At 46.0% G+C, this 72,089-nt stretch overlaps 1 protein-coding gene across 1 annotated transcript; it reads right to left on the bottom strand.

Annotated features, from left to right (window-relative positions):
- Nucleotides 1-26,850: 26,850 nt before the first annotated feature.
- LOC149523248 (maestro heat-like repeat-containing protein family member 2A) lies at nt 26,851-52,402 on the bottom strand. The gene is made up of 5 exons (XM_089770406.1): nt 52,389-52,402; nt 31,556-31,725; nt 30,238-30,311; nt 29,397-29,519; nt 26,851-27,030 (listed from the first exon to the last, which is right to left on the bottom strand). Exons 1-5 carry the CDS (start codon nt 52,400-52,402, stop codon nt 26,851-26,853), a joined length of 561 nt encoding a protein of 186 aa, XP_089626532.1.
- Nucleotides 52,403-72,089: the final 19,687 nt, after the last annotated feature.

Below are 72,089 nucleotides of genomic sequence, written 5' to 3'. Positions count from 1 at the left end.
GAGCGAAAAATTATTGTGAGTTTTGCCACACAGTATACAGTCATGACCACTCTTGCAGGTATTGTTGCCGCCTCTGCTTGAGCGGAACGTGCTCAGACAGCGTGGGCGTGCCGCTGCGGTGTCCTAGCTGTATCTTGGAACAAGATGGCCTCTTTTGTGTGGCGCTAGAACTTATGGGGAAGTGCTATGCTCTGATTGACAGAGGGTGTCACGGGAAGCTCTTAGAGGGGTCACACGACCAGCTTCCGGTCTGGTCAACGGGTCCCAGAACTGCACTCCCCCGAATGGTCAAAGCGATTTGTGGGGCGGTCCTACAGGGAAAAAAACCCTCCTGATTGGTAGAGGGAGGCAGGGTGAGTTCTTAGAGGGGTCACACGACCCACTTCTGGGCGGGTCATCCGTTCCTGGAACTGCCCCCCGATTGGTCAAAGCAGTTCACGAGGCGGTCCTACAGGGAAAAAACTCTTCCTGATTGGTGGAGGGAGGCGGGTTGAGTTCTTAGAGGGGTCACACGACCCACTTCTGGGCGGGTCATCCGTTCCCGGAACTGCCCCCCGATTGGTCAAAGCGGTTCGCGGGGCGTTCCTACGGGGAAAGCCCTTCCTGATTGGTAGAGGGAGGAGGGGCAAGTCCTTAGAGGGGTCACATGACACCCCTTACTTCCGGTCACCTGCCCCTCTTTACCCCGGATGTATTACCCCCAAGGGCGGGACTTCCGGTGACAGGGGACGGGCCTAACCGGGGTCACATGACATCCTTTTTTACTTCCGGTCACCTGTCCCTCTCGACCCGGATGTACTACCCTCCAGGGGCGGGACTGCCAGTGACAAGGGAGAAGGGACTTCCGGGGAGTCGGGGGGGGGGGGGACTTCCAGGGTCAGGGGGCGGGGCTAATGTTTGATTGATGGTAGGGCCCTTATACTACTCCCCTACCCCATAGACAGCTAGCAGATATAGCGTTCAGTCTAGCTTCCCACCCAAGTATATGATGTGCAAGCTGGAAACAGAAGCAGGAGCTCTTTCTTCTATTTGTCTGTGCTTCATTCCCCGAGCACTCATCCAGGTCAGATGTCTCTTAGGACCTGAGTTGCCACCAGCTGGACAATGGGACTTGGGTCATTCTGTAGGACCTGGAGAGCTGGAATTACAGAGAATATGACTCACTTTTCATATAGTCACCTATGCCTGCAGTAGCTGGAGATTTAGTACCAGTGAGTACCAAGCTACAGAAGCTCTCTGTACAAACAAAGCTTTAGGTTCCTCCATTGGGATCCTTCCAAACTCCAAACTGAGATGGAGGAGGGGGGAGAGGGGAGACCCTGACCCTACCAGAAACTCATCCAATTGGAAGGTGCTCCATTGACTCAATAGCTTCTGCTTTTAAGTTATTTTACATCTCCTGACAGAAATAAATCTGATGGTGTGGAGTTTGGGGTAGCAAAAAGTGGCTCCCAGGGAGCCGATGGAGCCCAAAGAGTGGATCACACAGGTTGGGAAGAGGCATTGCCAGGGTAGCCAGGAGATGCACTGACTTATATCACACTGGCTGCAGTTTCCTCCAGGTACGTCTACACCGCAAAGTTAATTCAAAATAACAGCTGTTCTTTTGAATTCACTTTAATAGCATCTATACATGCAAACCGCTATTTCGAAATTAATTCGAAATAGCAGAGCGCTTAATTCAAATTTGGTAAACCTCATTCTACGAGGAGTAACACCAAATTTGAAATAGCTATTTCAAATTAAGTGCTGTGTAGACAATTAATTCAAAATAGGGGGCCTCCAGCCCTTCCCAGGGAGCCCTGGTGGCCACTCTGGGCACAACCAGGAAAACTTCCTCTCCTCTCCCCCTGGCCCCAGAGCCATTAAAGGGCTAGACCCTGGCCCGTGCCAGATCCAAACCTACCAGCCAAGAGCCAGCAGTGGCCACCGGGGCCCCTGAGCCAGTAGCCACAAAACGTGAGCCAGCAAGGCACTGGCAGCCAACCCTCCACTGCTCCTCAGGAGCAGTCTGCCAGCACCCAGGAGCCTGACAGGGGCTGGAGAAGGCGGGTGCCTTCCTGGTCCAGGGTGGAGATCATGGACCTTATTCAGGTTTGGGAGGGATGCCCCAGCATCCATGATCTCCGCACTAGACAGAGGAACACGGCCGTCAATGGCAGGATAGCTGCCAGCCTGGCCACCAAAGGCCACATGCGAACCCAGGAGCAGGTTTGCATGACAATCAAGTTGGTGCGGTGAGACCCCCAACCTTGGGCCCTGATCTTCCCTTCCCCCTTCTTCCCTTTGCTTCTCCCTTCCAACTTCCTCCTCCCAGGTTTCACCCTCCCCTCTCCCACCCACTCTATTCCTCTCTCCCACCTCCTTTTCCCAGTCTCCCCAGAGGTTCACCCTGTTGTTCAATAAACCCAGTTTCTATTTTTGAACATACATGTCTTTTATTTGACATCAGGAAGGGAGGCTAGGGAGGAGTAAGTAGATGGACGTGAGGGAGGAATGGGGCACGAGCCCCCGGTGGGGAGGACCGGGGTGGCTCTGAGGGCTCCTCGGGGTGGACACTCTCCTGCAGGGCCTCCTGGATCCTGACAGCCCCCCGATGGACTCCCCGGACGGTAGCCTGCAGCAAGTGCAGCTGGGCTGATGGCAACAACCCTACGAGACGCACCGGTGTGCCCAGGGGCAGCTCTGGCTCCATGTGGCCGAGTGCTGTGGTGTCCCGAGTGCAGGCACTCAGGGCACTCCAAGACAGGACTGCTTTGCTCTCCCTCATCGGGGTAGACAAGCGAGCGGGGAACCCTGAGAACTGTCTGTTCGGGGTGGGGGTAGGGTCCCGTGAAGCACGGAGCTCAGTTAGCCTGAGGCAGCAGCCCCACACACTATGTCCTAACCTGATGCCCTGCCAGCACTGGTTCCGGCCAGCCTGAACTTCGGTTCAGGGTCCACTCAGTGTGGACGCGCTATTTCAAAATAACAAAATGCTATTTTGAAATAGGTTTTGTGTATAGATGCATAATTCGAATTAGCTTAATTCAAATTAACTATTTCGAATTAAGTTAACTTGAATTAACGCTGTAGTGTAGACGTACCTCTTTCAGAGCAGACTAAAGCTGAATCTGTCCTTTGATGTGTGGCTGATGCACTTCACACCTGTGGTATCAGTTACTGCTTGCTTGTCAGCTAAATTTCTTTATAACTCACTAATGAATAGGATTTCACCTGTATTTGTTACTTACAGGTCAACAGATGTTCCATGTCCAGCCATTTCATATTCTTGGTGTCCGTATGTTCCAGGATGATGCCTAAATAAGCAGTGTAAAATAAACATCAATAAAAAACCTTCTCTTGTTAAGTGCAAGGTGATAACATTGGCCCTTTGGCTTCTATTGTGGGTCTAAGGTGAGCTGTAGGCAAGAAAATACTAGACAAGTTTAGCGTCCACACTGAAGAGAAAAAAATTAAGAATGTTTACATAAAACCTCATTTGCTTTAAACAATCTATGTTCCTCTTGCCACTGCTGTCAGTTAGTGGAGATATACTAGGATAGTGTATTAATCTAGTGGTGTGAACAAAGGGCTGGGGCCAGGAATAAGTGCGTACTAAGCAAGGATCTCACATGGATAAATTAATTAGGCCACAATGCTTGCCTGGCTTGCATGGGTGTGCTAAGGAAAGGATGGCACAGGGCCAAAGGGGAGGAATCTAGTGCTTCCTGGGCAAGGCAATCAGGAACCTGCAACAGCAGGCACTGTGTGGCGGTGGCCTGCCTACCTCCCAGTGATGAAGCACCAGTAAGGAACAGTCAACAACACTGAGCTTAGGTCTATAGTTTGAGTCCACACTAACTCTGACTACTAAAAATAGAGTGCAGGTCAGATGACAGAAGCAGTCGGAGGAGCTAGCCACCTTGAGAACAGACTTTTGGGTTTGGATGGGATCATCCTTGGAATAGTTAACCCCTCCTGCTACTCCTGCCACAGCTACTCTATTTTTAGCACACTAGTTTGATCGGAGAATAAACATACCCTACGTGACAGTGTGCCAGCCTCTGCTACTAAATGACTGCGCCATCTCAAAGCATTCTATTGCAAATTACAAATTCCTCCTAACACCACACTGGAGAAGTAGGAGAACATTAACATCTCCATTTATGCATGAGAAGTCACAGCACGGAGAGATTAATAGTAGCTCAGTGCTGCACACAGGGACTTTTTCTGTCTACCTCAAAGGGAATACCAAAAGGGACACGGCACACTTTCTCTCACCAGCTAACTTGGCTGCAACTGCCCGGATCTCTTCCCAGCTGCTGCAGAAGTATGTGATGGTGCTTTTGTAAAAGTTCTCCAGTAGCTCAGCCTTCTCTTTGGCCTAGAGAAAATCAGGGACACATGAGCTCTCTCTGGCTAGAAATGCCCTTCGACTGCCAACACATGCCTTTACAAACCACAAGTAAACAGTCTGTGTTCCTCTTGCCACTGCTGTCAGTTATTGGACTCACTCAGACTTTTTTTTTAATTTAAACAAGTAAATAAAAGAAAGGACAGGAGGCTGTGTAGAAGTGGGGAAAGTGGGAATCTATGGCAGATTTACATTCCTCTCACCCTCAGTCCTGTATCCCACTCTAATAGGGTACGTCTACACTACAACGTTAATTCGAACTAACTTAGTTCGAATTACTTAATTCGAACTAAGCTAATTAAAACTAACGGATCTAGACTAAAAAACTAGTTCGAATTAGCGTTTTACTAATTCGAACTAGCATGTCCACATTAAGTGGACCCTGAACCGGGCTTAAGGATGGCCGGAAGCAGTGCCGGCAGGACATCAGAGGAGGACTAAGAGCGTGGAGATGCTGTCTCAGGCTAGCCGAGGGCTGTGCTTAAAGGGTCCCAACCCCCACGCCGGACAGACAGTTCTCAGGGGTGCCCCGCTTGCAAAGCAGTCTTGGCTTGGAGTGCCCGGAGTGCCCACACTGGGCACATCACAGCACTTGGCCATCAGACCGGCTGCACTTGCCGCAGCCTGCCATCTGGGGAGATGGGGCAATTGGGGGGCTGCAGGAGAGCTTCCACCACAAAAGCCCGCAGAGCCAGCCCAGTCCTCCCCATCGGGGGCGCGTACCCCATTCCGCCCTCAACTCCTTCCACTTACCCTTCCCTAGCCCCTCTTCTTGATGTACAAAATAAAGGACAATTGTGTTCAAAAATGGAATCTGTCTTTATTGAACAAAACTGGGGGAGACTGGGAAAAGGGGGTGGGGAGAGGGGAAGAGAGAGGGTGGCAGAGGGGAGGGCAACTAAAATGATCAGGGGTTGGGAACAGGTCTCATATGAAGAGAGGCTAAAGAGACTGGGACTTTTCAGCTTAGAAAAGAGGAGACGGAGGGGGGACAGGATAGAGGTCTCTAAAACCAGGAGTTGGGTGGAGAGGGTGCATACAGAAAAGTTCTTCATTAGTTCCCATAAAGAAGGACTAGAGGACACCAAAGGAAAGGAATGGGTAACAGGCTTCAAACTAGTAACAGAAAGTTGTTCTTCACAAAGCACAGAGTCAACCTGTGGAACTCCTTGCTGCAGGAGGCTGTGAAGGCTACAACTAGAACAGAGTTTAAAGGGAAGTGAGATCAAGCCATGGAGGTTGGGTCCATGGAGTGGTATTAGCCAGGGGGTAGGAGTGGTGTCCCTGCCCAAAGTTTGTGCAAGGCTGGAGAGGGATGGCACGAGACAAATGGCTTGGTCACTGGCTTCGGTCCATCCCCTCCAGGGTCCCTAGGGTTGGCCGCTGTCGGCAGACAGGCTACTGGGATAGATGAACCTTTGTTCTGACCCAGGATGGCCATTGTAAGCTCAGGGCTCAGGGTCGGGGGTCTCAGTGGACCACCTTGATTTTCATGCACTCCTGCTCCTGGGTGGCCAGGCTGGCAGCTCTCCTGCCCTAGCCGGCCACCTTCCTGTGCCTAGTGCGGAGATCGTGGACGAGGTCCACGATGTCCGCACTAGCCCAGGAGGGAGCCCGCCTTTTGCGGTCCCGGGCAAGCTCCCAGGACCCGCCAGCCTGGTCCCGGGAAGAGGGGGAGGGCTGGGGGGCATCGGGTGGGTGGCTCGATCCGCACCAGGTGCAGGGTCTGCCTGCTGGGTGCTGGCAGGCTTGCACCTGGCATGGGCACCGTAGCCATCCCGTGCCCCTTTAAGGGGTCCGGGGCCGGGAGGGGGGCATACGAGTTTCCCTGGTGTTGGCCGGAGTGGCCACCAGGGAAACCTGGGGGGGGCTAGCGTCCCACTAGTTCGCATTAAGGGGCTACACAGCCCTTAATTCGAACTAGTAAGTTTGAACTAGGCTTAATCCTCGTGGAATGAGGATTACCTAGTTCGAACTAAGCGGTCCGTTAGTTCGAATTTAATTCAAACTAACGGAGCGCTAGTGTAGCGCCTATGAAAGTTAGTTCGAACTAACGTCCGTTAGTTCAAACTAACTTTGTAGCGTAGACATACCCATAGATACTTCCATTGCCCATCACACATTCCCCCTGCTTCTACACCACAAGCCTATGCTGTCAATAATCTCATATAATTCTATAGGTCACTCACAAGGTGTCTGCAGATATCCATCTGGAGCTCCTCAGGGTTCAGCTCGGTTCTCCAACTAAGATGCTCATTAAGTATAGTTTGGAGCCTCTTCAGTCCCAAAAATGGGGCACAGAGATGAAATGTAGCTCTGCACTCCTGAAAAAGAGGGTTGCACCATTGAATTGTTCCATAACACGTATTGTGCTCATTCAAATGGAACTCATGTCCTTGACTGCTCATCTACCCGAAGAATAAAAGGGATTCCCCTGAAGTAATAGACAGAAAATATGCCAGCATGACTTTAATAGGGGGAAAGGGATTCTACTTCTGGAGTATTGCATCCAATTCTGGGCACCCCATTACTTAAAAAATGTTGATACATTGGAGAAAGTCCAACGGAGGGCAACAAAAATGATTAGGAGGCTGGAACACATGATTTACAAGGAGAGGCTGAGGGATTTGGGATTATTTAGTCTTCAGAAGAGAAGAGTGAGGGGAGCTTTGATAGAAGGCTTTAACTACCTGAAGGGGGATTTCAAAGAGGATGGAGAGAGGCTGTTCTCAGTGGTACTAGATGACTGAATGAGGAGCAATGGTCTCAAGTTACAGTGGGGGAGGTCTAGGTTGGATAGTCGGAAAAACTATTTTACTAGGAAGGTGGTGAAGCACTGGAATGGGTTACCTAGGGAGGCAACGGAACCTCTAAATCTAGAGTTTTCAAGTCCTAGCTTGACAAAGCCCTGGCTGGGATTGTTTAGTTGAGGCTGGTCCTGTTTTGGGCAGGAGGTTGGACTCAGTGACCTCCTGAGGTCTCCTCCAAACCTATGGTTCTATGATTTTATAATACTGAAAACTGGAGATAGCAGCAATGTTTTTTCAGAACGGATGTAGCTATGAAAGCTGCTTCACTAGGCATAGCTGTGGTCTTTCCTCTGTTGTGGGGAGGCAGGAACGTGGGGTGCAGAGATAGGCAGGAATGAACTCTTGGGATCAGACCCATGACCTATCCTGAACTCCAGTGAGACAACCCTGGCTGCTAAGGACCAGCCTGTCTGGGATTAACTCAAAAGGAGGGCAATGAACTGAGGGAAGAATTTAGGTCTCCACTGCGGGAAGGAATAGCAGAGCTCCCCTGGCATCAGGAGGAAGATTCTTTTTGCTTAGTAATTAAGTCACTGTCATTCTTACCATTGAAACCTCAGGGCTTGGATCTTGCAGGTGCAGCAGAAGCGTGACCCAGCTCTGTCTAACCTGCTTGGCAAAATAGTCCTTCCATTTTCTCTTTGCAGAGCCGGCCAGGATACCAAACAGGACAAAGGCCAATGCACGAAGAGTGTTGTCCTCCTATAGCCAAGAAAGCCACAGAGGTTGGTAACGAAGAGATAACCACATCATGTATCTAGCACAGCTGTCTCTTCTACATTAGGGTAGAGTGATTCCAACGACAGAAGTTTAAAAGAACTGGAATTAATCAAGTTTGGGCCAAATGTGTTGATTCATCAAAATACTTTGAAGACAGTTCAATTTTGACAAAATTCTTCCAGAAGCCAAGTAGGGGTACTTGGTCAGCTTCTTGGTGACCCATCTAGCAGGCTGACTGGGATCTTGGGCTTCCTGGCCCTCACCTTCAGAACAGCCTGTCTGGCAGGCTGACAAGGAGCCAGGAAATGTGCACCCTGGCACCTCTAATTCCCAGTGTTTCCAGGTTCCCTGTCTCCAGCATAGTCTGCCAGTAGACTGCCCTCAGGCAAGGCTCCCAGTAGAGCTGGGTTGAGAATAGTATTACTGTTTCACAAAGAGTTTTGAAATTTGGGCTGGGGGGTGTGTCCCCCAAATAGGAATAAAACCAAAATTTGAAATCTCAAACTTCTCTGCAAAATGGAATAATTTCAACCATCTGACGTAAAAATCGTATGGAGCAGGCCCAAAACAGTCTATTACACCCTGTATGCTCATTTTCCTTGTTATGCAGCTACCTAATCTAGTATTCATACTTCCTTTGCCATTCTCATTGGAAATAAAGATGAACAGAAGGGTGAGACTGAAGGAGCAGGGATGGCATCCTCATTTTCTTAATTCTCTGCTCCTCCATAAAACACATCTCTTCCCTAAGGCCTAAAATCACTTCATTCTGACATGAACAATGCCCAGTGAGGACACATCATGCATTGTAAATGGAGCCTCATCAATGTCAGCTGAACTGGGGTTGAAGGCTTCTGTTCACGTACATTATCGAAGTACTTCCGGATCTGTGTGGTGAGGTCTCTGAAGGAAGAACCTATGTCCTTCCCTTTCAGCTCCTTTAGGACTTTGGCCAGTGCCTTCATGCTTTCGACGACTTCAGAACTGAAAGTGTCTTCTAAAGTCCTGATCAGTGCCTCCAGAAGAAACTTCTTGTACTTTTTCACCTGTTCAGACGTATGACATTAAAAAACACTTTCCACTAACCACATTTCTAATATGTTTTTTTAGCAATTATGAAGCAGTGGGAATTTCATCTGCCCCCTAGTGACCTATAGCTATATTTTACATCAGGTACTAGCTACAATAAGCCAAACTCTGTGCCATATTACACCTATGTAACCCTATTAGATTTCTAATTACTTAGATTTGAAGGCCAAAAGGGACCATTGTGATCATTCAGTCTGACCTCCTTCACAACACAGAACCTCCCCAAAATAATGTCTGTTTGACTAGAGCACCTCTTTTAGAAAAACAGCCCATCTTGTTTTTAAAGTTGCTACTGATAGAGACCCCACCACAACCCTTGGTAAATGGTTCCAATGATTAAAATTACCATTAAAATGTATGCCTTACTAGCAGTCTGAATTAGTTTAGCTTCATTCCCCGCCCCCCCCCCCCCCTCCATTGAATCTAAAGGCACATTTTCTAGCCCTTTGAAAATTCTTGTGACTCTTCTCCAATTTATCAGCATCCTTCTTGAATTGCAGGCATGATCCTGACATAGTATTCTAGCAGTTCTCACACCAGTGCCATAAGCAGAGGTAAAATAACTTCTTTATTCTTATTCAGAATCCCTCTGTCTATGCCTCCGAGGATCACCTCAGCTCTTTTGGTCACAGCTTTGTACTGGGCGCTTACGTTCAGCTGATTATCTATCATGATTTGAGTTTTTTAGTGTCTCTGTTTCCTGGAATAGAATCTCTCATCTTGGAAATAAAGCCTACCCTCTTCATTCCTGGGAGTATACATTTACATATGATCATATTAAGTCCATATTGTTTCCTTATGCCCAGCTTACCAAGGGAACAAACCTGCTGTGTATTGACTGCAAAGAGGTTACAGGGGTATGAGAGAGCAGAAGTTGGCCTAGTGCATTGTGCATGGCCTCTGTAAATCCTGAGCAATTGTTTCCTTTAGTTTCTCTAGTTATGCTGCATTGTATTCAGTATTCTATCTTACCTTCTCAGGTGCCCCATAGACTAAATTGCCTAGGCCTCTTACAGCCATTTGACGGACAATGCTGTTATTGTCCCGTGACCTTTCTTCTAATATATGTAACGCAGACTTAAGGGTCTTCTTCTCCCTGAGTATGGGATCAGTCATTAGCTGAAATAAAATCAACATGTCCATTAGCTCTAATCTGTTCATTAAGATAGCGAATATAATTTGAGGAGACACGTAATACACTGTAATTTATTATTCTATATGAATGAGTACTGTGTTAAAAACATGGATTTTTTCCTTTTAGGCACTATAATGGGGGATTGCTCATCCCTTGAAAGCCTCTCAGTGACTGCATTTGATACCACAGTCCTTTTCTCGCCCAGGTGCATCCTGCCAGTCGATCTTAGTGAGTCTTCCATGGCTCAGCCCTCTGGCCAAGTCCCAAAGTCCAAACAAATGCCTTTTAGGTCCTGTTGCCCTCACTAGGGTCTTCAGCCCCAACTCTGGACCCTTTATATTCTGTTCTTTGTTCAACCTCTCCATAAGCCTTGTCCCCTTCATCGGGTTTATGCCACTGGGGAACCTGGGCCTGCCCACTACTCTTGGTTCCAACCTAGAAATAGCAGCGAGTCATTGCTTCCTTTCAGTTTATTGCTACTTTTTCCTTGGGTTCTTCCTATGGGGCCACTTTCAGTTTCTCCCTCGAATTATATGTTGAAGGCTCGTAAGGACTCTCTCTCTGCAAATTCAGCTTCAGAAAATGCTGCCTGAAATAAACCCCTGTGAATTGGTTTGGCCAGAGAATAGCATCCTTTCTTGGCCCTCCACTTCCTGAAAGGAACTGACCTAATAAAGCCCTGTAGCTCCATAGATCTGAGCCAGCTGGGCTCTGATTGGCAGCTTTCATGAGGCCTCTCTAGGCAGACCTTGAAAACCCACGTTTGTGACTCCTTTCCTAGGTGGGGTGTAGAAAGATTTGGGGGCACAAACAGATTCCTAGAACCACCAGATGAGCCTCTAAAATAGCGACTTAGCGTAAATGTGAAATATGACACAGACGTTATAGCAAGGCTGTGGAGAGGGAGGATGCTCCAGTGGTCAGCAGCCTAGGACTTAGGAGGTTCCAGTTCAATTTCCTGCACCCTCAAAGACTTCCTAGATGATGTTGGGCAAGTCACTTAGGCCTTCTGTGCATCAGTTTCCTGTTTGCAAAATGGGACTAATAGTGTTTCCCTGCCTCACAGGGGTGTTGTAGGGATACATACTTTTAAAGAGTTTTGAGGCACTCAGATACTACATTCTCATTTTGAAGTACTCAGATAATACAAGTTTCTAAAAGGATGTTTTAAGGAAGATGGAGAAAAATTGTTCTCCTTGGCCTCTAAGGATAGGATAAGAAGCCATGAGCTTAAATTACATCAGGGGAAGTTTAGGTTGGACAGCAGGAAAAACGTCCTGCCTGTCAGGGTGGTTAAACCCTGCAATAAATTGCCTCAGGAGGTTGTGGAATTTGCATCACTAGAAATATTTAAGAGCAGGTTAGACAAACACCTGTCAGGGATGATCTAGACTGTGCTTGGTCCTGCCGTGATGGCTGGGGATTGGACTCGAAGACCTCTCAAGATCCCTTCCAGTTCTAATGATCTATGAATCTATTATTCTACATTCATGAGAATCTAAGAGGGTATGTCTACACTACCCTCCTAGTTCGAACTAGGAGGGTAATGTATGCATACCGCACTTGCTAATGAAGCCCGGGATTTGAATTTCCCGGGCTTCATTAGCATAAGCGGGGAGCCGCCATTTTTAAATCCCCGCTGCTTCGAACCCCGTGTAGCCGCGCTACACGGGGTTCGAAGCAGCGGGGATTTAAAAATGGCGGCTCCCCGCTTATGCTAATGAAGCCCGGGAAATTCAAATCCCGGGCTTCATTAGCAAGTGCGGTATGCATACATTACCCCGCTAGTTCGAACTAGCGGGGTAGTGTAGACATACCCAGATAGATGTTAATGTATTTGTATGTTGCTTATTTTATAGTATTAGGACACTAGATTCATTTAGAAGATTTGCTGAGCTAGACCAAAATCAGGAGCTGTTGGTCAGTATTAGCCCTAGGAATTGTCAGAAAAGGTCTAGTAATTCAAATTCTATGGCTACATCTACATTGGCATGATTTTGCGCAAAAGCAGCTGCCTGTCTACACTGGTGGGGAGTTCTTGCACAAGAACACTGACATTCTAATGTCTAAAATCAGTGCTTCTTGCGCAAAACCTATGATGCTCCCGCTCAGGAAAAAGCCCTCCTGTGCAACTGTTCTTGCGCAAGAGGCCAGTGTAGACAGGCCACATTAATTTCTTGTGCAAGAAAGCCCAATGGCTAAAATGGCCATCGGAGCTTTCTTTCGCAAGAGAGCGTCTATTCTGGCACGGATGATTTTGCAGAAAAGCGCCTCTTAGCGCAACAGCACATGCCAGTGTAGACGCTCTCTTGCGCAAATATTCTAACGCAAAAACTCTTGCGTTAAAAGTATGGGTATGTCTACAGTACAAAGTTAATTCAAACTAACAGCCGTTAGTTCGAATGAACTTTAATAGCGGCTATACATACAAACTGCTAGTTCGAATTTAAATCGAACTAGCGGAGCGCTTAATTTGAACTAGGTAAACCTCATTCTACGAGGAGTAACTCCTCGTTCGAATTGTGTAGTTCAAATTAAGGGCTGTGTAGCCACTTAATTCGAACTAGTTGGAGGCTAACCCTAATCAGGTTGCCCTGATGGCCACTCTGGGCCAAACCAGGGAAACTTTTCTGCCCCTCTCCGAGCCCCAGAGCCCTTAAAGGGGCATGGTCTGGCTACAGTGCCTGTGCCAGTGGCAAGCCTGCCAGCACCCAGCCAGCAGACCCTGCACCTGGCATGGCATGAGCCAGCCACCTGCTGCCACCCAGCCCTCCGCCTCTTCCCAGGACCAGGCTGGCGGCTCCTAGGAGCCTGCCCAGGGCCACAAGAGGCAGGCGCCTGCCTGGTCTAGTGCAGAGATCGTGGACATTATCGAGGTTTGGGGGGAGGCCTCCAGCGTCCACGACCTCCACACTAGGCACAGGAATGCAGCCGTCTAGGGCAGGATAGCTGCCAGCCTGGCCACCAAAGGCCACATCCAAACCCAGGAGCAGGTTTGCATGAAAATCAAGTTGTTCCAGTGAGACCCCCGACCCTGAGCCCTGCGCTTAGTACATAAGAACATAAGAATGGCCGTACTGGGTCAGACCAAAGGTCCATCTAGTCCAGTAGCCTGTCTGCCGACAGCGGCCAACACCAGGTACCCCAGAGGGGATGGACCGAAGACAATGACCAAGCCATTTGTCTCGTGCCATCCATCTTCAGCCTTCCACAAACAGAGGCCAGGGACACCATTCCTACCCCCTGGCTAATAGCACTCCACGGACCCAACCTCCATGAATTTATCTAACTTCTCTTTAAACTCTGTTATAGTTCTAGGCTTCAAAGCCTCCTGTGGCAAGGAGTTCCACAGGTTGACTATAAGAAGAACTTTGTGTGAAGAAGAACTTTCTTTTATTAGTTTTAAACCTGATGTCCATTCATTTCATTTGGTGTCCTCTAGTCCTTATATTATGGGAACTAATGAAGAACTTTTCTTTATGCACCCTCTCCACACCACTCATGATTTTATAGACCTCTATCATATCCCCCCTCAGTCTCCTCTTTTCTAAGCTGAAAAGTCGCAATCTCTTTAGCCTCTCTTCATATGGGACCTGTTCCAAACCCCTAATCATTGTACTTGCCCTTTTCTGAACCCTTTCCAAGGCCATATCGTTTTTGAGGTGAGAAGACCACATCTGTACACAGTTCTGAAGATATGGCGTACCATAGTTTTATACTTCCCCTCCTCCTTCTTCCCCTGGCTTCCCCCTTCCAGCTCCCTCCTCCCAGGTTTCCACCTCCCCTCTCCCACCCTCTTTCTTCCCCTCTCCCACCTCCTTTTCCCAGTCCCCCAGAGGTTAATCCCCTCCGCCCCCAGTTTTGTTAAATAAAGAGAGTTTCTATTTTTGAACACATGTCCTTTATTTTTTACATCAGGAAGAGGGGGCTCGGGAAGGGTAAGTGGAAGGAGGTGAGGGAGGAATGGGGCACGAGCCCCCGATGGGGAGGACTGGGGTGGCTCTGCGGGCTCCTCGGGGTGGAAGCTTTCCTGTAGGGCCTCCTGGATCCTGATAGCCCCCTGATTGACCTCCCCCAGATGGCAGCCTGCAGCAAGTGCAGCCGGGCTGATGGTCGAGTGCTGAAATGTGCCGAGTGTGGGCATTCAGGGCACTCCAAGACAGGACTGTTTTGATGTCCCCTTCGAGTTAGACATGCAAGCGGGGAATCCTGAGAACTGTCTGTCCGGGGTGGGGGTCAGGTCTTTTTAAGCACAGCCCTCGGCTAGCCTGAGGAAGCAGCTCCACACCTTAAGTCCTAACCTGATGCCCTGACGGCACTGGTTCTGGCCAGCCTTAACTTCGGTTCAGGGTCCACTCAATGTGGACATGCTATTTCGAATTAGCAAAATGCTCATTCGAATTAGTTTTTAGGTCTAAATGCACTCATTCGAATTAGCTTATTTCAAATTAACTAATTTGAATTAAGTTAATTCGAATTAGTGCTGTAGTGTAGACATACCCTATTTGCGCAAAATCTTGCCAATGTAGACGTAGCCTATCTATATCTTGCTCACTCTCTCTTAACCAGCAACTAGAATAGGCAGCTAGGCTAGGCTAGTATAGGCCCCAAAAATAAGAAAGAGAAAATGATTAAGAAAGGTGTCATGAAGTTCCTTATGAGATTTCCTTATAAAGGACACATTCTACTATCTAAAATGAATTCCTATGAACTGAACTGTACAATTCCTCAGAGAAAGGTAAACAACAGATAACAGCCTAATGGTGGAACTGCTCATACCTGAGCAAAGAAAGCTGTGCTGGTGACTCGCTGGTTTTCTGATGGGGAATTTACCCAGGGAAGGAGGCTCTGTATGATCTTCACTGTTATTAGTCCAGATCTTTGCAGAACCCTGGAAGACAAAAGGAACCACTTATGGGGCAGACTGTGCACTTCAAAAGCTTAGCTGCTATGACCATACAACTCTAAAACCTACGCATGGAAGCTCTGTGTTTCTCACCCAGGGCACCCCGCACAAAGCTATACCTGAAAGTTCCCTGTCAGTCACTCTATTTGTTGCCGATCCCTGAGGATGAAGTGCTGTCTCCTAGATCTCTTACCTCACCAGCAAACACACCCCCTCGTGGTGAGTCTGCGGATTTTCAAGAAGCATCCAAGTTTTCTGCTTCCAGAGAGTTCGTATCAGCTTCTCATTCATAGCCTTGAGAAGCACAGCCTCTAATGCTTCAATAGAAAGCCTGGGGGAAAAGAGGCACAGAACTGTAGTAACCAATAGAAAGGCACAGCCTAAGCAGTCAGGAAACCCCAGTTACTTGTCAGGTCTGTTGTTCATTGACAGTTCATCCATTGACAGTATCCTGGGGACCACTGTTTTTGGAAGGACTTAATTCCCAGGAGGTATTTCAGTCTCATACATCTCATATTACTAGTGTTGCTATGGACAACATTTTGCAGTCACTTTCTCCTATCTGCAAGGTGTATGGGCACTAGCACAGTACAGTAATATGGAAAAAATTCACAATCAGACCCCAAAAGCTGGGACACAGAGAGATTAGTGATCACTAATGGATATTTTGGGGCCCTATGTCCAGCGAGATGTGACAGGGTGCTGAGAGCTTGTACTTGGGGTCAGCACTCTGGTAACTACTAGTACTAATTAGCTTCCCCAGAGAAAGCCTAATTGGATAGAAATGTACCTGATTGCCTGGCTAGAGTGGGGCTATAGAATCAACAAACCTATTCTCCCATGAATAAGGAATCTGCCTAAAGGGACATCCACAGGAGTGTTTGAGGGAAACAGAGAGCAAAAGAGACAAAATGCTAGAGGCATCTAGATAGACTTATGTGTAGTGCTGGGGAGGAGCCGGTGGTCGTGGTACATGTAGGTCTCAATGACATAGGGAAGGGTAGGAGAGATGTCCTGGAGGCCAAATTTAGGTTGCTAGGAAAGAGACTGAAATCCAGGACCTCTATGGTGGCATTCTTGGAAATGCTTCCAGTTCCATGCGCAGGACCAGGTAGGCAGGCAAAGCTTCAGAGTCTCAATGCGTGGATGAGACGATGGTGTAGGGAAGAGGGGTTTGGATTTATCAAGAACTGGGGACACTTTTGGGAGAGGGGGAGCCTATACAGGAAGGATGGGCTCCACCTAAACCAGGGTGGAACCAGACTACTGGCACTAAACATTTAAAAGGCTGTAGAGCAGTTTTTAAACTAAGAGATGGGGGAAAGCCGATTGGTGGGGAGATGCACGTAAATCGCAGGGAGACTTCTCTTAGAGGAGAATCTGTTGATAGAGATTCTCTAAGCTGTAGTCAGAAAGAGAGGACAAAGAGACTGAGGCCTGAGGAGGCCTAGATAGTAGTGTTTGTGTTGCCAGAGCTTGGTGGTTTCAGGGAACTGACCTATAGCAAGCACAAACAAGACTTTCTCATATTAAAAGCAGGTGATGGTAAGGTGCCTCATAACCCTGAGAACTCCTGGGGAGTGTCACACAAATGGACTGGGATTCTCTTTGTTTTGCTCCCTTTCTTCTAATTACCTGCAAGGGTTGCCCTCACATAGTTGTTGTCCTTTTCTAAATAACCTCCTTCGGCGTCTCATCCTGGGCAAAGGCATCTTTTGTCCTAGGGTTTGGCTGATCTGCTGCAGAAGAACAGTGAACAACTCCGGGAACAGCTCCTGCACAGTTTTGCTCAACTGCAATGCTGACACCACTTCAAAGATGGCACATGTTGCCTGAAAGGAGAGCATGGTAAAAGAAGAGGTCTCTTCCTAACACTATCACACGCTCTCCCCTTCTGATACCTGCTGGACTAAATTCTCACTCCTGTCACTAACTTGATGAATGACCGAGAGCAATTCACTCCATGTGTGCCTTAGCGTCCCATAGCTGTAAAAATGTGTAGGACCTATCAAGGCATGTTATGAGTTGCACAAAACATTTGCAAAGCACTGTAAGAAATCTGATTCAAAGACTTTCTAATTGCCAGATATTATTAAGCGAATCAGCCACATACTCTAAATCTGCCACAGAAAGCACAGCTGGAATCCAGGAAACAGTACTTCAGAAAAGAAGTGCCCAGATGACAATATTATACCACTCATCTAGCTTTCCATCAGCATGTTTGTCACAAAGCAGAGAAATACATGTCTGTCGTCTAACTTACTGTGAGAGGTGCAGCAGCTGCTAAATGCAGGTCAGTTTCTGTCTCTGAGGTCATGCTTCCTTCTTGGCTTGTTGGAGTCTTTATTCTTTCTATTAGGACCTTCAGGACTTGAGGGGCGAGCAAGGGATCTGTCCCCAGAGATCTCCACAGCTCAGTGGTGTTACTGCAATTTAACATAGGTTATATGTGACCCCTGGAGACTTTTGTGGCTCTGACTATATGCATCATATTCAAGTAAAGAACACATTTTCTCCTTGACTATGATCAGGGCTCACCAGCCGCGCTGTCCGGCGATCTGCGCATGCACAGATCGCCCGAACCCGGCTCTTCCAGGTTACAATCTACACGCCATGGATGAGTAGATTGTATTATTTGTCAAGCCCTGCCTATGATGAGCAAGTTCAGAGTGCTGTCCTCCTTATATGGTCCTCATGTTTTACATATTGAGTTTCTAGTTACAGAACTAAGTTAAGTTACATTTCAGGTTACATTTCTACAGTGCATGACTATTTTGGGATCCTGGAGGTATCCCGAAATACCTACCCCACATTTACAGAAGCAGCCCGTTATTTTGAAATATTTTTCAAAATAATGGGCACACTATTTTGCCATCCCAATAAACTTTGTTGCATGAGGGATAAGGGATGGCTTGAAATAGCACATTATTTCGACATTTGGTGCTGTGTAGAAGCGCCACATTTCAAAATAGGCTATGCAAAATATGATAGGCAATTTGCGGAGTGCAAATTGTGCATCTTATTTCAAGTTTAGGGTGCTGTATAGACACAACCCTAGCCTTACTGCACCATAACCATTAATGCTAGACTTCAGAAGGAAAGGACACAGAGCTCTAATCACAGTTCCTGTTTTCCTACTTCTCAGTAGATATGGAATCATGAGCATATGATGCCCAAAGATCTAGGGCCTGGGAGACAAGTTGAAGAAAGAAAAATGATCTTCCTACTAACTGGATGTACAACTATGAGAACAAATATTTGTGGCTAGCCCATGACCTCTTTACAAATGGCATTCCCTGGCCTCTATTTGCCAGAATGGGCATGTTCTGTTCACTCCCTATGGGGCACCTGGCATTGGCCACTGTCTGAAGACAGGATCCTGGGCTAGATGGACATTTGGTCTGACCCACTACAGCCGTTCTTATGTTCTTAGATTCCAGCACAGATGACTGATAATTCAGCTAGGGATGTTTGAATGAAATGATAGATATGCTTACCGCCCTGTCTTTAAGTACCAAGAATGACAACTCCATTCCAGCAGCCATACCCTTCCTGATACCAAAAGCCTGGTGCCCTATCCTTGCTAATCAGCCAGGAATTTGGATTTGAAGCTTTCATGCTACCAGAAAACGAACAGTCACTGGCAATTTCCAGGGTGATGTTAGTTCAGGGGTCTGGAGAGGCAAAAGTCCACTCCAGTGATGCCAGTAAAGGGAAGTCTTTAGGATGCCAAAGCAACTATTAATTAATGGAAACAGAATGAAACTTAATTTCTCCCTGCACCCACCTTGACATGGTCTTGGACCTTTCTGCAGAAAGACCCAAGCTATTAACCTTTAGGAATTATCTCAACCTGTCTGTGGCTTAAATGAAGCCTTACATCTTCCAGTGAAGCTGTGGGATCCATGGTTACCAAAATGAACACTGTAAGGAGCAGTATATACCTGTCCATCGGCAGACGTTTGGTGAGGAGGCTGAAGATCACTGCCTCTAGGTGATGGTGGGCTAGAATGGACACTGCCTCCACCAGGAACTGCCTCAAGCTACCCTGCTTGATGGTAGGCATATGAATGTATATTCTCCTCAGGATAGCTGGCACCTGGACAGAATAAAACCAGAAAAAATGTCCCTTTTCCATTCTCTGCATTCATTCTGCAGAGCCAAAACCTTTATTTAGTCGTTTAGCAATTTGCTGTTCTTGTAGAAATTCCTCCCTTCAAAAAACAAGTATTTAGACATGGCTGCATAGATTTAATCCACAAAAATTATGCATATCTCTGCCCATACCTGGCTGCAACACCGGGTTAAGACATGCTGAGGCCCTAAGCTATGTCAAGTTAAAGAGGCCTCATTGCATTTCCAAAAAAACATGTATTATTCTAACAGAAAGGACAATGAAAAGAGAAATAATAAAGTTATCTATCTATCTATCTATCTATCTATCTATACATAGGCAAAGAGGCAAGTAAAAACTAGTAATTTGGGGGTATTTTTAGAGACCCCTCATTATCTGAGGCCCGAAGATGTAGTTCACTTAGCTTGTCTCTTGGGGCCGGATATTCTCTTTTTGCATTTTACTCGGAGTCTAATTTTTCCAAGCCTTTCATGGCTGGAAACTGTGACAACAAGATAGACAACTAATCAAGCATCTTCCTTTTCCCTTGGGGTACGGCTACACTAGCTCGTTAGTTCGAGCTAGGTAGGGTAATGAGGGCAAGCAGAGTTGCAAATGAAGCCCAGGATTTAAATATCCCAGGCTTCATTTGCATGTTCCCGGGTGCTGCCATTTTAAAATCCTCCTTAATCTGAACTCCGTGCCCGCGGCTACATGCGGCACGGAGTAGGTAGTTCTAATTAAAGATCCTAATTCCATGAGGAGTAACGGTAGTTCGAATTAGGATCTTTAATTTGAACTACCTAGTCCATGCCGCATGTAGCCGCGGGCACGGAGTTTGGAGTAAGGGGGATTTAAAAATGGTGGCGCCAGGGAACATGCAAATGAAGCCCGGGATATTTAAATCTCGGGCTTCATTTGCAACTCCGCTTGCCCTCATTACCCTACCGAGCTCGAACTAACGAGCTAGTGCAGATGTACCGTTAGATTATCTCTGTCTTCTGCTGTTGATTCCCCCATTGCCTGACTCAGGATAGGAACACAGATGGAATTAACTTCCAATCCCAGGGGGAGAAACAGCAAGACTTGTGTTCACTGCAAATGATGGCAAAGACCTGAAAGCCTGCAGGTTAGCCAGAAAAACCTCTCCAGCTTCTATTTTACCTCATCCAGCATGGCACCTCCACACTCCTTCAGGATGTTCTTCATCCACAGACCGGCTGCTGTGGCACAGGAGGGGCTAGCAGACCGCATACCATCCAGTATGGCCTCAATAAAATCTGTGGCTTGTTCAGAGGGAAAGTACTTACTAACCACCTGTGGACAGATCAAAAACAGGAAAGATTGCAATGATAGTTGGCTCCAGTACTTTTAAGAAAGGAGGCCTAAGAGCTGTATTGGAAAATAATGTATTCATCAGCAAATTGCTAATTGGGCTCCTATCTGGCAAGGCAGTTGCAATTAAAATTTTCTCTGTAATCTTTCTAGCTACCACATCTCTATTCTACACTAATAATATCAGGTTAGATCTTAGGTTGTACAGTTAGCACAACATTGTATGGGACAAACAGGATGTAAATTTCCAGTTTATATTCTATTATGTACATGACATCTTTTCACAAAATATAAAAATATGCAAAGAGATGCATGCACACAAATATAGGTTCAGGTAAACACACAAGGTGCCAAGACTGGTTTCTCAGCTTGATGTCCCGCTCACATATTTTACCCTGGATGGATGGATGGATGGATGGATGGATGGATGGATGTGCGCGCGCACATGCATGGGCATGTTCATGCAACTGTCTGGAATCTGTTTGTTTTTTACATGGCATTCATAGCATATACCTATGAAAAGCATGTTACTGATTACCCATGAATGCCTCACTCCCATAGCTCGCTCCAAGTGTGGAAAGACATCACAAAAGCATAAAACAATCATAGAATCATAGAATACTAGGACTGGAAGGGACCTTGAGAGTTCATCGAGTCCAATCCCCTGCCCTCATGGCAGGATCAAATACTGTCTAGACCATCCCTGATAGACATTTATCTAACCTACTCTTAAATATCTCCAGAAATGGAGATTCCACAACCTCCCTGGGCAATTTATTCCAGTGTTTGACTACCCTGACAATTAGGAACTTTTTCCTAATGTCCAACCTAAATCTCCCTTGCTGCAGTTTAAGCCCATTGCTTCTTGTTCTATCCCCATAGGCCAAGATGAACAAGTTTTCTCCCTCCTCCTTATGGCACCCTTTTAGATATCTGAAAACTGCTCTCATGTTCCCCCTCGATCTTCTCTTTTCTAAACTAAACAAACCTAATTCCTTCAGCCTTCCCTCATAGGTCATGTTCTCTAGACCTTTCATCATTCTCGTTGCTCTTCTCTGGACCCTCTCCAATTTCTCCACATCTTTCTTGAAATGCGGTGCTCAGAACTGAACACAATACTCCAATTGAGGCCTAACCAGCGCAGAGTAGAGCGGAAGAATGACTTCTCGTGTCTTGCTCACAACACCCGTTAATGCATCTCAGAATTATGTTTGCTTTCTTTGCAACGGCATCACACTGCTGACTCATATTCAACTTGTGGTCCACTATAACCCCTAAATCCCTTTCTGCCGTACTCCTTCCCAGACAGTCGCTTCCCATTCTGTATGTATGAAACTGATTGTTCCTTCCTAAGTGGAGAACTTGGCATTTGTCTTAAACTTCATCCTATTTACCTCAGACCATTTCTCCAATTTGTCCAAGTCATTTTGAATTAATGACCCTATCCTGCAGATTAGTCGCAACCCCTCCCAGCTTGGTATCATCTGCAAACTTAATAAGCGTACTTTCTATATCAATATCTAAATCGTTGATGAAGATATTGAACAAAGCCGGTTCCAAAACAGACCCCTGTGGAACCCCACTTGTTATGCCTTTCCAGCAGGATTGTGAACCATTAATAACTACTCTCTGAGTATGGTTATCCAGCCAGTTATGCACCCACCTTATAGTAGCCCCATCTAAGTTGTATTTACCTGGTTTATTGATAAGAATATCATGCGAGACTGTATCAAATGCCTTACTAAAGTCTAGGTATACCACATCCACCCCTTCTCCCTTATCCACAAGACTCGTTAGCCTATCAAAGAAAACTATCAGATTGGTTTGACATGATTTGTTCTTTACAAATCCAGGCTGGCTGTTCCCTATCACCTTGCCACTTTCCAAGTGTTTACAGACGATTTCCTTAATTACTTGCTCCATTATCTTCCCAGGCACAGAAGTTAAACTAACTGGTCTGTAGTTTCCTGGGTTGTTCTTATTTCCCTTTTTATAGATGGGCACTAGATTTGCCCTTTTCCAGTCCTCTGGACAAGGGAAAATGAATGGTGCACAGCCACTAGGACAGTCACCTAGTGTTTGTTACCTTAGCCATTTTGGAAGATGCTTGAAACAGAGCCTCAGGGTCTGGAGTTGTTAGTGCCTCACGGAGACAACTCAGCTCCTCCTCTGCTGACCCCAGGTTAGTGCACTGACCTAGGATAGAGAAAAGGAGAAAAAGTATGGCAACATTTAATAAAACTGAACCTCTGATCCATAGATAATCATACAGGAGGATCTATGGGGTATGTTATTACCAGCTGTGTGTGAAATTTTGGCCCCACTAAAGCCAATGACGAAATTCTTGTTGACTTTAACGGAGTCAGAATTTTACCGTCAGGCTATGTCTAGACTACATCCCTTTTTCGGAAAAGGGATGTAAATTAGACGTATCGCAATTGCTAATGAAGCGGGGATTTAAATCTCCCCTGCTTCATTAGCATAAAAATGGCTGCAGCTTTTTTCGGCACGGAGCTTTGCCGGAGAAAAGCGCCAGTCTAGATGCTGATCTTGCGGAAAATTAAGCCTTTTCCGAAAGATCCCTTATCCCTCCGAAAAAGGGATGTAGTCTAGACGTAGCCCCTATGTCTGAAAGTTAACGGTAATGGCATGTGATTCATTGTGATTCATACAGGATTAAACAGGCACTGTATTCTGTGTGGAGCATCTTTCTCTGTATATCTGGTTTCAGTAGCCACTCTGCTCTCAGTATTTAAATCTAATCTCATAGTCAAGCACAACTCATGTAGATTGATCTGAGGTTCTGATTTGGAGGAGAATCCCTCCACTGAACTCTCATTGTAAAAGAGATGGGGCTGACCAAAAGCTTAGGTAGGAAACCCAGGCTCTTCGCTCACTTCTAAATCATGAACTGTCTCTTTAAGGGAAAGCTGTCCTGCTCTGTCATCTCCCTCTCCCCACCCCACTCTGCAGAGCGGGGGCATATGGGCATATGGCGGGGGAGAGAGTGTGTGTGAGACAATGTGTGTGTGTGTGTGTGTGTGTGAGAGAGAGAGAGAGAGAGAGAGGGACATGCTGGCTGCCAGAGAAATCTTAGAAACAGTGCCTCTTTAGATAGGCACTCCGTTACTCACCATACTTCAGACTGGAGCAGCACTATTGTATGTGTCCCTCTCCCCAAACTCTGCTCTGCAGAGATGATGACAGGGGCAAAAGGGTCACCCTGACTTCTGCATGTCTCCCTGCTCACCTCCCCTCCACACACCACTAGCAGCAGATAGGATGGAGCAAGGTCGGAGAGGGGCAGCTGAACACATGCTGCTGGCATGCTTGCTAATCAGCTGAGCGCTCCAGACAGAAATTCTGGGGAGAAGGGCAGATCTGGCCTGTGTGCTATATTTTGTCCACCCTCTAATATTTGCAGATTATTTATTATTTGTGCAGTTCTCTTCCAGCAATGTACTTACAAGGCCCCAATCGTTCTGTTATATAAGTGTCGCTAACAAGACAGAAAGAATTACAGATGGAAAAAATGGTCATTACAACAATGAAAGAAAGTGAAGAGTTACTTACACCTGCTCATGGTCTCCTCACCTTGTATATTGAGAAGACAGTTGATACAGTCAACCACCCACTGACGCGATGTCGTAAGTGAAGCACAGGTATATGGTGCTAACAGCCCAATCAGCGATCCAAACTGATCAAAAGTTTCCTGAGGCTAATTTTAAAAGAATGAAGAATGAAAGTTCTCCGGCTAAACTGGACATTATTTGCCTTCCTTATTGTGAACTCCATTACTGTACCTGGGTACGGCACATTGGAAAACATAATCCTTGTTGTACATGCAAATTGATGGGGTCTAAATTAGCTGTAGCACTCAAGAAAAATCTCAGAGTCATTGTGGATAGTCCTCTAAAAACATCTGTTCAACATGCAGCTGCAGTTAAAAATGCTAATGGTATGTTAGGAACCACTAGGAAAAGGGATGAATAATAATATGATAAATATCATCATGCCACTGTTTCAAATCCATGGTACACCCACACCTTGAATATTGCAAGCAATTGTAGTCCTCCAACTTAAATAAAGTTAGGTTATAATTGGAAAAAGTTCAGAGAAAAGCAACAAAAATGATATGGGATATGGGACAAGTCATACAAGGAGAAGTTAAAAGGACTGGGACCATTCATCTTAGAAAAGAGATGCTTACAGGGGGGTTTGATAGAGCCATATAAGATGATCAGAGATGCATGATATGGGTGTCCCTATATCTCTGACTGCCTGGGGCTGGGACTGGACAACAGGGGAGAGATCACTCAACAATTGCCTTGTTCTGTTTGTTCCCTCTGATGCATATAACACCCACCACTGTCAGAAGACAGGCTACATGAACCATTTGTCTGGGGGATCCAGAATGGCCATTCATGTTTTATGTTCTTATCCGATTAAATAGAAATAGAAATTCAACTTTAACAGCGATAGAAATGTAGCTGTGTTAGTCTGGAGTAGCTGAAGCAAATGCAGGACAATGTAGCACTTTAAAGACTAACAAGATTTATTTATTTATTGATTTATTTTTTAAGATGGTTTAGTAGATGATGAGCTTTCGTGGGCCAGACCCACGTCCTCAGATCAGGAAGTGGGTCTGGCCCACGAAAGCTCATCATCTAATAAACCATCTTGTTAGTCTTTAAAGTGCTACATTGTCCTGCATTTTGCTTCAACTTTAACAGCCTGAGAGTATAGGAATGCATCTATGACACTGACACAGCCAACCTATGTGTGACCACAATAACTTAACAAGCGGCACTGCAATTGTATCAAGACAAGTCACTTCTATGTTATTTCAAAGGGTGTGTCTAGACTACTGAGTTTTGTCGACAAAAGTGGACTTTTGTCGACAAAACTATACCTGCGTCTACACTACCGCTGAGTTCTGTCAACATAACGTCGACAGAAGTCAGCAGTTTTGTCGATGCTGGTAAACCTCATTTTACGAGGCATAACACCTTCTGTCGACAGAGTTCTGTCGACAGAAGGTGTTATTGCATGTAGGGTTGTGTCTAGACTACAGGGTTTTGTCGACAAAGCAGCTTGTTTAGTCGACAGAACTGAATGTGTCTAGACGCTCTTTGTCGACAGAAGTTTTGTCGACAGATACTGTCGACAAAACTTCTGTCGACAAAACCCTGTAGTCTAGACGTACCCAAAGAAAAGTCCTAGACTAGCGATCACCAACATTATGCATTTTGGTAATAGATATGAAAGGTAGATGTTATGTATTATTGTCTGTATTTATATCTTGCTAGAAGTTTAACATAACCAAATTAGCTTGTAGATTCCAATTCCTTTTCATGTCTTAATTGCCTTAATTATATGCAACTGTCTTCAGTTAACCTTAAGATCAAAGATAGAAGATAGTACAAGAAAATAGTTTTTACATTGCCTTCAGCTTAACTATCTGTGTTGTAATGGAAGACTACGATCGGCTAATTACTTTATGTGAATGACTATCACCCATTTACCAGTGTATGCGTAGGAAATAGAAAATTAACTTCAAAACAAAGTACGACAGGAGATCTGCATGACCTATTCTTTCTCAGGGAGAGATCCTGCTTCGACAATTTCTGTGAGGAGGCTTGCCAACCGGCTAGAATAGCTATAAAAGACAAGTTATGGGACTGATCTTCTCTCTCCAGTCTGCTTAAACTTTGAACAGGGGACGTGTAAGCCATAGGACATAGATCTTCCAAATAATTATTTGGAATAGTCTGGGAAATGCATGGAAAAACTAACAGCCTTTGCATCTAAACTGGCTTTGGATGTTGACCGGTTAGCATGATTCCAGAGAGACTTTTACAAGCCAGCCGTTTATTCCACCATGGTTGTGATCCTGAACTATGAAAAGTGAAAGTCATTTTAACAAATATCTATCACTTAACCATTTGTAACTCTCTTCTTTTTCCTTTTAACAACAAATCTGATATTCCGTTATTAAGGATTGGCTGATATTTAGGGAAGACCTGTGATTCATATTAACCTAAGGATAAGTGTCTAGTCCTTTGTGATTGGTGATTATATTAGACTTAGTTGTCTAGATGGGAACCAAGGTCTGGAATGCCTAAAGGGTACTATTGTTTGGTATTTTGTTAACCAGAGTAGAAGCTCTTTTCTTACTGGTTTGGTGAATCTAATTATAAAATCACTAGTCTGGGGAACTGCCTGCCCTGTTTCTTACAGTCTGGCCTGAGTGCTGTCACAGCACTATTATGGAAACCTTTCTCTTATGGAAGCAGAGGGATCTTACTCACTTTGAGGCCCCAGCTGCAGGCCTAGTAGAATTTCTCATGCATTCACGTTGAATGTCAGATTTGATAGAAGTTGGGAAGTCAGCTCAAGGAAGAGTAGAACTATACTCACTGTGCTATTAACTATCTCCTGATAGGCAGTTAGCAGCCAGACACTGGCCTGCAAGGCCCTTTCTCTCTCCCACTCCTGCCCTGAACTGAGCCAGGTCTCTAGTAGCTGTTGGCAAAGCAGGAGAATGGACAAAGTTAGTACCAGAAAATCCCTCCCAAACGTTTCTTTTAAATAGGTTTGATTGTCACTAAAATCCCTCTCCAAAGCATTTAACTTCCATATAGCAAAAGATTTATATGTCTCCAAAAAGAGACCCTTGTCTATACAAGTCCCAGGGACCAGATTCACCTCTGGTGTACGTAACTCCATCAAAGCCAAAGGAGTTACATGAGAGATGAGTCTGGCTCTGTGTATGTGAGGGCTTCTGTAGACTGTCTGATGGCAGCTGTCTAGCACATTGCATGCAGTTTGGGGTCCGGTGCTGTGTTCTCTTTCCTGGACAGCTTCTCCCATGCTGAGTGGCAAATGACAGAGAGGAGCATTTCTTTTTATTTAGAGCAGAGAAGTCTCCCCAGCCCAGCTCCTTTTATAACTTTATTTTCATACCAACGTTGCACCTAACTCCCCTCCCCTCAGATCTTCAAACTATTCTGTTTATGTCTGAAGAGCAGGAAGTCTTTGGTGAATGAGTTTCCATACACAGAGCTTAACTCAATACTAATTCATTCCTTTTACGAGAGGTGATCAGTTCTCACTGGTCCTCTTGAATTTGGTTACTGCGCTGATGATTTTCTTTCCTGTCCATGTAGTGTTAACTATACTGGGAAAACTAGATCTCAGTCCACCACTGGCATAAAATGTCCCCTGCTATGAGATAGATACATAGAATTTACTAGCTAGTGGGAAAACACTGGCTGTAGAATCGGTGTCTATTTCTTACAAAGCCTTTCTGAATATTGACCTAGGAGAGCTTTTCCATTGCATTAGGAGTGCACAAATCATAAAATCATGGATTAAGGATGGAAGGGACCTCAGGAGGTCATATAGTCCAACCCCCTGCTCAAAGCAGGGCCAGCCCCAACTAAATTATTCCAGCCATGGCTTTGCCAAGCCTGGCATTAAAAACCTCGAATGATGGAGATTCTTAAGGGAAGAGAATAACAGAAACACCTAACTGGTGGGTCAGAACCCAGGCTTAGGAAAACCCCAGCACAAGGGGACACAAAGAAGATGGAGAGAGGCTGTTCTCAGTAGTGACAGATGACAGAACAAGAAGCAGTGGTCTCAAGTTGTGTGTGGGGGCGGGGGTGGATCTTAGGAAAACGATTTCACGAGGAGGGTGGTGAAGCACTGGAATGGGTTACTGAGGGAGGTGGTGAGATCTCCATCCCTAGAGGTTTTTCAGTCCCAGCTTGACAAAGCCCTGGCTGAGATGATTTAGTTGGAATTGGTTCTGCTTTTAGCAGGGGGTTGGACTCGATGACTTCCTGAATTCTCTTCAAGCCCTATCGTTCTATGATTCTATAAAAGAGTTCCCTGAACTCTTTTCAAAAAATTTTTCAAAAAAGAACATTTCTTCTTTTTATCTCTGAGGAGAGCCACTCAGACTCTGCCCAGTGGAAATAAATATGCAGAACCTAGAGGGAGCCATTCTGTTTGTTCTGATGCCCCAAGCAGCTTGATCATTCTGTGCATAGTGAATGTGAGTCTATCTATAGGCTAAATTCTGTTCTTCCTTACACCAAACTAAATATTGATCAGCTCTACTGATTTCAGTTTAAATAAGAGCAAATGTGGCCTGATGAGAAAGAGTTGCCTCCTACTTTCTTTGAGATGGGTAGCATGAAAAAGAGGCAGTTGGTGAGTACTGCCATAAGCTCCCACTTCGTAGCTAAAGGGCCAGGCAGAGCTAAGATCCTCAACAACTTACTGTAAAGTTAATGTATATCATGGATCCCATCATGGAACTCTGTGTCTGGAGTCCATGACTCTGCCCATAGCTGGAAATACCCATTGAAAAGATTTTGAACTAGTACACATAGAACAGAGAATGAAGTGTGCAGCAAACTTTTCCAGGTTCTAGACATCTTGATGTAGGCTGCATAACTTCAGTGTTTTGCTAATAGTTTATGTATGCTTCAGCAGCCACAGGATTGGGCACCATTGTGTTCTTTGGAGAGTCTATTTATAAAAAAGATGTGCTTCCTTATACAAGAGCATTTCACTGAAAGATTGTGTTGTCAGAATTTTCACTGACTTGCCCGAGGTCTAAGGAATGTAGGTCGCACTGTCAGATATAAATATCCAGAATCAGATTCTGGTCTCTGTTACACTTGTGTAAATCCAAAATAATGCCACTGAAGTCAGGGGCATTACCCTGGTTTTACACGAATATCACTGATCAGATTCTAGCTCTAATCCTTCAGTCCAGCTGCATCCTTGAGCATCCAAAGCTCCCACTGAAGTCAAGGGGAACAATCAGCATGCCAGAATGGCAGAACTGAGTCCTAAGTGTTAAGAACTCTCCTTACCAGATTTCTGGTGGACACATCGAACTCTCCGAATACATAGGCGACCATATCCCCTGCTGCACAATTCTCCACACTTCCTGAACTGAGCAGCTTCAGGACAAAATGGAGAGCTGCCATCCTCACCTGCAAGGGTAGAGATTATGCACGAGTTATTATTATCTCTTCTGCATGCAATATGAGACAGGATATGAGAGTCCTTTTGCTTTTTCTTTTATCTCTTTGGAATAGTGGCTGAAGTACAAATGATTAACACATCTGTTATGTAAATTCCTTGCAACACTGGCTACAGAAGTACCATGCAAATGCCAGTTTTCACTTTCAGGTGACACTGTAATTAGGAAAAAGGCAGCATTTTCTCCTATAAATGGAAACAAACTTGTTTGTCTTAGTGTCTGGCTGAACAAGAAGTAGGTCTGAATGGACTTGTAGACTCTAAAGTTTTACATTCTTTCATTACAGTTAACAAAAAATATCTACATTTGTAAGTTGCATTTTCACGCTAAAGAGATTGCTCTACATCACTTCTATGAGATGAATTGAAAAATATTATTTCTTTTGTCATTTTTACAATGCAAATGTTTGTTATAAAAATAATATAAAGTGCATAGTACACACTTGTCATTGTGTTGTAATTGAAATCAATATATTTGAAAATGTAAAAAACCACAAAAATATTTAATAAATTTCAATTTTTAATCGCATTAATTGTTAGTTAACTGTGATTAATTGAAACCCTATTAATAATCTCAGCCTAAAAATGTGTCTCGTTGCCAGACTCTCCACTGAGTGAAATACTTCCCAGATATTAACAGCAATACCACTATTCCACACACAATCTTACCTTAGCACTCTGATCACTGAGAGCAGATTTCACTGCCTTCACAATCAGAAACTTTCTAACTCTTGTCTCAGGCACTGAAAGATAAGGAGAAGTGTGCAATATAGTATATCTTTGTTCCAAACACTCATGCTCCACATTAGAATGTGTCCTGTGCCCTATTTAAGAGTACTACCAAGCTTCACTCATATACAGAATCAGCGGGGAAAATATAGGACCAGACTCTGATCTCAGTTACACCAGTCTAAGTCTGAAGTATTTCCACTTCTGTAAATAGCACCATCATACTATCCTGATGGAAATATTGTAAGAGAGTTAGACAAATGGAGGTCAGTGAAGTTAGTCTGTGTTTACCACCAGTATAGCAGAATTCGGAATCTATTCTAGAGTGTCTAATACTTATTCAGTCAGGAGTACTATTTTGTTTTTATCTCATTATTATTAACATGCATCCGCCACAAGATTACATTTGTATTTGTACCTTGAAAATATTTTAGGCTACATTCAGCACTTAATTAACCCTGTTGATTTCTGTGTGACCACATGGGAGTAACTTAGAGCAGCACTGGGTCCCTTTAGTGAATTTCCAACCCTCTGGTGAGCATGCATCTAAAAGGGTGTCGCAAGGAGAAGGGAGAAAAATTGTTCTCTTTGGCCTCTGATGATAGGACAAGAAACAATGGGCTTAAATTGCAGCAAGGGAGGTTTAGGTTGGACATTAGGGAAAACGTCCCAACTGTTAGGTTGGTTAAACACTGTGAAAAATTGCCCAGGGAAGTTGTGGAATCTCCACCACTGGAGATATTTAAGAGCAGATTGGATAGACACCTATCAGGGATGATCTAGACAGTGCTTGGTCCTGCCATGAGGGCAGGGGACTGGACTTGATGACCTCTCAAGGTCCCTTCCAGTTCTAATAATCTATGACTATATGACTCTATGTGTTGCAGCAGGGGCAGATGACCGTTTTGCGGGGCCCCGGGCAGCATAATTCCGCGGGGCCCCCCTTTGCCACGGCGCATGCACAGTGACGCCATGCTCATGCGCGGTGGCACCACGGCGCGTGCGCGGGGCTTTTTGAAGCGCGGGACCCGGGGCGGCCACCCCGCTCGCCCTGCCCTATATCCGCCCCTGTGTTACAGATCCTCTGTGCCCCATTTGCAGAGATGATGAGTATGTTATAGCCCTACCATGCCTGCAAAGCCTTGGTTCTTTAGATCAACCTATAGCAGCTCATGCTTTTAGCTCTGGATGTCCCCAACTCAACCCCCAGCACGATGGCGATGATCGCAGCAGTCACAGTTACTCCTGTGTTACTTACAGTCAGCACCAATAATAGCTGTGAGCAGATTCAGGGTTGCCACACGAACAGTCTCATTCTCAATCTTCAGCTGCGAGTGCAGAAATGCTATGAGGTCATCAGGAGAAGAACGGGCTGCAAAGGAAGAAATCACATCCTCACTAACAACTGAAAGCTCATTCTTACCACACCTACAAAAGAAGGAAGTTACAAGGAAACTACTGTGTAATTTGGAGTCTCTTCCCCTACCTAGCAGTAGGATACAATAGCACAGCTCCATTTGATTTTCCATGATGAGCTGCTGAGTTGGAGAACAGATCTGTGGGAAGAAGAGAAGTGATCAAAGGAAAACTAATCAGAACAAGCAACTGAAAAGAAGATGCTCAATTAATTTCTAAGCACTCACTTCCTACCTTTCCAAATAGAGCTCTGAAGCCAAAAGAAATGGTACTGACTGCACAACAAGAATCAGAAACAATGACCGATACACTGGATAACAGAAGTTCCTGCTTTCAAAGTGTTTTTAGCAGCAGAGCTAATTGAATCAAGACTTGACCCTTGGTAACTGGTTCAAATGGTTAATTATTCCACCATAAAAATGTCGGCCTTATTTGCAGTCTGAATTTGTCCAGCTTCATTTTCTAGTTATTGGCTCACGTTATGCCTTTCTCTGCTAGATTATTACATATGTTTCCCCACATAGATATTATAGACTGCAATTAAGTCACCCTGTCACAGGATAGGTCCTCCCCATTTGGATGGGATCAGTTTTTACTATCTAACTCTAACTCCCTCTAATAACTGGCTTATGCTAAAATTGCTTTACAAACTGAGCTGGATTTTAGCTAATAAAATGAGACCACTATCTGCTTATTCTTAAGCCAGCAGAAACCAATAAGGCATGAGAAGGTCTCCGGGCTCTTCACTAGCATTCAAAAGATGTTTATTCTTAATATGCTTCAGATCTGCTGTGCTTAAGCTCAAGTGATACAAGAACAAGTTCCCCTCACCCGGTCGTGCAGAGCACTGCAGATGGCTTGAAATTTCCCTTCAGGTAAAAGGATCTTATATTCACCAGAGACTTCCAAGAGCTGCCTCAGACTCTACAACAGAGGGTGAAAGTTAGAAGGTGGGCATACAAAGGAGCAATATGCAATGACTGAAGCAGGTTCATGGAATTCATAGATTCCAAGGCCAAAAGGGATGATTGTCATCAACTAGTCAGGCCTTCTGTATGACACAGGCCTTAGAAATTGCCAAAATAATTCCTAAAGCAGAACTTTCAGAAAAAAATCCAATCTTGATTTTAAAATGATCACCTTGACTCTTGGTAAATGGTTTGAATGGCTAATATCCCACCACTGAAAAGGTAGACCTTATTTCCCATCTGAATGTCTCCTGTTTCAGTTTGTAGCCACTGGATCATGTCATGCCTTTCTCTGCTAGGTCATTACCTATATTTCCCCATGCAGATATTATAGACTGTAAGTAAGTCACCTGTCACAGGGTAGGTCCACCCTGTTTGGATGGTATCAGGTTGTGGAGGAGTTAAAGAACTAAGGCAGCCCAAGTGACCTAGTCTCCCCAACCACCATAGCAGGCCTGGTTCTTAGAGCAGCATTGCCTAATAGTCAGGGTCAGTGCAGCAGCCCTTTAATGAGGCTCTTCAGCTCAACGACCCAAGCCCTTCTAGGTACGACCGTGCAACCTAGTGCTCAACCACCCTTTGGGGCAAACCAGTGTTGCCTAGTGGCCAGCCCTTCTCCACCAGGCTCTACCTACTCCACAGGGTCCCAGCCCAGGGCCTTGTCTTGCAGCTCAATGGGGTTTCTTCCAAAACATGCAGAGTCAAAGACTAATACCTCAACTCAATAATGCTTAGTTCACATAGATTACTTCCCACCATTCTTCTGCAGCAGGTCATCTCAGTAACTCCGTGGTCTCTCCTCCATCTGTGGCATTGGATGGTTGTGGGGGGGGGGGGTCAACTGGAACCACAGGCTGGCTGGTTTCTGCATCCTAGGGCACTGGCAGTCCCTCCACAAAAGCCTGCAAAGCACCTCTGCTCCCTTCAGCTGTCAGCCTAGACAGAACTGAGCTGCTCCCTTTTATATCCTGGTTCCAGTTGGAGCATTCCCAGCAAGTATGAAGGGGCATAGCCCACAGATCATGATTAGCCCCCGCTGAACCATGCATGGGGGGTATCCTCTGTCACAAACACTCCCCCTTAAGAGGGTGTCCATTGGTGGACCTTCCTCTTCATCGTCTCCTTCCACTTGGGAGAAGTCTGTGTTTGCATGAGCCTTCCCTGGCCCAGCGTAACATACAGAAGTCATAGGGTTGGAGCGGGAAGTACTACCTCATGATTCAGGCACTGGTGTCCTTCATGTTATTAATCCATCTGAGGGGTGCATGGTTGGTGACCAGTTGAAAGGGCTTCCCCAGTACAGAATATCCCAGGGTATGTCTACACTACAGCGCTAATTCGAACTAACTTAGTTCGAATTAGTTAATTCGAACTAAGCTAATTCGAACTAATGCATCCAGACTAAAAAAACTAGTTCGAATTAGCGTTTTGCTAATTCGAACTAGCATGTCCACATTAAGTGGACCCTGAACCGGGCTTAAGGATAGCCGGAAGCAGTGCCGGCAGGGCATCAGATGAGGACTTAGAGCGTGGAGCTGCTGCCTCAGGCTAGCCGAGGGCTGTGCTTAAAGGGACCCGACCCCCACCCCGGACAGACAGTTCTCAGGGGTGCCCCTCTTGCAAAGCAGTCCTGGCTTGGAGTGCTCTGAGTGCCCACACTGGGCACATCACAGCACTCGGCCATCAGCCTGGCTGTACTTGCCGCAGGCTGCCATCTGGGGAGAAGGAGCAATTGGGGGGCTGCAGGAGAGCTTCCACCCCCAGAAGCACGCAGAGCCAGCCCAGTCCTCCCCATCGGGGGCTCGTACCCCATTCCTCCGTCACCTCCTTCCACTTACCCTTCCCTAGCCCCCCTTCCTGATGTACAAAATAAAGAAAACGTGTGGTCAAAAATAGAATCTCTCTTTATTGAACAAAACTCGGGGAGACTGGGAAAAGGAGGTGGGAGAGGGGAAGAGAGAGGGTGGGAGAGGGAAGGGCAACTACAATGATCAGAGGTTTGGAACAGGTCCCATATAAAGAGAGGCTAAAGAGACTGGGACTTCTCAGCTTAGAAAAGAGGAGACTGAGGGGGGATAGGATAGAAGTCCATAAAAGCATGAGTGGGATGGAGAGGGTGCATTAAGAAAAGTTCTCCATTAGTCCCCATAATAGAAGGACTAGAGGACACCAAAGGAAAAGGATGGGTAGCAGGCTTCAAACTACTAACAGAAAGGTGCTCTTCACAAAGCAAAGATTCAACCTGTGGAACTCCTTGCTGCAGGAGGTTGTGACGGCTAGAACTAGAACAGAGTTTAAAGAGAAGTGAGATAAAGTGATGGAAGTTGGGTCCATGGAGTGGTATTAGCCAGGGGGTAGGAGTGGTGTCCTTGCCCAAAGTTTGTGGAAGACTGGAGAGGGATGGCACGAGACAAATGGCTTGATCACTGTCTTCGGTCCACCCCCTCCAGGGTCCCTAGGGTTGGCCACTGTCGGCAGACAGGCTACTGGGCTAGATGGACCTTTGGTATGACCCAATACGCCCATTGTAAGCTCAGGGCTCAGGGTTGGGGGTCTCAGTGGACCACCTTCATTTTCATGCACACCTGCTCCTAGGTGGCCAGGCTGGCAGCTCTCCTGCCCTAGACGGCCACTTTCCTGTGCCTAGTGCGGAGGTCGTGGACGAGGTCCATGATGTCCGCACTAAACCAGGCGGGTGCGGTCCTGGGCAGGCTCCCGAGAGCCGCCAGCCTGGTCCCGGGAAGAGGGGGATGGCTGGGTGGCAGCGGGTGGCTGGCTCGAGCCGTGCCAGGTGCAGGGTCTGTTAGCTGGGTGCTGGCCAGCCTGTGCCCCTTTAAGAGGTCCGGGGCCGGAAGGGGGGCAGACGAGTTTCCCTGGTGTTGGCCAGAGTGGCCACCAGGGAAAGCTGGGGAGGGCTAGCCTCCCACTAGTTTGAATTAAGGGGCTACACACCCCTTAATTCGAACTAGTAAGTTCGAACTAGGCTTAGTCCTCGTTCAATGAGGTTTACCTAGTTCGAACTAAGCACACCACTAGTTCGAATTAAGTTCGAACTAGCGGAGCGCTAGTGTAGCACCGATCAAAGTTAATTCGAACTAACATCCGTTAGTTCGAATTAACTTTGTAGTGTAGACATACCCCCAGGGTGTAGATCACCCACTTGATGGCCAGGGCCTCCCTTGCTATAGTAGGGCGGCAGGTCTCTCAGGAGAACAGCTTGCAGCTGAGATAAAGGATCTGGTGCTCCTTCCCACCTATTTCTTGAGATAGTACCACTCCTGGTCCTACCTCCGAGACCTCCATTTGAAGGATAGAAGGCTTTGTGAAGTTGGATGGGATAGGACCAGCTCTTGGTTCAGCTGTTTTCACAGGGCCTGGAAGGCTTCCTCACAGTCTTCTGATTACTGGACTTTCTGTGATTGGGTGTTCTTCATCAGGTCCAATAATAGGGTGCCCAGTGTGATGAAGTTGAGTATTAAGCAGCCACTGTGTCTGAAGTATTGTGGCACCTGTTTCTTTGTCAGGGAGGTGGGGCAGTCACACAAGCCTTAGACCTTATTTATCAAGGAGCTATAGTTTTCCCCTTCCTACTGTGTTCACTAAGATGGCACTTGGCTGGATTCACAGTGAGTCCTGCATCTATTGGGGCTTACAATACCTTGCTAAGATGTCAGAGGTGTTTCCCCCAGCTGGTGCTGTGGATGACAATATTCTTAATGCACACGGCTGTATATTGCATATATGTTTGCAATATTTGGTTCATGAGCTGCTGAAAAGTGGCTGAGGCTCTGTGCAGCCCAAATGGCATCCTGCTGAATTGCTATAAGCCAAGCAGGGTGTGAAAGGCACTCTTCTCACAGGAAGCCGGTATCAGGGGTATCTACCAATATCTGTTGGTCAGTTCTAGTGTGGAAATGAACTTTGCATTTCCCACTGTATTCCTCCTTGAGATTTCCCCATGTATGCATCCCAGTATCACTTCAGCTTTTTTGGCCACAGCATCGCATTTGTAGGTCATGTTCAGCTGAGTATTCACCAAGTTTCCCAAAATATTTTTCAGAGTTACTGTTTCTCAGGAAGCATCCCTCAACATGTATGTATCACCTACATTGTTTTGTTCCTAGATGCATCTATTTACATTCAGCCATATTTAAATGCACATTTATTGTTAGCACCCAGTTTACCAAATGATCTATATCACTCTGAATCAGTGAGTTGTCCTTTCCATTATTTACCACTCCCCAATGTTTATTTCATCTGCCAATTTTATCAATGATGATTTTATGTTCTCTTCCAGGCTATTGATAATGAGATGACAGTCTAACTCCTTCCTGTACCTACACACTTTTCTTCTTTGCTGCTTGAAGCTTCCAGGATATCTCTGATGAAATCTACATATTTTACTACATTTAGGCTCTTGTGTAGTCCTTTGATACTTTTAGTCAAGTCCATGAGACATTGATTCCCTCAAAGTCACGGGCATTCCAATCCCCAAAGCAACCACATATTCTGGACCAGAAAGCCAACATAGATTGGGAGTAAACCATGGAGGAAGTGGGGAGGGGGGAAGGGCAGCAGGGTTGTGGCCCTGGATTTGCTGCTTGGCTTGTACTGAGCCAGCTCACATAGACTGAGCATGCTCAATCATACTACTGAAGCCAACTGCCCTCACTCCATCCTCTCACTATCAGCAGACAAGAGTTACCTTGGTCATGTGATACTGAGGGTAGATGAAATAAGAGAGACAAGGTGGGTGAAATAATATCTTTAATTATATTATCTCACCCACCTTGTCTCTCTAATGTCCTTGAACCAACACAGCTACAACAGCCCTGTACACAACGGTAGATGAAATAGACAGTGATTTTATATCTATCTAGTTATAGAATCTAAAGCAATGCAATTCAGGCCTTCTTAGTATTAATTTTCAGCTACTGGCAGTTTACTTAATACTGCCCAGAGACAACACACAGCAGCCCCTGCTCTGAGGAGTTTATTTATAATCTAAAAGAGAGACACAGAGTTGATAGGATGTACCAGTAAATCACAAGGAGGGAGTATCTTATGGGGCGGGGGGGGGGGAGGGAAAAGGTGTTTTGTTTCTTACCTCCTTATCATCTCCAGAAACAGAAGATACTTTTCATGAGAGGCTTTTACCTACAAAACTTGTCACCTGGGTCACCATGTCTATAAAATCAAGACTTGTGTGTTTATCTATTATCTAACAAGTCACTATGTAGACCAGGAAACGCCACTGGTAGCAGCTAGTACAGTTCACCTATGCGCACACATTGATAGTTATTTTAATAAGTATCTCACCTTGGTGACATGAAAAACATTAACATCCTCTTTATATTGCTCAAGAAGCCATGGGATCTGTTCGAACACCTTATCTTGATGCTCTTCTTTATGCAGGAGGAGGCTCATCATAGTACCAAGGGCTTTGATAATGGCCTGCTTGAGCTACATAGAGACACAGAATTTATGTTCCTACAAATTCATTCAATATCATGCAATGGGCCCATCTTTTCTACTGCTGACGAGTGCAATTTCCCTTTTCCACTGTTGAAACAGCCCTATCTCAATATTTCCTGGTAAAGAGTTAAGACTCATGCATGGCTTCGTCTACACTGGCATGATTTTCCGAAAATGCTTTTAACGGAAAAGTTTTCCGTTAAAAGCATTTTCGGAAAAGCACGTCTAGATTGGCAGGATGCTTTTCCGCAAAAGCACTTTTTGCGGAAAAGCGTCCGTGGCCAATCTAGACACGCTTTTCCGCAAAAAAGCCCCAATTGCCATTTTCGCGATCGGGGCTTTTTTGCAGAAAACACTACAGTGCTGTCTACACTGGCCCTTTTGCGCAAAAGTCTTTCGGAAAAGGACTTTTGCCTGAACGGGAGCAGCATAGTATTTCCGGAAAAGCAGTGACGATCTTACATGAGATCATCAGTGCTTTTCCGGAAATTCAAGCAGCCAGTGTAGACAGCTGGCAAGTTTTTCCAGTCTAGACACAGCTATGGTGTTGGTTTCAGAATTATATTCTACTGCACCTCACAACTTTCCCAAGTGGGATATTTCCCCAGATTAGTATGCACACTAAACCAACTCATTCCTGCTGTAACTCTACTGGAACTGAATAGACATCTGCCAGGAATGAATTTAGCCCATTCTCCTATATTCATCTGCATGTCAGGTGACAAAACTGGAATCTATGTACACTATGTACAGACAGAATTTCCATGAGATTGTGACATTATAATCTTTTTTAAATGTTTTACATCATACTCCGTTCTATCCCAAAGAACCTGCCATTGAACTCCATCATCACAAAGAGTGCCATACACAGAGAATTTAACAATACAATTTCACATAAAGGTTTAGAAAGCCTACAATTCTCACCTCCAAATCTTCACATGTGGTCCATTTGCTTGTCACATGACGATAGAGGGGAAGAATTTCATCACAGAACTGAGATTTACCCATTTTGGGAAATGGCCACTTTTCCCAGTTACTAAAATATACATTTACTGCCCTTGACCATTTTTCCAGAACTGCATGGAAGGAAAAAAGACAGGCAATATGAAAAGGATGCACTAGTAATAAGGATACGTTGTTTTATCAGTGGACACACCCAGGCTTGTAGTTTATTACACTTCCATGCCCAATTCAGGAACAGCTGATGAAATCCAATAACAGTTTTGAATGATTTCTCTTCCCTCCTTTCCGTTTCTTGTTTCTCAAAAGGCTTTCTTCTCTTTTGTCTCTCTCCATCTCTTTTTAATTCCCATCATTTGAAAACATATTTTTTTCTCCCTTGTTACCTCTTAATTAGAGCTGATTGTAAAGGTAGTTGAAATTAAATTAAAAGTGTTTACTCTTGTTTTTTTCAAAATTTCAAATTACAAAGATCATTCACATGTTTCAAAAATCAACAAATTTCAGCCACCTTTTTAGCTGCACAAAAACACCGAACACATCCTGATTAAAACTGTCATTGACATTTTTTCAGTTTAATATTCCATCAACTTGGAAAAAAATATGAAAAATGTAATACAAAAACAAAATATTTTGACCAGCTGTTTTCTGAATGATTCATGTCCTCTGCAGTTATTGCTTATTTAGCCCTAAAACTGTATGATTTCCTGTTGGGTTACAGTTTGTCTGAAAGATGTTCAGTGCCCCTAACTCCTATTAGCTATACTGAGATTTGACAGCATTTTGCCCTAAAATTAGATGCACCCGCTGCCCTTGAAAGGAAAATTAAGGCTCAATCCTATGTTCTATGAAGCTGATGGCAAAATTCCCATTGATCTCAAAGGTGCAGGATTAATCCCTTAGGCCTGATCTACACTAAAGGGGAAAGTTGACTTAAGGTACGCAACTCCAGCTATGTTAATTATGTAGCTGGAGTTGACGTATCTTAAATCGTGTTTTCAGACTGTCCACACAGTGGAAGGTTGACAGGAGTGTTATTCCTCATGAGAAGCAGGACTACCGGTGCCAACGGGAGCACCCACTCAGTTCGAATTAGTGGGTCTTCACTAGACCTGCTAATTTGGACCCTGGTGATCAACTGCAGCAGCATTGATCTTCTGCATAGTGTAGACGTGGCCTTACTTGAGCATCAACTAAAAAGCAAAGGAAGAGAGAAGTGGAGAAGACCAGAGGACAGAGAAAGAGGGTGAAAGGAGATGATAATTAAGCAACTAAAGAGGAGGAATGGGTGGAGGGGTGGAAAACGGGAAATTTTTAAATGTAATTCAGTCTGTTGCCTGCACATTCTCCCCCAGGAGTTTCCTGGCACATGGGCAGCATCAGCTTTTGTTTATTTTTAAAATAGCCACAAGTCATAAAGGGCCTGAACTTACAAATGCTCAGCACCTCCAGCAAAGTAAGGAGTACTCTCAACTCCACTGAGTGCCACAGGAGCATGAGGACTCAGCCCCTGGTACAATCCAGTTCAGAGCCTGTTTGTAAACGATCAGTCACTTAACTCTGTACCAAGGCCCCTAAATATCCATTTTGGACATCTACAATAAGTGCTGGGACTTACCACCACAAAATTGTTGCATCAGCCTGCTCTCGTCGTCTAACATCCGCATGGAGCTCATGCCGTACAGGGTCATTCCCACAAAAGGAATGCACTTGAGTGCTGAAAAGAAGGACCAGAAGAAAAGGAAGACAGACAATTGACTGTTATCTGCCTTCTTACTATCGCATTTAGAAACACCGCTGGGTCGGATGCTATGGGCTCCTAGGTCATTTTGTGCTGCGTACACAAATGATAAGGCAGAAGTAAAAAATCTGTGGGGGATTTACCCTGAGGAGGAGCATTCTCCACCAATGTGCAGCTGTGCCAGATGCCCAATCCTCTCCCAGAGTAGGAGAGAGAGCACTGGGGAGGGATGAGAAGTGGAATGGAGAAGAGCTCCACTAGACCTGATTTTCCTCAATCCTGTCCTTTAAGAACTTCAAATGGGGCATAAGAGCTTGCACCTTGGTGTGGATAGCTCATGGTCTAGCAACTGGAACCAGCCACAGCAGTTCATCTCATGCCCCCCAAATAGCACTCTGTGTAGCTGTACAGAGTGTGAACCTCTGTCCTTAAATGGAAGACAATAACTTTGAAACAAAAGATGGAAGTTGACCTACGATAGGCTGATGATAGGTTGCCCAGCGTAATCAAAGTGAACACGTCAGACAGCTTCAGTGGATTCAGATGACATTGAAGCTCATACATCACCTCACTGAAATAGCAGCGTGCCAGAGCCACTAATGTGTTGCTCGCTGCCACTTTTAGTTCATTTGTTGCTTCCTTAAAAAATACAAAAAGAGAGAGACTGAAGTGATTAAAGCCAACTACACCAGCCAATGCTGCTCAAATGAATCAAGTTCTTATTTCTGTTTTCCACCCAACTTTCTGAGAACAGAATCATGAGTCATAAATAATCATTGAATCGTTTGCCTAAACACTTGTCAGCCTTTCAGTTGTTTGCAAGCTGCTTAGACTATTCACTATTAGCTATTTGTGGTGGATGATTGGCTATCATAGTGACATGATATTTTTCCCTCAGAGGAGGTGGGCAGCTTCAAGATATTCAGAGAATTTTCCTGAATAAACTATACCCTAAATCCAAATACTGCTTCTTTTGGAAACAGCTCCGATTCTGTTTAAAGGTTTCATCCTGCTGCTTAACACCATAGTATCAGAGCACCTTCCACACAAAATCAGTATCAATAATGAAATCCCTAGGAGACTTCACAAAATACTTGCTTGTTAAGAAACGGTAGGCCTCTCTGCATCTGATATATGTCACAATATCCTGACCTTACAAAGCACTTAAGCACACGTGTAACTTGAACAAGATGAAACTAGTCACATGCTGCTTAGGACCTGGGATTTCTGGAGGACGGTGTGGGGATCTGTGGGCCCCTAGCAGTCATTAATCCTGGAGTTTCAGTATATAGTTTACAAACAATGTTTTAATTAGTTTAAGCTTTCATTCCTGTCATTAGCATATAGGGAAAACTAACTTACCTGAGTATCAGAGGGGTAGCCGTGTTAGTCTGAATCTGCAAAAGCAGTGTAGTGGGTCTTTGACCACAAAAGCTTATGCTCCAACACTTCCGTTAATCTAACTTACCTGAGTCTCTCTCATGTGCTTTGAGGCAAGTGTTATTATTTTGCTCAGTAGCCTTCTCTTTAGGACCTGGGCATCCTGCTGTAATACTTTCTCCAGGATACAGTAAATGTCTACTCTGTTTTTCTGGGGACAAAACATAAAAGAACAATTGGGGAAAATGTTTCCTTGATGACAATATAGTAATGCTATAAGCTAATATAGTAACGCAATATAGTAACACTTACGCTAATAAGCTTCTGCCCAAAAGAGTTTACAATCTAAACATGAAACAACTAGCCCAGGCTAAAAGAGCAGATCAATAGCCAGGAAAATAATTCAGGTCTTCTGATTCACTATCTGGAGTCCTCTCCACTAGACCACACTGATTCCACAGCCTGCATACTCACTCAAGTAACCCCTAGTCTTCATTTGTATAAAACTTGCTATGCCCTCCACAATCACCCAGCTAGCAGCATTTCAGAAGAAGCTGAGCAATTTACAAATTTTTAATCAGAATAAGGGCCCTGCACTGCCCCCTTATCTAATTTCATTTATTATTATTATTGTTGTTATTATTATTATTATTATTATTATTATTATTGTTATTGTTGTTATTGTTATTATTAGCATCATGCCTTTTTTTATCCACTCCAGACAGAATTTGTAAATACAATTATAAAATACCCAACTCCTGCAGTAAATCTTCTGCAGCTTTTAGGGAAAATTAGCTCAGGAGTTACCTCTACATTGACAGTAGCACACTTGAAGGTCTCTTTTATGGGGTCCATCAAAGTTCAAATTCACAGATGATACTAAATATGGAGGAGTTGAAGGTATGAGTTGTGACAGAGAAATAATAAAGAGGGGCACAGAGAAATTAGAAACCTGAGCAGAGCAAGACTGATTTCAGAGAACTGCAAACTAGCGCACCTAGAGAGGGGGTCAATATAACTGACATAATGAGAGGGAGAAAAGTGGGAAACAACAAGTGACCTGGAGTGACAGTGAAAAAAAAAGTCAGCCATCTGGGTTGGGTTTGTTACATACAGGAATCTTGTCATAAAGCAGGAAGACAACAGTTTCTCATTGTTCATCTGAGGTGTGACTGCTTCTGGCTTATTTCACTTTTTTGGCACCACATTCCCCAGAAAAGATCAACAGCTTGGAAGTAATTCAGGAGAAAATTTTAAAAAGTGCAGGGAGGCCAGCAGAACTGACTTTTAAATAGAGACCTGCAACCTCTATGGGATCTCACCTCATGCATCAGGGTGAGGTTGGGTGGGTGTAGGGGAGCCTGCCTTGACAATAAATGGCCACGTCTCCCTTTAACACGTGCGGATCTCTAACAAGCACAACCCAGGCCTGTCTCAAGTCTGGTGCACATAAGCATGCAGGCAAGGTCATGGGAGAAGCTGTGAGAGGAAGGAATGTTTTGCATAACAATGCAGATGAAGCATGGTACGTGAGACTATGTCAAGAACACATGGCAAGCAATCTTGTACAGGTACTTCTGTTTCTGATAACCACAAATTACAGATGCAGCCATACAACTGTCAACTATGCACATAGCAGCAACATCCTGAGTGACAGGATGTACTCCAGATAGGGTATTGGGCATGTTCCATATCCTACACAATACGTAATCAATTGGTAAATATTATTAGAACAACCAAGTCTCGCTTTGCTATAAAATGGGCTTAGTAAGAACAATCCGTGGGAGGGAATGAGCAGGATTGACCCACAGGTACTGCTCGATGTAACTAGAAGTAAATAGGCCCTTCACACCGGTGATCCAGTGCATGGTGTTCCAATGCATGGGAAGAAAAGGAACCCTGACCTCCTGCCTGCTACTGTAGGTAGCATACGGGTGAAGTGTAAGTGAACTAGTCTTTATTATTGTATTATAGTAGCTCTTTTATTAATTGCTTTTGCATTGCTTTGCACTATCTTATTGCTTTAGAATGTATGGCATTTAAGGTTTAAATTGTGTAGTAATTGTTTTTAAGGCTTGTAAAACTTAAACAACTGTCATAACTGCTTAAAGCTTGCAATAAATAAGAAAGTGGTTAAGTATCCCTGGAGTGTCCTGGTTTCTCTTGGATCTAAAATAAATCGTATCACATCACAGTGGGAAAACAACTGGACTCCCCTGGGCTCAGATCAGGTCAGCTCTCCTCCACAGAGTCAGCACAACCGTGACTGCCTACTCCAGCCAGCCACCACCTCCTTGCTGCATAGCATGCACTGTGGAGTGAGGATGCTTAGGAGTCAGTGTTTCTTACCCTGCAGCACGTACATTGCACAGCAGGGGGCAGTATCAGAGACCTAAAATTTAGACTTTAACATCAGGAAAAATGCCCCAGCTATAAGACATCTATCAGGTTATTACATCGTCTTCATTGGAAAGTGGTGGAAACCCAGTCACTAGGAGCTTTTAAAATTGGTTTGGCCCCAAAAAATGAAAAAGGCACTGCTGGGAAATTGGATGATCCAACAAGCCTTTCACATCTGTCTCCTGTGAGTCTATAACTCTGAATTCAGGCAGCTGAAGGTGTGAACTGCCTGCTAAGGTCATAAAGCACTTTGGAATGTTCAAAGCCAATGGTTGGCTACACATTCCAGTGGTTGTGCTTTTAAAGGATGCTGCTGCAAACTGCTATTATTACTGCTCTAGTGGGGAGAGGCTCTGCCTCTTTCCATTCATTTTTAAATGGAAGGAGGATTTTTAATTGAAAATCATAATTGATAACTTATGAATACAAGCGCCCCACACTATTCAAGCGAGCCAGAAATGAACTGCTTGTCTTGGCTTCCTGGTACTTGAAACTAAAATGCCTTCTGTGTTGACCCTTAATAGAGAAATGGACTTTGCTGGATGCGAGTATTAATAAAAGAAAAAGGGGTTTGGATTATTTAAGAACCCTTCAGAGCTATATCCCAATCATATGTCATTATAATTAAGAAGTGTTGTCTTGGGTTTAGAGCAGAGAGTCAGTTCACATGGGTTTTATTCACCATTCTTCTACTAACTCACTATGTGGTGTTGAGCAAGTTATTTAATTCCCCATGACACAGCCCATCAGTAAATGGGGATGTTTATCACTCTCCCAAAGGTGCTGTAAAACCTAATTCATGCGTAAGTAGGTAAGTGCTTTGAGGTTTTTGGATGAAGATGCTAAAGGAGGACAAACTACTGCTATAAGAGATTATAGATACCCCTACAGTGCACTTTTATAATATACAGCCCATGTACTCCAGTGTGTACAAAAGGACAGTGCTCCTCTGAGTGTCTCTTTATTATATCATCCTGATCTGTAACAGAATTTTGCATGATGAGTTTTGCATGAAGACAGAAGGGTAAATACTGCTTACACTGAAGGTGGGCTGAGCCAAGTTCTGTATTGAATTACTTCCATGAAGTCAAACAGAATTTGGAGTGGAAACATGGAAAACAGATGTGATTTGATGAAACTGCCCTACCTCATCCTGCTGAAGCTTTTCTAGCAGAACAGTCACAACGACAGCCAGTTTGGTCTCAGCTATCTTGACAATCTGAAGGGCAATAGAGGCCTTATCTTGATCGTCCATATGGTCCAGGAGGAAAACAACCTCGCTGTAAACAGCTGAAATTAAAGGAAAGGATTCTGCTGGTTATCATTGATGTTGGGATTCAGGGCTTGTGTCTTTAATTCACTATCTAGTAAAGACTCTGTAGGAGACCAGACATGGTGATAAGTGGACCTGGGAATCATGCAAATCCTTTTCTTCCCTCATGGTGACCATGTCTGTTTGCAGAGCTATTGTGGGGGGACGGATTATAATAAGGAAAAGCTGCTCCTTTTAAATAAGATCCCCACATAAAATAATCTTTTCCACCTTTACTATTAATGTAGGCATTTTGATAGCACACAGAATAATTTATAGCCAAGATTTTTAAAACTGGGTGCCTAAACTAAAACTCCTAAATCCATATTAACACGCCTACATCCTGATTCAACAAATTAATCACATGCCTAACTCAATGCCAACAAATAAATCTAAAGTTAAACACATGCTGAAGTGTTTTGCTTAGTCAGGGTGTCATTTCCAAAAGTGCTGAGCACCCAGAATTACCTATGGATGGTGCAAAGAACTTCTAGGGGTTCAGTATCTCTTGAAAATCAAGCCACTTTTTAAAGACCCCACTGTATGAATTTAGAAGTCAAACTTTATGCACTCTGTTTTGAAAAAAGGCTTCAGTTTTATTTTATGGTAATTTAAATACTTGCAGAGAAGACACATGGAATAGGTATTTGTCCAGTTGCCTCTAGAGACCCTAAAAGATTTTCCCCCAATGCACAACATAAGAACATAAGAACGGCCGTACTGGGTCAGACCAAAGGTCCATCTAGCCCAGTATCCTGTCTGCCGACAGTGGCCAGCACCAGGTGCCCCAGAGAGGGTGGACAGAAGACAATTATCAAGCGATTTATCTCCTGCCATCCCTCTCCAGCCTCTGACAAACACAGGCCAAGGACACCATTTTATCCCCTGGCTAATAGCCTTTTATGGACCTAACCTCCATGAAATTATCTAGCTAGGTGTTTTCCATGGGTAGGGTGATTGCCCCATACCTTTATGTGAAGCCTCAGAGATTAAGTCTTGGTAAGTCTTGCTCACATAGTCAGGATCAGTGTTACCCGTAAACTGAGCACTTGGGTGGCAGACATGTGTTTCTAATGGTTGTACACATCCGTACATGCCTCAATGCACATAAAATGTATTCTACACGTAGAATTGGAGAGAACATTGGTCAGGATGCAATTGATCTCCATATTTGAGGGTGGGGAGGAATTTTCCCTGGGTCAGACTAGCAGGGATTATTGTTTGGGAGGTTGGGAATTTATCTTCTTCGGGAGTATGGGGCACTGATCAACCACCAGGATCATCAGGGCATTTCTGACCTAATCATTTCTTTACCATTGCAAAGGCCTCAGGCATTGGTAGCATTTCAGTTTCTCCTATCCTCTGTCTGCAGCACACAGCATCTTAGTCTCCTAGGCCTTGGGCACATCTACACAGCAGGGCTAAAGCAGAAATAAGCTACACAAATTGAGCTACCAATTGTGCAGCTTAAGTTGAAATAGTTTATTTCGGCTTTTGGCGCTGTTTACACAGCAGGAAGTCGGGGAAAGAGCACTCTTCCTCCTACTTCCCTTACTCCCCATAAAATGCGGGTTATAGGAGTTGGAGAAAGAAGTCCTCCAGCTTGACATTATTTGACATTATGTTGAAATAATGGCTTGCTGTGTAGATGCGGACTATGTTATTTTGCAATAACATCAGTTATTCCAAATTAACACTACTGTGTTGACATACCCTTCAAGAGTGACAATTTTTAGTCCAAGACAAGTTTTGGTTTCAGCATAGGGTTGCTAGGTGAAACGTAATGGTTTGTGACATACAGAAGATTAAAGTACATGATCTAATGACCTACCAGCCTTAAACTCGATGAAACTGTGAAATAGTTGATGTATTAATAAAATCAGGATTTTATCTCCCATGTGTCTCTCAGCAGAAATTCTCCTGGAGACTTAATATTTAACAAGAAATCTGAAATGCCATATTTATCTGTCTCCATTGTAACAGCATTCCAAGGCATGGAGGAGGAATTGATCAGAATTTACCCTTCCCATGAAAGATTGCTCAAGATTAGGCGATTACCCATCCTTACCCTTCGATTCCAACACCCAGATGCAGATGGAATCAGAACTGTAACTTACATTGCCCATACAGTTGCAATAGTAATGGTGAAGGATTAAGAGCACTAATGTTGCTAAGAAACGCTTTGTTATCCTCCATTTAATATGCTAGCTATCCACTTAATATCTTAAGTAGACAGCAGGTACATCTAGACTGCAGAGTTTTTCCAGGATACCAGAGATATCCCAGAAAAGCTCTGCCACGTCCAAGGAATGCGTCTGCTTTTCCAAAAAAATATTGGAAAAGCAGACATGTTTTTTCAGCATCTCAGTAAACCTCGTTCTACGAGGAAGAAGGGATGTTCTGAAAGAGGCTTTTTTTCTGACATTTGGCCCAGTGTAGACGGGCCAACTGTCAGAAAAAAAGCCTCTTTCAAAAGAAAAGTGATAGAACTTTGTAGTCTAGACACAGTCAGCTAGAAGAGAAGTCCTTCTGTGTTTTCTCTTCTAATTTCTCCCATCTCTGATGCTTTGCACCACTAGATTTTGGCTCCAAGGATGCAGAAGTCATAAAATAAGGACCCATATTAACAACATAAAACAACTGGAGAAAGGAAAGAAGACCTTCCCCATAACATCCAATAGTGACACAGGTTGTCAGGAAAGTTTCCAGGTTCAGAGGCTGTAGGCCAGTCTTTCAACTCAAGTCAATTAAAAGGGAAGTCAGTAGAGGCTCACTGGATTTACAGCAGCTAATGATCTGGTCATATAAATGGAGAATATTACACGTTTCTATGCACCCATGCTCTTGAATGTGTATGTGTGGATACAGGTTGGATATAAAAAATACAATAGTGACCCTTACCTCTATCAATTACCTCCTGTTCACTCACAAATGTATTCATGGTTTAGTCTTTCCTCAACACCTTCTCTCAATCCTTTCTCCAACTAGCTCCAGTACTGAGAGATAGATGGCCTCTCAGTCTGTCAACCAGAACTTCCAGTTAAACTTACACAAGCACTATTGTGACATCCTTGTGACCTAAGCAAATTCCATAAACTGTTGATGACCAGGTAGGCACACAGGGACTCTGTCACTTTGCTGGAGAGAACTATGGTTAAGATGACCTGTCACCTGTCTATGACTTTTACTAAAAATTGCCCTAAATAAATTTTAGGTGCTGGGGAAAGGCAGCACTCCAGCAGACTCCACTGCTCTGAGAGCAGGCTAGGGTGCCACTACTACTTCCACTCCAGGTGGGTGAACTGCCCAGGGTACCCTGACTGCTCTCCAACCAATGCTCCAGCACAGCATCTGGCCCCAGGGATGCCCTGAGATGTACCACGCCAACTACTGTGGAAGTCACAAAGGTCCCAGAAAGTCACAGAATCCATGATTTCTGTGATAGAAATGTAGCCGTGTTAGTCTCGTGTAGCTGAAACAAAAAACAGGACTATGTAGAACTTTAAAGACTAACAAGATGGTTTATTAGGTGATGAGCTTTCGTGGGCCAGACCCACTTCCTCAGATCAAATAGTGGAAGAAAATTGGCACAACCATATATACCAAAGGATACAATCAAAAAAAGGAACACATGAAATTTGATTTGTCCTTTTCATATGTGTTCATTTTTTTGATGGTATCCTTTGGTATATATGGTTGTGTCAATTTTCTTCCACTATTTGATCTGAGGAAGTGGGTCTGGCCCACGGAAGCTCATCACCTAATAAACCATCTTGTTAGTCTTTAAAGTGCTACATAGTCCTGTTTTTTGTTTCATGATTTCTGTGACCTCCATGAATGATTCACAGCCTTATTCATAATCACTTTCTCCCAAATAGGCCTCTACCTACAGGTTCACAACCATCTCCTCCCTGTTGGTCAGAATCAATTCTTAAATGCCTATGCCCTGGGTTACTTCCTTCAGTTTCTGAAACAAAGCATTGTCCCCATGACATTCCAAGAACTTATTGGCTATTTTGTGTTTTATCACATTACTTTTCCCACTGATGTCTAGGTAGGTAAAGTCCCTCATTACTATAAGGGTCTGGATATTTGTTTTATTTGTTCTAGAAATGCCTCATCTCCCTCCTCCTCCTGGTTTGGATGTGTTTTCCCCACTTCATCTTTACCCAGAGACTTTCAGCTGGTCTGCCTCGTGCCTCTTTCTGGAACTCAGAACAAGTGTACAATACAACACCACCTCCCTTTTATTCCTACATGCTCTTCCTGAACAAGATGTACCCCTCTATGCCAATACTGCAGTTATGAGATTTATCCCATCAAGTATCTGAGATGCCACTTAAGCTCAGTTATGACTTGTCTGTTAGTACTCCCAATTCTGACTGCTTATTCCTGTTAGTCCTTGAATTTGTGAGTAGACGTCTAAAGCAGTGATACTCAAAATGGTCCATGAAACCACTTTGAGAAAACTGCTAACTGGCTACACTGGTGTGTTTATTTACTGGTGCCGCAGCCACAAAGCCTCGTGGCTCCCATTGGATCCGATTTGCTGTTTGCAGCCAAAGGGAGCCATGGGAAGCAGCAGCCACAGCTCCTTTTGCTATGACTGGCTAACCAGAGCCAAAGGGACATGCAAGGCTCCGTGACCTCAGTGCTGGTAAATTGTAGGGTAAACTGAGGCAGCCCTAACATCAGTTATTCCAAATTAACACTGCTGTGTTGACATACCCTTCAAGAGTGACAATTTTTAGTCCAAGACAAGTTTTGGTTTCAGCATAGGGTTGCTAGGTGAAACGTAATGGTTTGTGACATACAGAAGATTAAAGTACATGATCGAATGACCTACCAGCCTTAAACTCTATGAAACTGTGACATAGTTGATGTATTAATAAAATCAGGATTTTATCTCCCATGTGTCTCTCAGCAGAAATTCTCCTGGAGACTTAATATTTAACAAGAAATCTGAAATGCCATATTTATCTGTCTCCATTGTAACAGCATTCCAAGGCATGGAGGAGGAATTGATCAGAATTTACCCTTCCCATGAAAGATTGCTCAAGATTAGGCGATTACCCATCCTTACCCTTCGATTCCAACACCCAGATGCAGATGGAATCAGAACTGTAACTTACATTGCCCATACAGTTGCAATAGTAATGGTGAAGGATTAAGAGCACTAATGTTGCTAAGAAACGCTTTGTTATCCTCCATTTAATATGCTAGCTATCCACTTAATATCTTAAGTAGACAGCAGGTACATCTAGACTGCAGAGTTTTTCCAGGATACCAGAGATATCCCAGAAAAGCTCTGCCACGTCCAAGGAATGCGTCTGCTTTTCCAAAAAAATATTGGAAAAGCAGACATGTTTTTTCAGCATCTCAGTAAACCTCGTTCTACGAGGAAGAAGGGATGTTCTGAAAGAGGCTTTTTTTCTGACATTTGGCCCAGTGTAGACGGGCCAACTGTCAGAAAAAAAGCCTCTTTCAAAAGAAAAGTGATAGAACTTTGTAGTCTAGACACAGTCAGCTAGAAGAGAAGTCCTTCTGTGTTTTCTCTTCTAATTTCTCCCATCTCTGATGCTTTGCACCACTAGATTTTGGCTCCAAGGATGCAGAAGTCATAAAATAAGGACCCATATTAACAACATAAAACAACTGGAGAAAGGAAAGAAGACCTTCCCCATAACATCCAATAGTGACACAGGTTGTCAGGAAAGTTTCCAGGTTCAGAGGCTGTAGGCCAGTCTTTCAACTCAAGTCAATTAAAAGGGAAGTCAGTAGAGGCTCACTGGATTTACAGCAGCTAATGATCTGGTCATATAAATGGAGAATATTACACGTTTCTATGCACCCATGCTCTTGAATGTGTATGTGTGGATACAGGTTGGATATAAAAAATACAATAGTGACCCTTACCTCTATCAATTACCTCCTGTTCACTCACAAATGTATTCATGGTTTAGTCTTTCCTCAACACCTTCTCTCAATCCTTTCTCCAACTAGCTCCAGTACTGAGAGATAGATGGCCTGGTGTGTTTATTTACTGGTGCCGCAGCCACAAAGCCTCGTGGCTCCCATTGGATCCGATTTGCTGTTTGCAGCCAAAGGGAGCCATGGGAAGCAGCAGCCACAGTTCCTTTTGCTATGACTGGCTAACCAGAGCCAAAGGGACCTGCAAGGCTCCGTGGCCTCAGTGCTGGTAAATTGTAGGGTAAACTGAGGCAGCCCTAAATGTGCTAGTAGGCCTCTAAACAGCATAACTCCATTCTAGGATTAAGGCCTGGGAACACCACAGTCAGGATAAGAACTGCAGACAGTAAAAGATCCTGGGCACCATAGCAACCACGTTCTAAAACACTCGAACTGGGTCTCAGTTGGTAACGTAACACATTTTGCTTGAGATAACATTCATAAAATTTGCTTAAATTAAGTGCTGCACCACATCAAGGCCATACCCGCCTCCTATAGCAACATCATCATCTATGGAGACTAAAATGTTATTACTGTTTTGCTGACATGTTTTGGCATTTGAACAATAACCACCTGTATATTAATTAACGAGCTGTTACTTTGCAATGGGTGGAGATATTATGTAATCTTGTGTAGTTCTATTGGCTTATGTGCTCATTTCGTCTTGCTGCTAGACCTATCAAATCATTTTTCCTCCGTCCTCCTGCTGACTATATAATCTATTGTATTGTGTTAATTAACCAGTGTTCACCAGGGTAACCCCTGCGTGTCACTCCATCAGCTGATGTATAATAAATCCTCTGCTTGTTTTCACCTGCATCCAGAGTGTCCTGGCTTATTTCCAACATAAATAAACACACCGGCGCGGCCAGTTAGCAACTTTCTCAAAGTGGTTTCACGGATCACTTTGAGAAACACTGATCTAAGGGATTGATCAAGTTCCCCCCAGGAATTTCCCTCTTGTTGCTCCTGTAATTCTACTCTAATTTTCCATATCTGATTCTCCCCAAAGAACTAGTCCTCTATTAAAGATACCTTTTGAACCTAGTTGCCTTTTGTCACCTGCCCCTACTCAACTTAGTTTAAAGCCCTTCTAATAAGATTGGTGAGTCACTGCATTAAGATGTCCTTCCCTTTTGTGGTCAGATCGACCCCATCTCTTCCCAGCAAACCTCCTTCCTGCAACAGTATGCCATGACTAAGGAAGTCAAAACCTCCCATCCATCCATCTTCATCACACTATTATGTGGACATGCTTACCATTTAGTGTAAAAAGCAGAAAAAACACTCAGTGCAGGAAACAAGGGGACTGAAACTGAAGCTGTCAAGTTCACATGCTTCCATTTTCACTAACTGATACATCTGGATCTCTCAAGCTAGTGGGGATGTCCAAGGCAGAAAAATATTTCTGTAGATCAGCATGTGATTATTTGTATTGCGGTACTGCCTCATAGTCCCAGTCATAGGCCAGAATCTCATTGCCTTACGACCTGTACAAACTCAGAATAAGATGGTCCTTAACTGTCATTAAGTAATATTTATTCACAGCACAACAGAGAAGATAATTAAGCAAGAAGATAAGCCTACTTTGACCAGGTACCAACATGAAACTAGTGTAATAATACTACATATTTAGGAAACTTTCTCCCTGATTCAGGGTCTGTTGTGGCTAAGCCCCAGTTCCATACCATTGTGCAAACTGGGGTCTTATACAACTGCGCTAGATAGAAAGTGTACAGCAGTACAGTTCAAGAGTACTCCATATTTAATACATGCACAGGAGGTCACTTCCACAAGAAGCTAAGGGCATGGTCATCACAGAGAGACTTCCTGTCTCTGCTAGTTTTATGCATCCCTCACTGTCTACGCCTGCTCCATAAGTTCAGGCCTTTCAAAAACACAGCATCATGTACAGGTAACTGTAACAATGCTTGTTCGTTGTATCTGTTTACATGAGAGCAAGGCATCCAATATCAGTCCACTCTGGGTGGATCAGCAATAGGAATAATGTTTGTGCATGTGACAAATAACCCCAGGACCACAGAACAGATTAAGGACACCAATGTGTGTAGCAAAGTCATCACAAACACCGTGCAGACGTCAGGGAACTCATAAGTTAGCATATAACCTTCATTCCGATCTTGGTGCAATAGTATATCCTCAAAAGGAAACTTTACTTATTACTTGGTTGTATTTTACTTATCAGTTGGTTGTATTTTACAAGATAAAAAGCTGAATCGTTGGTTGAATGTTAGTTTATTTGCCCCAGGGCCAGATTTTTACAAAAACAAGTCATGTGCACATACACAACTAAGAGTTCTGCAGCAACGCACACTGTCCTGCAGCAAGTAGTAGTGGGATCCTGCCCTTAGCAAGTCCTGGGCTTACAATTCACATGCTTATCTCACTAATAGGTATCAATTGATCAGCCTGTACTGAATATGGCTTGACAATTTGCCATCACTCAAAACACATTACAGTCAGAGAGGATGATAAATATACCATTTATTCACCATTATGTACAAAGTCCAACATGTCCAAGGAGGCAAGAAAACAAAACTGGTGAATACAGAAAAAACATTACAGCCTCTCTCCGAGTTACAGACCAAACACTTGGCTGTAACTCGATCAGTTTGTAACTTGGACCCCATTGAGTTACACGTGACCACGCTGTTTGTAAGCGTGGGTCACATTCGTAACACGGGGACCGCCTTTACGACTGCTCCATGGGAGCTTTGGTCGTAAGTGCGAACGGTCGTAACTCGACCATTTGCAACTCGGGGAGCAGCTGTACTGCAAAAAATAGACTGATAGCAAGAAGCTTTTGTACAATGTGCAGTAAGATGCACACCTTAATCCCGCTCAGCGTTTGACTGACTCTAATTCAACCTAAGTTTTGTCAGAGTAGGGTATGAGGCCCAGATCTTCAAAGGTATTTAGACTAATTTCCATTGAAACCAATGGGAGCCAGGAATCTCAATACCTGGGAGGATCTGAGCAAGGACGGCAGAATTTGATGCAACAACAATATGCATTTCTAGAGAGATTTTCCTTTTTAAATAATTTTACTAACTCTCTGATTCAAATATAAGCCATTATTAGCCAATAATTATATTTTTTCTATCCCTATTAGAGCACAGACAAATAGGAGAGTGGAAATAACATGATTTATTTAAAAGATTTTAACCAGGTTCTTTCATGGAAAAAAATTAAAGATCCAGCATTGTACAGATCACTCTGCTGAGATGTGAGCCAAATGACTTAAAGCAGAATTCCAATATTACTTCTCTTTTTTGAAAGTTTTCTCACAAACTCCTCAAAATATCTGCCTCCACCTAGTGGTGTGGGTTTGTTATTTATATTCCCTGTTGTAGAAATACATCAAATTATACTCCGCATGATTCTATGATTCTATCTGTAGGGACAGGGATAATCCTGGGAAGAGGCTCTTTTTTCCTTCACTACTCTATAGAGGTTCTTATACTGCTTGTTGTCAGCAAGACATGAGAAGTCATTCTTCCACTCTACTCTGCGTTGGTTAGGCCTCAGTTGGAGTATTGTGTCCAGTTCTGGGCACCACATTTCAAGAAAGATGTGGAGAAACTGGAGAGGGTCCAGAGAAGAGCAACAAGAATGATTAAAGGTCTAGAGAACATGACCTATGAAGGAAAGCTGAAAGAATTGGGTTTGTTTAGTTTAGAAAAGAGAAGACTGAGGGGGAACATGATAGCCGTTTTCAGGTATCTAAAAGGGTGTCATAAGGAGGAGGGAGAAAACTTGTTCATCTTGGCCTCTGAGGATAGAACAAGAAGCAATGGGCTTAAACTGCAGCAAGGGAGATTTAGGTTGGACATTAGGAAAAAGTTCCTAACTATCAGGGTAGTCAAACACTAGGGCTGTGTCTAGAATGCATCCTTTTTCCGTAAAAGGGACGCAAATTAGACACATCGCAATCGCAAATGAGGTGGGGATTTAAATCCCCCCTGCTTCATTTGCACAAACATGGCTGCTGCTTTTTTCCGGCTCGGAGCTTTGCCGGAAAAAAGCGCCAGTCTAGACGGGGATCTTTCGGAAAATAAAGCCTTTTCCAAAAGATCCCTTATACCTCTTAAAAAAAGGAATAAGGGATCTTTCGGAAAAGGCTTTATTTTCCGAAAGATCCCCGTCTAGACTGGCGCTTTTTCCGGCAAAGCTCCGAGCCAGAAAAAAGCGGCAGCCATGTTTTTGCAAATGAAGCGGGGGTATTTAAATCCTCGCTTCATTTGCAATTGCGATGTGTCTAATTTGCATCCCTTTTACAGAAAAAGGATGCAGTCTAGACACAGCCTGGAAGAAATTGCCCAGGGAGGTTGTGGAATCCCCATCTCTGGAGATATTTAAGAGTAGGTTAAATGAATGTCTATCAGGGATGGTCTAGACAGTATTTGGTCTTTCCATGAGGGTAGGGGCCTGGATTCGATGACCTCTCGCGGTCCCTTCCAGTCCTAGTATTCTACGATTCTATGATTCTTTTCGTCCATAAACATTTTTACAGACAAAGGGAACGTGATGCAATTGACCTGGCCTTGGGATCCCCTCCTGGAGGCCCTATGGTCTGACCATACCCTAGAGACACAATAAAAAAGTCCTCCAGACAGACTGGAGTGGCTGTGGGAGAAGCAACCAATCAGGGCCAGGAAAGTCCTATAAAAGCAGCGGAAAGACCAGTATCAGTCAGTGTCTCTGGAGGCCACAAGGTATGCAGAACCAGGAGACAGGCTGCCTGAGAGAGTGGCAGCACTGCAGACAGCTCCTTGGCTATGTCTAGACTGCAGGCTTCTTTCGAAAGAGCCTCTTTCGAAAGAGCGTGTCTAGACTACAATACGCGGATCGAAAAATCGATCCGCTTTTTCGAAAAAGAGCATCCAGACTGCTGGACGCTCTTTCGAAATTGAAAGCCACCCGGAACTGCTTCTGCCAGGGCATGGGGGCAGCATTTCCTTCCGGGTGCTGCCTGCCTGCCCTTTGCAGAGACGCGTGGTGAGAGGGACACTCCTGAACACCCGTTGCTCTGCTCCTGCAGCTGCCTTTGCTGTCCCTCGAGGAAGTAAGCAAGGCATTGCAGTGCTGGTTTGGAGTGCTCAGCTTCCTGGGACACCCCAGCAGCTTTTTTCTTTTGAGGTTTTTCGCTTTGAGACCCTTTTTTTTGGCATGGAGCCAGAGCTGCCCCTGGGCAGGCGATGGCCCCACACCACCATACTGCAGCTGTTGCTGCATCTGCATGACACTGTCATGAGGCTACTTCCCGAGCTGGACCCAGACCAGAGGTACGAGGGGCTCCTCCGTCAAGCAGCCGCACTGCCCTTGCCTCCAAACTTTTTCGTGGACAGGCGTGTTTGGAGGTTTGACACCAGCTCTGACTGGTGGGACCGGCTCGTGATGGAGATCTGGGATGACCGAGACTGGCTACGCAACTTCCGGATGCGAAAGACCACTTTCCAGGAGCTGTGTACCTGGCTCGCCCCTGCTCTGCAACGGCAAGACACCCACCTGCGGCCCGCCATCCCCCTGGAAAAGAGGATCGCCATTGCCCTCTGGAAGCTGGCAACCCCCGACAGCTACCGCTCCGTGGGACACCAATTTGGCGTGGGCAGGTCTACCGTAGGATCCATCCTGATGGAGGTAAGTCATTGTCTGGGGACAGTCACAGTTTGGGGTGGGGGGAAGGGAGACTGTCAGGAAGGGCCAAGTGGAGTGGGAGTGGGAGGGAGCTCCTCCACTCACCCTGAATTGTTGGGGGGGGGTTCTGAGGAGGGGATTCCCGGGGTGTTTGAGAGGGAAGGTGGGCGGTGGGTTCTCCTCCTAAGAGATAAGGCACCCCTTCTAACATTTTGTTGTCTGTCTCGTTCTGCAGGTGGTGAGGGCCATCAATTCAGAGCTGCTCAACAGGCTCATCTGTCTACCAGATCTGGACAGCGTCATGGCCGGCTTTGCTGCCCTCGGCTTCCCGAATTGCGGAGGAGCGCTCGATGGGACACACATTGCAATCCGTGCACCTCCCCATCGAGCAGCCCAATTCATCAACAGAAAGGGCTACTTTTCTATGGTCCTCCAGGCCCTGGTCGACCATCGTGGCCAGTTTTCGGACATTTGTGTTGGGTGGTCAGGGCGGGCACACGATGCCCGGATCTTCAGGAACTCGTACCTCTACCGGAGGCTTCAGGCAGGAACATTTTTCCCGCATCGTGAGTTTACGGTTGGGGATGTGCACATGCCGGTGTGCATAATGGCTGATGCCGCCTATCCCCTGATGCCGTGGCTGATGAAGCCCTACACCGGCCACCTGGATGCGAGCAAGGAGCAGTTTAATGCTCACCTTAACCGGGTTCGCAACCAGGTGGAATGTGCGTTCGGACGTTTAAAAGGCAGATTCCGGTGCTTGCTCACACGCCTCGACATGGGGGAGAGCAACATCCCTGAGGTGGTGGCCGCGTGTTGCGTTTTCCATAACCTGGTGGAGAGGAAAGGGGATGCCTTCCTACCAGGGTGGGGTAGAGGTGCTGATGGCCAGGAGAGGCACTTTGCCCAGCCCCGGACAGCTGCCATCCGCCAGGCTCACCGGTCTGCTGTTGGCATCCGGGAGGCCCTCCGGGAGCAATTCTCCAGTGGAGGCCACTGACTCTACTTAGGGGCTTCTGCCTGGGGACTGGGCCCTGGCCCAATAGAAGCTTCCCTCCACAACCCATCTCCTGACCCTGTTTGGACACATCAGTAACACCAGGGTGTGTTGCAAAATAAAATGTTATGTTTAATTTTTGTACATATTCTCAAACAATAGTATAAATGTAGCAAACATAACAATTTTTTTTTCATTTTTGTTGTTGAAAACACTATTTACAATAAAGAAACATTTTGTTGAACCCTTTGTTTGTGCTTTAACTGGGGTGATGGGGGTGCTTGAAACCTGGAAGGGGGAAGGGGACTGGAAACCTGGAGGGGGGAAGGGGACTGGAAACCTGGAGGGGGGAAGGGGATCAGGTTGCACGGTGCTTGCCAGATTTCCCTCTCCTGCCTGGGCCTCGTGTTTGGGGTGCTCCACGGCTACGGGATCGGGTGGTGCACCTGTCGGTTGGCTGGCTGGGGTGCTCTTGGGACGTGGAAGCCTGGGGGAGAGGAGGGCCAGGGGGAGAGAGGGGCTGGGGAACTGGGGGGACTGGGGGAGAGGGAGGTCCAAGGAGGGAAAGGGATGCTGTTGTGGAAGGGGGGTTTGGTGGGGTGGGGTCATGGGGTGCTGGAGGAGCAGGACCAGGCACAGGAGCAGGCAAGCCGCAGACCTCCCTGAGGTTGGCACACAGGGACGTGCGCTGCAGGACCAGCTCGTCCATGAGCCGGTCACGCCAGCGATCCTCTGCCTCCGCCCTCTCTCTGAGGATGGAGTTCAGCTCCTGCACGGCCTCCACGTGCTGCCTGAGGATGTTCGCATAGACACGCCTGTGTCTGCGGCTCCCATGTCCCCGAGATGGAGATGGAGGTGGGGCTGGGGTGCTGCGGCCCTCTTCCACGGCTGGTCTGGCTGTGGAGGAAAAGAAGAACACACAATCAGTCCTAAAAACTGGACTCCGTAGCACTTAAAATACTAACAGGATGGTTTATTAGGGGATGAGCTTTCCTGGGCCAGACCCACTTCCTCAGATCAGAGTAACACGGCTACATTTCTATCACAATCAGTCATGTGTGCAACAGCTGTCCAAAAGGGCATGCCCTCTCCCTTGAGACAGGGGAATCAGACATTCTGAAGGTTACACTGTGTGTGTGTGACCTGGGCATCAGCCTGAGCATGACAGGTTTCCCTTGTGCATCACCCACTGTGCACCCACCTACCTCCCCCCCCCCGGGTGTTACACAACCTCACTGCACTCACCTGCTGCTTCCTCTCCTGCGCCAGATGACGCCTGGGAGGCCTCTGGGGTCTGGGTGACTGGCTCCAGGGTGAGGGTCGCCGTCTCCTCACTGTCCTCCTCCTCTGGGACCATGTCCCCGTCTCCAGACTGCTCTGGGTCCTGCTCGGGAGCGTCCACCATGGGGTCTGCCAATCCAGACTGTACGAACCGCCGTGGTGTGCGTGCTTCTCCACTGCCACCCAGGATCTGGTTCAGCTCGGGGCAGTAGGGGCAGTAGTGGGGGGCTGCCCCAGAACGGGAGCTCTCCTCCCTGGCTTTGACGTACCCCTGGCGCAGCTCTTTTACTTTGGACCGCACCTGGTCCTGGGTGCGGGGGTAGTGGCCCTTCTGGGCCAGGGCTTCAGCCATGCGGCCATAAATATCTGCGTTTCGCCGCCGGCTTTTGAGGGCCTGTAAGGCCTCCTCCTCTCCCCAGAGCTCCAGCAGGCTCTTGATCTCTGCGCCAGACCAGGATGGTGCCCGGCGTTTGGAGCCCTTGGCTGGGTCCCCAGAAGGCTCTCTGGAAGGGCCAGGACGCTCTTGGGGCTGGGACATGCTGCAGCAAAGTAGCCGTGTGCTCTGGCTCCTTCTCTGCAACAAGTGGCTGTGAGGGTGCCTGTCCCTTTAAGGAATGGCTGCAGCCAGGAACCACAGACATGCAACCCATGGCCCAGATTGTCCACCAGGGCTTCTTCCTGGAGGCCAATACTTTCGAAAAAAAGGGCTCCCCCCGTCCACACTCACTTACTTTCGACGGATCTCCCTCGAAAAAGGCGTTCTTCCTCGTAGAATTAGGTGTACCGCCGTCGAAAGAAAAGCCGCGTTCTTTCGATTTACTTTCGAAAGAACGCGGCTTGAGTCTGGACGCAGGGGAAGTTCTTTCGAAAAAAGGCTACTTTTTTCGAAAAAACCCCTGAGTCTGGACACAGCTCTTGTGAAGAGCTATTGGCGAGTGCTGGACTGTGATGGGACTTTGAAATAAAGCCCTGAGGTAAGGGCAAAAATGCTGTATTTTGGTGGGGTAGCTCTGGGGACACCACTCTCTTTGAGTGGGGAACAAACTTAAAAGGACATAAGAGAGCTAACCAAGATAGGCTCCGATTAGATGTGTACCCTGGAAGGGGTTTTGATGAGCACACACAATGAGTGAGACTCGGCCAGAGACTGTGTCACCGAAGTCAGACAAGAGAGTGCAGGCACGTGTGCTTAGCCAGAAGGGGTACTCAAGAGAGGTGAATGCTGCTCTGTTACAGAGAGGAGTCCAATATTGTCATTAATTCCTGTTCATGGCTTGTTCCTTCATTAAAACCAGTTGTGTCTCTGCATATGATGTCCTTTGTGGACCCCGGGTGAGGTGAAGGGACATGGCTTCGCGCATAAGGGGTGTGGCACTTCCTCCCTCCAAGCTACCCAAAGTGTGTGGTGCTCCAGCAGCAATTGATAGGGTCTTGGGCTCTGGCTGCTGCTGCATTAGCAGCAGCCCTGATTGGAAAACTTGAGAGCCCCAAGCCCTCTCTATCTCTTCCCCCAAATCCCACTCCTGCTTCACCCCACTGGGTACTGAGACTAGGGCCAGGACACTCTGCTTCCCGGCCACCACCATAGTGAAGTAGAGCAACCCAGCTGGGAGATGGTGGAGCACAGTAGGCTGTTGGTTGTTCCAGGTCCCACCACTGTGGTGTGTGCTTGGGGGCATGACCCCCTCTGACTGCCCTGTGCTAGATTTTCCCAGATAATTACCTGGGCACCATGGGTCCCATCCATCTGATGGTTGAGGCATCCACTGTGGGGCCTGGACAGCTCGGAGAGGCCTATATAACCGTGTCTCGCATGGGCCAATACAAACTGCCTCCTGTGTTGCATCATTTAATGAAGCATCTCTTGTACACAGGCAAGACTAGGAAGAGCTGACAATTAGGCTTACCATTTTTCCCAACTGGATGGACTGGACGCCATTTACAGCAATGGTGTCCCATCCCTCTGGTCAGGAAAGATGATAACCCTAAGCTGACTCAATGCAATGGTAGCCACGTCAGGTGACAGAACAGTAGCACAAAAGAGTGGCAGGGGAAACTCAAAACAATATTTTTTTAAAAAAAAGAGAAAATTGAAAGTTTCAGCAACAAGACAAAAAACAGGAGAAAATGACTCAAGTGGAGAATTAGGTGGGAGTGAGGGAGTGTCATGTCTTTCTTAGTATACCTGCGGGGCAGGAAACCCTATTCAGACCTAAAGGGCAGACACCAAGTCTAAGGGCCTTATGCCCAGAACCTCAGAGGTATTTCGGCTCTTAGGGTATGTCTACACTGCAGTGTTTTTCCAGAATAACTGCCGTTAGTCCAGAAAAAAATACTTGCGTCCATACTGCTATTGCATTCTTTTGACAAAAAGTTGAAAGAACCAAGGGGTTCTTTCACGAGGAAGACGTCTTTGTCTGAAAGAGCAGAAGAGGGAGTTCTTTTGAAAGAAGAGGCCTCCAGGAAATAGCACAGGTGCCCTGGTGGCCACTCCGTCCAATCTAATCAGATCTCTATAGTCCCTGTCTCCGGCCAGCTCTTAAAGCTGCAGGCACCTGGGACAACACTTGTGGCAGGGGGCTGGCCCAGAGAGCTGCACCTCACTGCGTGGCTGTGACTGCCACACTAATTGGGACCCATGGCCCAGCCACAAGCCTCCTGAGACCTCTCTGGCCCTCACAGGGAGCATGACCAGGGCTCCCAGGACTCAGCCAGAGGCCCAAAGAGGTTTGTGCCATCGTGGTCCGGGGCAGAGATCCTGGCCTTCCTGTAGGTGTGGGGTGAGCAGGAGACCCTGCAGGATCTCGGCTCCCAGTGGCACAACGCCGACATATACAGTCGGATGGCCGAGGCTCGGGCCACAAGAGGCCACCACTTCCAGAACCTCATACAAGTATGGAGCAAAGTGAAGGAGCTCTGCCAGGGCTATGCGAGGGCAAGGGAGCACAGCTCTCTCTCTGGGGCAGGACCCCACTCCTAGCCCTACTACGCTGAGCTCCACCACATCCTGGGGGGTGGTTCAGCCCCTTCCTCCCCCCTGGTGGTGGACTTGGAGCTGGAGATGCTCATCTTTGCCAACCCAGGGCTCCCAGGCCAGGAGGAGGAAGAATCCGACGACGAGCTGGAGGAGGAGGAGGAGACAGCCAGCACAGTCACCCTCACCCTCAAGCCCGTACCCCAGGGCCTGGATGTCTTACACGCATTCTCTGAGGACGGGGAGGAATCATCAGGTGAGTGCTCTGTTTTTCACACACACAGGGCAGGGAAGGCGGGCGCAGAGGGGATGGGATGCAATCGTCGCTTGGTCATCTTGGCCTGGATATTGTGCTACACTCCGTGCACGTGGAACTACATGCAGTGCCAGTCTGCAACATGCAGCCCCAGGAGGCAGCCCCAAAGCACCTCCAGGCAGGGCCAGCCCGAGCCCTTTGGCACCCTGGGCCCAGGCATGCGGCGCCACCCCCAGGCCCTGCAGGGTGCATGCGTGGGCCTGCCCCCCAGGGCGCTCGGCGCATGCGCGAGCTGGTCACGGCCACTGGCGCGCAGCCCGGGGCCGCCCCCAGGGTGCACAGCACATGCGCTGCCCAGCCTGGTCCGGCCAGCGCTGCTGGCACGCACGCTGGGCCGTGCAGGGCCCCGCAGCCATGGGTGGAAGGGTGCTGTTAGCCAGCGCCGCGGGGCCGGCGCTGCGGGATCCGGGCACGTGGCTCCTGATGGCAGCTGTAAGGGACGCCATGCACCCCTTACAGCTGCCATTAGGCGCCCCTCATCGGCTGGCGCCTTGGGCAGCTGCCCGGCTCACCCATGCCTCCATCCGGCCCTGTCCCCAGGGTCCTGTTCACGGGCTCTGGGGAGGCCACACACACATCTGACCCCTGGGGGAGATGCCCTCCCACCACTAACCACTGCTGGAAGCAGGCTGGGGACAAGGGCACACACGTGGCTGCACACAGACTTAGGAGTGCCGCACACGACACACGGGAATGCCTGCACACTTGAGGCACCACCCACTTCCACGGACAGCGCTGGCAGGTGTGCGTGCAGCCCCCATGGAAGAGCAGACTGCTCCAGGCCCCTCTCCTGCCCATGGCATCCCACTGTGGCCGACCACTTCCCTTGCCCTGCCTGTCTGTGGGATGAGGATGGGGGGGAGCAAGAAGCATGGTCCCCTGGGCACCTCAGGGCCTCTGTGAGGCAGGGCCGATGTCCAGGCCACACATAGCCTTGCTCCTGGAACATCCCTGCCCTCTAGCCTGAGGACTCTTGCTCTCAGCTCACAGAGGAGGGCACGGACTCAGGGACAGTGTCTGCATGGATGACTGACCGCCTCTTCCTCTTTATTCTCCACAGCCGGACTAGCATCACTAATGGGCGATCACCGCCAGCTGAGGCAGCCGCCTGACCCTGGGGGAGCAACAAGTGCAGGAGGGTCCAGGGGGACCTGATGAGACAGCACGTGGTCATCCTCCAAGGCATGCAACGGATCCTGGCCCAGAAGGACCAGGAGGACGCTCAGGGGCCGTGTCTACATTTGCGAGATTTTGCGCAAAAACTTGCCGCCTGTCTACACTGGCCGCGAGTTCTTGCGCAAGAACTATGATGCGCCCGCTCAGGAATAAGCCCTCTTGAAGAAGTGTTCTTGCGCAAGAGGCCAGTGTAGACAGGCAACATGAATTTCCTGTGCAAGAAATCTCGATGGCTAAAATGGCCATCGGAGCTTTCTTGCGCAAGAGAGCGTCTACACCGGCACGGATGCTTTTGCGCAAAAGCACATCTCTTGCACAGAAGTACATGCCAGTGTAGACGCTCTCTTGCACAAATACTTTAATGCAAAAACTCTTGCGTTAAAAGTATTTGTGCAAAATCTTGCCAATGTAGATGTAGCCAGGGTGTGTCTAGACTACAGGGTTTTTTCCAAAAAAGTGGCCTTTTTTTGAAAAAACTTCCCCTGCATCTAAACTGCTGCCATGTTCTTTTGAAAGTAAATCGAAAGACCATGGCTGGTTTTTTAACTATGGAAAACCTCGTTGTACGAGGAATAACGCCTTTTTTCAAAAGTGCTCTTTCAAAAAAAGGCACTATGTATTGCAAACTGTGCTTTTTCGAAAGCGAGCATCCAGACTGTCTCGGTGCTCTCTTTTGAAAAAGTGGCTTGCTTTTTCAAAAGTACTGGTTGTAGTCCAGATGCTCTTTCGAAAGAGGCTTGCAGTCTAGATGGGACCCAAATATGGGCTCAGATGGTGCAGCAGAGCCAAAACATGTGTGCTACCATATATGAAATGATGGCACACCCAGCTCCTGTCCCTGTCCCTGTCCCTGTCCCTGCTGCTCCCACTGCCCTCCCTGCTCCTCCTTCTCCTGTTGTCCCAGGCCCCACCCACCTCCCGAGGTTGCCGAGGTCCTGAGACCTGAGGTGGCACTTCCAGCTGCACCACGCACCACTCCCAGCCCTGAGTCCCCCTCCTCCTTGGCCCTATCCAGGGAAGAAAAGGAGGAGTTGCACTATATGTAAGAGAGCACTATGACTGCTCTGAACTCCAGTTTAAAGAGGGAGAAAAACCTGTTGAGAGTCTATGGGTTAAGTTTAGAGGAGCAAACAACAGCAGTGATGTTGTGGTTGGTGTCTGCTACAAGCCACCGAATCAGGTGGATGAGGTAGATGAGGCTTTCTTCGGACACCTGAGAGAAGCTTCCAGATCTCAGGCCCTGGTTCTTGTGGGGGACTTTAATCACCCTGACATCTGTTGGGAAACCAATATGGCAGTACACAGGCAATTCAGGAAGTTTTTGGACAATATTGGGGATAACTTCTTGACACAAGTGCTAAAGGATCCAACCAGGGGCCATGCGCAGCTTGACCGTCTGCTCACAAACAGGGAGGAACTAATAGGGGAAGTAGAGGTGGGTGACAACCTTGGAGGCAGTGATAATGAGATGGTAGATTTCAGGATCCTGACCAAAGGAAGAAAAGAGAGTAGTCAAATACACACCTTGGACTTCAAAAAAGCAGATTTTGACTCCCTCAGAGACCGGATGGGCAGAATCCCCTGGGATGCTAACATGAAGGGGAAAGGAGTCCAGGACAGCTGGCAGTATTTTAAAGAAGCCTTATTGAAGGCACAGAAAGTAACCATCCCGACACGTAGCAAGAGAGGCAAACATGGTAGGAGACCGGATTGGCTTACAGGGGAAATCCTTGGTAAACTTAAGCACAAAAAGGAAGCTTACAAAAAGTGGACACTTGGACAAATGACCAGGGAGAGCTATAAATGTATAGCTCAAGAATGCCGGGGGGTTATCAGGAAGGCGAAAGCGGAAATGGAATTGCGATTGGCTACGGATGTGAAGGATAACAAGAAAGGTTTCTACAGGCATGTTAATAATAAGAAAGTGATCAGACAGGGTGTGCGGCCCCTACTGGATGAAGGAGGTAACCTAGTGACAGATGATGTGGGGAAAGCTGAAGTACTCAATGCTTTCTTTGCCTCTGTATTCACGGACAAGGTGGGCTCCCGGACTAATGCGCTAAATGACACAAGATGGGATGAAGATGGACAGCCCTTGGTGGGTAAAGAACAGGTTAGGAACTATTTAGAAAAGCTAAACGTACACAAATCCATGGGTCCAGACTTAATGCATCCGAGGGTACCGAAGGAGTTGGCAAATGTCATTGAGGAGTCTTTGGCCATTATCTTTGAAAAGTCATGGAGGTCGGGAGAAATCCCGGATGATTGGAAAAAGGCAAATGTAGTGCCCATCTTCAAAAAAGGGAAGAAGGACGATCCAGGGAACTATAGGCTGGTCAGTCTTACCTCGGTTCCTGGAAAAATCATGGAAGCGATCCCTAAGGAATCCATTTTGAGGTACTTGGAAGAGAGGAAACTGATTAGGAATAGTCAGCATGGATTCACAAAGGGCAAGTCATGCCTGACCAATCTGATTAGCTTCTATGATGAGGTAACTGGCTCTGTGGACATGGGAAAGTCAGTGGATGTGATATACTTGACTTTAGCAAGGCTTTTGATACCGTCTGCCACAATATTCTTGCCAGCAAGTTAAGGGAATGTGGATTGGATAAATGGACGGTAAGATGGATAGAAAGATGGCTAGAAGGCCGGGCCCAGCAGGTAGTGATCAATGGCTCAATGTCAGGATGGTGGTTGGTTTCTAGCGGAGTGCCCCAAGGTTTGGTTCTAGGACCGGTTTTGTTCAATATCTTTATTAATGACCTGGATGAGGGGATGGATTGCACCCTCAGCAAGTTTGCAGATGATACTAAGCTAGGGGGAGAAGTAGATACGCTTGAGGGCAGAGATAGTGTCCAGAGTGACTTAGACAAATTGGAGGATTGGGCCAAAAGAAATCTGATGAGGTTCAACAAGACGGAAGAATCCAAAGCATAGTTACAAGCTGGGGACCAACCAGCTAAGTAGTAGTTCTGCAGAAAAGGACCTGGGGGTTACAGTGGATAAGAAGCTGGATATGAGTCAACAGTGTTCCCTTGTAGCCAAAAAGGCTAATGGCATATTAGGTTGCATTAAGAGGAGCATTGCCAGCAGACCCAGAGATGTCATTATTCCCCTTTATTCGGCTTTGGTGAAGCCACATCTGGAGTATTGTGTCCAATTCTGGGCCCCCCACTACAAAAAGGATGTGGATGCATTGGAGAGAGTCCAGCAGAGGGCAACCAAAATGATTAGGGGGCTGGAGCATATGACTTATGAGGAGAGGCTGAGGGAGTTGGGTCTGTTTAGTCTGCAGAAGATAGGAGTGAGGGGGGATTTGATAGCAGCCTTCAACTTCCTGAAGGGAGGTTCCAAAGAGGCTGGAGAGAGGCTGTTCTCAGTAGTGACAGATGGCAGAACAAGGAGCAATGGACTCAAGTTGTGGTGGGAGAGGTCCAGGTTGGATATTAGGAAAAACTATTTCACTAGGAGGGCAGTGAAGCACTGGAATGGGTTATCTAGGGAAGTAGTGGAGTCTCCATCCCTAGAGGTGTTTAAGTCTTGGCTTGACAAAGCCCTGGCCGGGTTGATTTAGTTGGGATTGGTCCTGCCTAGAGCAGAGGGCTGGACTTGATGACCTCCTGAGGTCTTTTCCAGCTCTATGGTTCTATGATTCTATGATTCTAGGTTCTGAATCCTGCTCCTCCCTAGTTACTTTTATTATGGACAAAATACAAAGTTCGTGGTTTTCAACACAAAACTAGTATCTGTACTGATACCAAGGAAGGGGGGAAGGGAAAGATTGTTGTGGGAAAGGCAGAGAGGGGCAAGGCACAGGCCTCTAGTGTGTGTGTGTGGGGGGGTCATGGGGAGAGTTGGTGGGGTCTTTCAAAGAAACTCTCCCTCAGAGCTTCCCAGATGTGCACCCTCATTTGATGGGCCTGATGGATGGCAGCTGTGCACGGCGCATTCCACATGGATACAGGCCCTGTTTAGGTGGGTATTAAATTGGTCCCTGCTGAGGTCCAGGTGGCAGGTGTATAGCTTCATCAGCCATGGCATGAGGAGTAGGACACATCCCCCATGATGCACAGTGGCATCTATGTTATACCAAATAAAAGCAAGCAGGATCTTATGAGGGGGATAAGGCAAAAAGCCACGTTTATTGTAAAGATAATAATAAAAAATAAAGAAAAGATAGAAGCAAACAATGTTGTTTAACTACTTAACCCTTATACATATAAACATTCATTCATCCATTTATTCAGGTTCTGTGTATTTGTTATAGTTACCAGCCTGGAAGTTGCTTGTGACAGAAAAATGGCCAGGTATTCTGTACACAAGTGATGGTAGTGGGGAGCGAAGTCCTGATCAGATGTGCATCTGAAGCTCCTGGTAGGCTGGCAGCAGAACCTTGGACTCTGATTCCATAGTTTTTTAGTCCAGTTCTTATAGGAATTTTTTCCTATGCCAGTCTATGGAAATTGCTGCATCATGCTGATGTCTGCAGGGTGGCTGCCAGGTGCTTGACAGTGATCTCATCGGGTGGACCTTCAGTATTTGACACCTTTTGGTTGCACTGGCACCTGACGCCTTTTTCAGCCCTTTGTTGCTGTATTCTCAGGCTGGCACCTCTCAGAACCATTCACTCATCATCCAAGCACTCTCTCTCTTACATACATTCCTTAATTAATGTTTCCCATACAATATTTTTGTATAATAATAACTTTACATATCTCAGAGTTGTAGTTACAAAAAGTTTCTGGATGGTATTGCTTAAAACATTCTCTGAGTGCTGAATAAAGTTACAATGTTTTAAAGAGAACAGGCGTTAAGTAAGTAATAATGCCCTTAGTCAATTACAGGGCTTGGCTCCCATAGCAGAGTTAGTGGATTGACAGTGCATTGTTACAATGTATCTCGGCAATGTCAATTTCAAGCAGCCCCTTGCACAAGCTTGAGCATGCCCTGGAGCACAGAGGGGGGGCTGTTTCTGGCTACATAGGATTATATTCTTAAATTCTAAATTACATAACCTAATACATTATATTCTAAAGGGGCAATAATAATGATAAATCTAAACATTTAACAATCTTAACAAATAATAATAATAATAAGAAGAATAAGAATTAATAATAAATCTAAACACTTTAAGTTGTGGGGAACAAATTATGGGGAGTCACTTTCATTTGGGGGAATCATTTTCAATATATTAATATGTTATCCCTACATCTGCACATCCCCAACCTGACAGTCACGCTGGGGGAAGAATGTGCCAACCTCCAGCTAGTGGTAGAGGCTGGAATTCCTGAAAATGTGTGCATCGTGAGCTCTGCCCAACCACCCAACAAAAATGTCCATGAACTGTCCATGGTGGTAGACCAGGGCCTGCAGCACCATGCAGAAATAGCTCTTGCAGTTGATGTATTGGGTGGCTCGATGCTGTGGTGCATGCATGGGAATATGGGTTCCATCTATGGCCCCACCGCAGGTGGGGAAGCCCAGGGTGGCAAATCTGGCCATGATGGGGTCCAGGTCTCCCAAGCAGATGACCCTGTATAGCAGGATGGAGTTAGGCCTTCACCACCTGCAGAAGGAGACAAAGAAATACAGAAAACAGAGAATGAGAGGGGGTGCCTGAGCCCTTGGGAGGTTCCGGAGTCCCTCTTCCTCCTTTCCCCCTCAAACACCGCAGGAGCCACCCCCTATGAGTCGTCCCCCACCCCCTGCAGGGCTGTGTGAGGGCGGGATGGCACATCCCCCCCAGGGATGGGACTTTCCCTCCACTCCCAGCCCACCCCCCACAGCCTCGCACCCCTTTCCCTAGGGTCCCCTTTTCCAAGACTTCCCCCCCGCCCGAGATTCTGAGAACACCTTACTTCCATGAGGAGGGCCCGGACAGTGGACTTTCCCATGCCAAACTACTTGCCCATAGACCACTAACTGTCTGGGGCGGCGAGCTTCCAGACAGCGATGGTGACCCACTTGTCCAGGGGGGTGGCGGGTCGTATCTGGGTATCCCGTCAATGGAGGGCAGGGGCAAGCCAGGCACACAGCTCCATGAAGGTGGCCTTCCTCATATGAAAGTTATGGAGCCATTGCTGGTTGTCCCACCACTCCATGACCAGCTGGTCGCACCAGTCGGAACTGGTGTCCAGCCTCCAAAACCGTCTCTTCACTGTGGGATGCAGTTGCCAGGGCCTTGCTCCGCACACAGGGAGAGGGTCTCAATGATGAGCTCGGTGTCGAGCTCGTGCAGGGCCAGGAAGCAGCCTGCACAAACAGAAGCTGCAGCAGTGTGGGGCCATCGCATGCCCACAGGCAGCTTCGGCTCCATGGCAAAGAGTATGCTGTGGTGTCCAAAAGCCGGGCAAGCAGAGCACACACTGCAAAAGCTTTGCTGTCCCTCGGAGAGGTAGGCAAGCAAGCAGCAGGGTCCCTTTAAGCACATGTCTCAGCTAGCCTTAGGCAACAGCACCCAGAAGCAACTACTGGTAAACCTCATTGCAGGAGGAATAACAGCTAATTCAATGTAGGGCTTTAATTTGGAATCCCGTTTCACTGCCGCGTGTAGACGCGGGCAGTTACTTCGGCCTAGTCAATTTCTAAAATGGCGACTGGACGGGAACATGCTAATGAAACGCGGGATATTTAAATCCTGCGCTTCATTTGCAATTTCGGTCACCCTCATTAGCCTCCCTAGATCGAACTAGGGGGCTAGTGTAGACATACCCTTCCAGAAAAGCTTATTCCAAAAGAAGCTTGCAGTCTAGACGTAGCCCTAAAGTCCATTGCTTTCAATGGATGTTAGAAGGCTAAATACCTTTATGGATCTGGGCCCTACTCCTACAAAATGATCCACACAGATAGATCTGTGTGTCTGCATTCATGTCAATGGTACTCTACACAGACACAATGAAAGATTAAGGAGTAAAGGATATTTATTTGGGATATATCTCTTCAGACACGCACATACATGCCTGCATACACAGTAGCCCAACAGTTAGTTTGTTCTTTTAAAGAAATGATGTGACACACATAAGGCTGACTCAAAGGCAGGGACTCATAAAAACGTGTAGTGATATATGCCTGTCAACTTGTACAACTATAATCATTAGGAAATACAACTTAAACCCGTTTTATTTCCTAACATGCAGAGCACATGTAGGCAGGGAATAGCAAGCACTTTGAAATGTATCCACACACTTGCTGAGCTGTCTATGGAGAGCAACAGTCTACATCCATAAACTCCAAGGCTGGCATGTCAGATCCAAAGCAATGAGTAAAAGTCTTAGTGTCATCAACTTCCACAGATGTCAGTGGGAGCTACAGATACTGAGAGCTTCTCAGCACAGTATGATTATCTATGTGTGTGGCCAACTTTAGCAGGATTTTGTTTTGTTTAGTTTTGTTTTTCCTCCAAGCCCTAGCTCTTGGATTCATGATTATGTACAACTCAGTTTTTGCCTTCAAAAAGTAAGTTTCTATCCGTCATGATTACAGAGAAGTTTAAAATATGACATGAGTTCACCCAAATGACTCAGAATCCAGAAAACAGTCCAAAAATAATATTTTTTAAAAAAACCTCATGATTTTTAAGCCAAATGAATGACTTTTTTCAGGCCTGACCTGAGATATTTGTTATGCTTGGGTTTAGAAATATTAATAACATGTTAGAAGTCATTTATATGCTGGGCTCTTGCAGTGCATTAGAAAGCCTGATGAGTGCTATCCCACGAGAAGTACTGTTTTCCAACTGAACAGGGGAGAGGATCTGTGGGATCACGTG

Source organism: Pelodiscus sinensis, chromosome 18 (genome assembly GCF_052426305.1).
Source record: "Pelodiscus sinensis isolate ZL-2025 chromosome 18, ASM5242630v1, whole genome shotgun sequence".
NCBI classification, from domain to species: Eukaryota; Metazoa; Chordata; order Testudines; family Trionychidae; genus Pelodiscus; species Pelodiscus sinensis.
This window is presented reverse-complemented; position numbering and strand designations above follow the sequence as displayed.

Coding starts and splice junctions, on each gene's coding strand:
- LOC149523248 (XM_089770406.1), bottom strand. Junction 30,312..31,555: donor AGCTATTATTGGTGCTGACT/GTAAGTAACACA, acceptor CTTATCTTTCAG/TGCCTGAGACAAGAGTTAGA. Junction 27,031..29,396: donor ATGTGTCCACCAGAAATCTG/GTAAGGAGAGTT, acceptor CTTTGCCAACAG/CTACTAGAGACCTGGCTCAG.